This window comes from Vicugna pacos, chromosome 13, assembly GCF_048564905.1.
Source record: "Vicugna pacos chromosome 13, VicPac4, whole genome shotgun sequence".
Lineage (NCBI taxonomy): Eukaryota > Metazoa > Chordata > Mammalia > Artiodactyla > Camelidae > Vicugna > Vicugna pacos.
In genome coordinates, this window is record NC_132999.1 from 46,243,870 (window position 1) to 46,314,744 (window position 70,875).

Consider the following 70,875-nt stretch of genomic DNA (forward strand, 5'->3'; position numbering starts at 1 on the left):
TCTGGAAGACAGGACCAAAGGATACTTCTCTCGCACAGGTTGTTGTGTGGGGAGAGAGGGTGCATGTGAGGCACCTGGGGCGGTACCAGCAAGCTCTGGGCTCCAGCGACACGTGGCATCACTGTCATCCCCGTCACCATCATCTGGTACCAAGGCCAGTAGTGGAGCTGGGACCAGCTCGCAGGCCCCTGGCCTCCATGCCAGAGACCTTTCTGGTCCCTCTGTCTGTGGATCCAGACCTGTTCTCACCTGGAGTTGTGTAGTTTGCAGGTGATACACAGAGCCAGGTGGTGTGGACCGTAGGGGACAGAGAAGGGGAAGAGGAAGTTTGAGGTTCAGGAGGTCCACACTGGCTCCCCAGGCTGGCCCAGGCCTGAACGACGCATGCTGGCGCGGGCAGACCTGTGTCTCTGCGTGACTTGGTGCTGCGCGTGGGCTATGCTGGAACCAGGGACAGACGGCATCTGGGCCCCGCCCACCGTGGGATGGAGGAAAGGGCAGTGTATGTGAAGCCAGGAGCTGTCAACTCAGAGAAAGTGACTTCACTCCCACGTGGTTCCCGGCTCCTCTCCCCGGGTCAGGTGGAAGGTTCTGGGGACCGGCAGCTCTGCAGACAGGATGGGTGTTGACTCTGGGTGTGCCCAGCTTGGCTGGGCAGGGCCACTGTGGGCTGCTGCAAGGGTAGGTGCCAGGCCAAGTCCTTGTAGGGAGCCAGGGGGCCAGGGCAGCTTTCCAGCCAGTTTGTCACTGTGAGAGGAGGGTGGGATGGAGCCAGCAAGTCAAGAAACTGGGGCCTCGGTGCAGGTGAACGAGGACGGTGGCCTGAACGTGGCCGGAAAAGATCCCGTGAGAGTGTCCGAGGGACATGGCCCCAGGGTCCACGTGGCTGGTGTTTCCTTTACAGAGTTTTCCTCGTTCCAGGCTCACTTCGTCTGGGCCATGGAAACATGACCAGAGTCAAATCCACCTCTCACTGCGGCCAATTAATTTCAACTTGTCATAAACTTTCAAGGGTTTGCTAATCGAAGAAAGTTGAGCCACCAGCCACTGGAGAGTCTCTAAGGGAAGAGCAAAAAGAATCGAAAGGCCTCCCTCCAGGTTAGGGTATTAATGTGTTCTACGAGTATTGCCGTTGTTCTGAGTTAATCACCTGGTGTGCAGATGTATCCTGGTAAAGCTCAGGTAGCGCCCATAGTTAACGAGCACGACTAACCGGCGTCGGTGTGCTTTGTGACAGGAAGGAGGCTGTAGGAAGGGGTGACAGCCGTGGATGAGGGGAGGGGGCACCTTACAGCCTCCCGAGGGGAACCTTTTCTCCATTCACCCCATTCACGGGGCAACTTGCGGCCTGGAGCGGGGTCACAGTTCCCCAGCCGCTACCTGCTACCTGTGGCCTCAGGAAATTACAAAACCTTGTGAGTGGGAGTTTTTCTGAAATGGGGGCAATTGTACCTCCCAGACGGTGAGCCTTTGGACAGAGGTCAAACTCAGTGATGTTGCTGGAAGGAAGGGACGAGGGGACAGAGAGGGCAGTGGATCCTGAGGACAGGAGTCTGCCTGCGCTGCAGCCCACTCTGGGTGATAAAGGAGGCCGCAGTGGGGGTGGGTGGGGGCTGCCCACAGAGAACACGGTGCCTGGCCTGGGCATTGAAGCGTGAGTAGGAGTTTTCTGGATGAATGAGGGAGGAGGGATGTTCCAGGGAGAGAGTGCAGCATGAGCAGAGGCCTGGAGGCATCAACTGCATCCCATTGTCACTGAGCTATGACCCAGGCTTCGTCACAGAGGAACGAGGGTCAGGCCATAGGGTGCCAGGGCTGGGCACCCAGCTAGGAAGGTTGCTGGAAAAACTTAAATGTTTTTAAACCTGTTCACAGGTTTTTGGAGCCAACCTGCCTGACGCTGGGCAACTTACTTATGCTCCCTGTGCCTCGGTTTCCTCCTCTGTGAGTGGGGTAATGACAGCGCCTCTCCCCGGGCTGGGGTGAGGATGGAACCTGGGTAAAGCGCTTCACAGAGTCCGGCCCCCAGCAGGCGTTATGAGGATCGATGAGGAATCCAGCGTTTGCAGGACGGATGTTCATTATGTGCCCCACACCTGGTGGTCTCCTCTAACTCTTAGAACCACCAAGCAGATGGGGAGGATAGGGCCATGGGTCCCTTTGAGGAAATTGAATCCCATGGGGGTTGAAGAGGTCACATGGCTGAGCTGGTGAGATCTGCCCTGGCTGTCTGACTTCGGAGCCCACCTGGGATCTGACCCCATGGTGGGGGCTTCCCTGCCCCTCCCGCCCTGCTGGGGGGCTCCTCTAGCACCAGCCCCAGCTGAGCCTAGACCCAGGGCTTCATGCAGAGACCCCATGTGCTTGCAGAGAATGGCCCCATCCACGCGCACAGGGCCCAGGCCCGCTGGGGCTCCTCTCCCTCCCCCGAGTTCCACCTGCACAGAGGCCCCTCTCGGGTCCCTTCCTTCGGGAGACAGGGGCCCTCCTTCCTCTGCTGGGCTCGCTGCAACCCCAGTCACCAGCTCTGTCTCGCGGTGAGTGTGGGAGTGACGCCCTGTGTTAAAATCCATGTCTGGACAAGCCCCCGGCTGGAGGAATTAACTCGTGTACACACAGAAAAATCTCCGCAGATTTGTCTTCTAATATTTACTCTGGAAACTGGAACATGCAGATAAGACAAGCGGCTGACTCTGGAACTGCCGAATAAATTTGCATTCTCCACACCACAAAGACCCACATTCGCACAGCACTGGGGGAGGAGGGAGGAAGAAGGAAAACCTACTCCCAACGAAAGGAAGAGTCTGAGGGCCCTTCTTCCAGGAGCAAAGGCGCACACAGAGATCTGAGCACCTTAGCACTCAACAGACCCAAAATCCTGAGTCCTAGGCCCTCTCGGTCCTAGAATCATCACTCAACAGAATCTTAAAACCATACATTTCAAGTCAGAATCACAAGATTTTAGGACTTATTTATTATCTTGGCCAGACCCTCCATCAGCACCTGAGTCCCCTCCACCATGTTCCAACAAGTGACCTCCAGGCTTCTGATTGGCCTCAGGGCCACCTCTTCAGGGCAGCCCTCCTCGATCCATGATCATCCTAGTGAGAAGACCTTCGAGTACTTGAGCAGGACCTGAGTAAGAAAACGAGAACGCCATTTAAAAAGAAAAGTTCCTATCTGGACAAAGGTGAAGGCAAGTTCAAAGGTCCTGTGGTAGGAGTACACTGGTATATTTGAGGAACAGCAAGACCTGGCTTCTAAATGTGTGGTGGGACAGGAAAAGCAGTGAGGCCGGAAGCCGAGGAGCCCATGACTAGGCTCTGCTCTGGCCTGGCCTCACTGCGCCTCCTTGATGCTTTGTGGGCTTAGTAGCTGTGTGATCTTGGGCATCTTACTTAACCTCTCTGTGTCTCAGTTTCTCACTCTGTAAAGCTGGAATAATAATGCCTGTTTCATAGGACTATTATTATCACCATCATCATTATCATTATCATTTCAAAGTGGATTTGAGGTGCCCAGACCACTTAGGCTTGAACTTACGGCAGCCCTTCTCCTCCTAAAGACCCCCACAACTCCAGACTGACCTCCTGACCATTTCGAGTTCACAAGAAATAGAGATTCTCTATTGCCAGCAGTTTAAAAAAGATTCCTGGAATTGGATCTCCAAATCTAGGACAAATTTGCATCAGAAGAATCATCTGAATCCAGCAGTTCCTGTCTTAGGAAGAGCCTCTGGGAGGCCCCGTCCTCCCCACGCCTTATCGCTCACCCTCATGAGCCGGGCTGTGAAGCGGCGGGCAGCACCCCCCCGCCACCCGCCCCGGGCTGATGGATTCTCCCTTCACTTCATTGTCCTTGTAGCAATTTCCTCAGCGCATCCCAAGCCGGTCTGCAGCTGGGCCACATTTGTTCCCTAATGGACGCCTCAGACAAGGCTGGCCTTGGACTACCTGGTACTCCATCACCCGCCTCCACAGACTTCCTCTAAAAGGGACTGTCACCATTTCCATGCCACCCTCAGAACATAGGCAGATTTTACATTTTACAGATGAGGTGGTGTCAGCTGGAAAATTGGGAGGTTCCAGGCAACACCAGAGCCAAGAGGGACCCAAACTGGAGACAGGCAAGTGACAGCGCCTCTCTGAGTCTCCGTCTCCCCACCTTAAACAGGACCCTTCCTCCCGAGGCTGTTGTGAGAATGTGGGAGATGGAGGATGTAGAGGTGGCGCGGTGCCCGGCACAGTGATTATCAGCCTGGTCCTTGTCACTGCAGCAGCAGCACCGTGATCAGATGCCCACAGGGCTGTGGGATCCCCCGGAGGCCCCTGTCCCCCAGAGCTTTCAGAGTTACCAGCCTGGGCACACCCAGGACCAGAGGCAGCATCAGGACTAGCATCAGAGAGAAAACGGATTTGACTGAAGCCCACACCCCTCTGCTGCGTCAGCCCAGCACCCCCCCCCCCACCTTTGGCCGCTACTGGGGCTCCCAGAACACGCTCCTGGGCTCTGACCACAGTCCAGTCACATAGACCTGTTCCAGGGGGGCCCGAGTCTGGGACTGGCAGGGGCCCTTCTGCCTGAGGACAGAGGTTCACGGGACAGGACGTCCTTTCCTTAGGGTTCCCGCCGGAGTCCTGTGGAGTCCCGCAGATTCACGGGGTGACACTCCTTCTGCTCGCTGGGCCTCCCCAGCAGGGCCAGTGTCAGTGCTTCACACGCCTTCTCCTGGCTCTGGTGGCCCTGTGAGGGTGATGATGCCTGATTACCCAGGAGGACACTGTCCCCAAAGGGACTGGGAGGTGCCAGTGGCCTCTCAACGTGGGATTAAATACAGGCAGGTCTCCACGGACCCTCAGGGACCCTCAACATCTGAAGGAGTGGGGGACCCAGCGGGGGATCTCAGGCTGCAGGGGAGGCTGGGAAAGGGGAGAAGGAGAAGGTCAGGGGGTGGTGGTCAGCGGGAAGAAGCACAGGGGTCTAAGGGCATAGCCCGGCTTGTGGGTGGGGCCAGTCCAGGGCTGCATTAATCACAGTATTTTAGAGACTGGACATGAGGTCACAGCATTCAGTTAGATGAGTGTGATCAGGAGGACCCAGGCTCACGGTAAAGATGGTGAGGAGTCTCAGTGCTAAGGATCCGGGGGCCTCCCTCTGTAAAGGAGTACCCTCACCTCTCCCCACCTCCGGGGGCCCTGCACCTCTGTCCCCTCACTGGGCCCTCCCTTCCCCTGCTTGCTTTGCAGCTCCGGGCGCCAAGCACGGCCCTCAGCACAGCTGTGCTTCATCACCTCTGCTCTCACCTGTCCTGTCTCCCCTGCTCGAGCTCTGTGGTGACAGGGCAGGGACGGGGCTGCCTCCATCACGGCTGGGTCCCAGGTGCAGGGCGGCACACAGTGGGCCTGGGTACATTTGGTGAATGAATGGGGACAGGAATGATTTAATTCAACTTTGAGGGAGTGATGAAGGAGAGGGGGCTTCTCAGGGCTTCTCTGGGATAGGAAACCCCAGGGAGGAGCAGTGCTAAGGCCCTCACTGCCTCAGTTTCTCCATCTGTACAGTGAGGCTGTTGCTATAACTCACTGGTTCTCAAGTCTGATTCCACATCAGAATCTCCTGGGGTTTTTCAGCAGTACTGAGGCCTGGGCCCCACTTCAGGATCTGGATATTTTAAAGCCCGTCCTATCCTAGGACATTCTAACTTTCAACCTGCTTGCACGGGTCCCACTGCAGATCAGAGGGTCTGGAACCTTCACCCACTCAGGTGCATTCTCAAGGTGAGTGTTCCAGAGCCGATCACTGGAGGGTGTCAAGGAGACAGACTTGGCTGTGACAGCACACCAGAGGCAGCCAGGTGGGAGGGTCCGTGATGGATTCTGTTTCCACTTCTGCTTATGGAGGCCTCTTTCATCCCCTCCTCCCTCCTCAGGGCAGCCTACCCTCCTCTAAGCCAGGTGTCTGATGAATCTCTGCTGTCTCTGGCCATAGATGGCGCCTCCTCCACCCATGCCAGCTGCCCCAGCTCAGCCCGGTGTCTACAGCAGCTGCTCGGCTCAGTCAGCTGCTCGGCTCAGTAAATGATTATGAGTGAGAAGAAGAAGGGAGTGCCTGGGAAAGGGGGTGCTCCGAGAGGGAGATGTCACAGCAGAAATGCCAAACTAGCTTCCTCGTGGGGCCCTTTTACAGGCCTGGCACTGCATTTCCCCAGTTATACAGGGTAACAAATTGTTGTGAAGTTGTTCTTGTTTTTGCAGATGCAAGGCTCCCCTTCTTTCTGCTGGGTATGAAGTTCATCTCTGGGTATGAAGTTCATCTCTGGCTTTGGGCTCTCTTTATATTCTTGTACCTAGAACAAAGGGTGCATAGGAAGGTGGTCCAAAGGAAAAGAGCTCTAGAGAAAAACTTATGCAGTTTCAAGTCAGGTTAATAAGTGCTTTTAGCCTTTTAAGCAGGCTGAGGCCTGGGACCTCCTGCTGAAGGCTTCAGCCTGCAGCTTAGAACAACAGGATACAAGGAAACCACAGGGGTCAAAAACAACAGCAGACATACGCAGTTATGGCAGTTGTGGCAAGTTATGAACAACAAGATGCAGAAAACACCCAATTGCTGTTTCTGAGGTGTTGAGGTCAAGAGGAGGGCACTGGGGTCAAAAGTAGGGCACTGAGCATGATGCCCCGGCACCATGAGGGGGTTGGGTGGACCACCCAAGCCTCCCTCCTCTCCAGCTTAACCCTGGTCAGCAAGAGCGTGAAAAAAAGCCCTTTAAACCATTATACAGTTAGGCAGTTACAAACACCATTACAGATATCAGATGGTCGCCGATTACAATGGGGTCCTGCTGGGTTACAATCCTGGCTGCAGCTGAAATATTTACAAGGATGAAAAACCCCTTTTGTGGACAACCTTTTCTCCAGGCTGAAAATTGTACAGCCCATGATGTCACCTTCCCCACTCTCTGCCCCCACCTCCAGCCCTGGTTCTGGGCACTCAGAGAGCAGGGCTAGACAATTTAGATCACAAGGTATTTTTTAGTTTTATTTTATTTTGTATTATGCGGTTTTGTGCCCGCACATGCACTTGCATGCGCCTATGTGTGTTCTGAATAGGATAATACCCCCAGGTGGTGGTTAGACGTATTCTTTTCGAAGATGCAGACACTGAGGCTCAAAGGAGGGGAGAGCTTTGTCCACATGTGCACAGTTAGGATGTGATGCTGGGACCTGGCCCAGGTCTTTCGGGTGCTCTTCTCTCCCCCGCTGTCTGTGCAAGCTGCGCCAGCTTAGTCTTGGGGAGAAAATTGCTCTCCCCGGGCTCCCTGGGACAGATGGGTTTGCTCAGGGAGAAGGCATACTCTTTATGTGAAACACAGAGGGTCAGGTCGCCCGCACATGTGACCTACACTGAATACATCCCACATTGGGAGGCTGTACAGAGTGAGGGGGTCTTGTCCTAGGCATCCAGGAGGTCCTTGTGACCTCAGTACTCTTGGGTTGAGCCCCAGGGATTTCCAAACCTCTGCCACAATTTCTGTGGATTCCTAGCGGCTTTTGTAGCTGTAGGTCCGGCTTCTGTCCCTGCTCCACATTACACTGTGATGCCTCTTCTAGATGGCTCCAGACTGTTCCACACAAGGGCTGCAGACCTTCCTGGTGACGGGGTTGTGAGGAGGCAATCAGGCCCTACACACAGTGTCAATCATGGCAATCGCGACAGCCCCAGATGTATCAGGCCACTTCCTTGCTTAAAGCTCTTCAATGTCACCAAGAAACTTGAATAAACTCAGTCCTGTTGGCCAAGGCCATAAGCCCTGCAGGGTCTGGCTGCTGCCTTCTCCTCCTCCTTGTGCTACCTTCTTACTCATACACCCTGCCCCAGTGCCCTTCCTCAGTCCCTCTGACACCTTCCTTCCCACCCCAGGGCCTTTGAACATGCTGTTAGTGTTCCATACTCACTCTGCCCTCCACTCTTCAGGTGACAAGCTCCTTTTGGTCTCAATTTAAATATCAGTCCCTAAGACCTCTGTCTGAGTTAGTCCCCCTCATTATCCTCCCACGTCGCCTCCTGTATGTGGCATGCTTGATCCCATCCCGAGGTGTCCTTGTGACTGTTGTCCGTGGCACTTGTCTGTGTCACTGTCGCCATGTCCCTCAAGAACTGTGAGTCCCGGGTTGGTGGGCACTTTGTCTGACTTCTCCTCCTTGCCCCCAGCACGTGCTTGTCACAAGTAGGTGCTCAGCCAATGACCTTAATGAATAAGTGGAACCCTACGAGGAGGGAAGGAGTAAAGAATAAAAAGGCCCTTGTTCCTTTAAATAGAGCAGAAATAAAGAAATAATGTGTTGTCAATTACTTTTATTTGTTGGTGGGGGGTGGTATGGTTTCTATTTTATTTTTTATTGACTCCCGCAGAGTAATCAGACTGGTAATTACAGTTCCGTCCCTGGTTTTCTCCTCCCTGACTCTGGCCTTGCGGAGAGGAACTATCTCATACGTAAGCAGGAGGAGAGTTGAGGGCTCTCAGGGGAGCAGGCTCATGTTGGGGTGTAGTGTTTAATCATCCTCACTGCTAACTAGATCAGGGAAGCAAGCTGATCTCAGCGCAGGGCTGCTGCGGTCTCCCACTACAAGCCGATGAGGCTGAGCCTTACCGGCTGCACCGTGTTCACACCTGTCACGCTCTGCCTACCCCCGTCCCCCCAGCCTCTGCCCTTGGACCTTCCCTGGAAGGAAGAACAGTGGCTAGTACCTCAAGATCAGCCCAGTTAGCCTCCACGTCCTTCTTGAGGGAATTTAGAAGAGCCACGTGCTTCCTGTATCTTCAACGTAGCAACAGAGGGTAGCAGTACAGATTGTGGGGGGCAGGTGTGGCATCCCTAGGTTGTTAGCCTCATCTGCTTTTCTGGTGCGAGCAAGCTAGGTCCCTAAATAGAGAGGCCGGGAGGAACTGGCTCTCAGCCCTGCCACCCTGTGGCCACCCTACAGCAATATCACCATGAGGCAAGGGGTCACTGATGGCCTTGGGACATGAGCTGCCACCCACCAGGGCAGGCAGGGGGCTGGGAGGCCAAACCCTGAGAAGGAGACTCCTGAGCCCTGAGATTCCTGGGTGTCTTTGTGTCCTCTGAGACCCAGGAACGGGGATGCTGAGTGATGCCCAGTGTCGGGGGTGGAGAGAGCAGCCTGCAGATCTGCAGGGATGGGTACCAGCGGGTCCTGCGTCTCTGTCTTCTCCTCCAGCCATTGGACAGAGATGGTCCTCCTGGTGCATCGCCTGACCCTCTTCCTCCTCCTCGGTCACCGTCATCATCGTTGTTGTCCTTGCCATCACCTTCATCACCATCACAGTGGTTCATTTCGTGTGTCAGCTTGTTTAGGCCATGGTGCCCAGAGATTTGGTCAAGCACCAGTCTAGACATTTTCAGATGAGAGTTCCATTTAAATCTGGAAACTCGGAGTAAAGCAGATCTCCTTCCACAGTGTGGTGGGCCTCATCCAATCAGCAGGAGGCCTTAAGGGAAAAAAGACTGACTTCCCCAAAGAAGAGGGATTCTGCCAGCGGATGGGGCTTCGGACTCGAGCTGAAACATGGGCTCTTCCAGCGGGGTCCAGCCTGCCAGCTGGTCCTGCACATTGTGGACTTGTCAGCCTCCACGGTCATGTGAGCCAAGGATTAAAATCTTCCTCTTTCTTCACACACACACACACACATACCCTACTGGTTGTTTCTCTGGAGAAGCCTGACTTAATCCAGCCTCACGACCATCATCATCACCATTGCCGTCCTGTGCACACCGGGCACTGTGTGAGGCGCTTCATAGCCTGGACCCTGTGACCCGCCCTCCCCCACGCCCCCAGAGACAGGTACTATTATTCTCCCCTTGCAGAAGAGGAAACCCAGCTTAGGGAGGTGAGGACTTGCCCAGGGTCCGTAGTAAGAGATGGTGGACTCAGAGGTGGGCCCAGGCCTCCACCTTCAACACGATGCTCTCCCTCCTCCAGGAAGGGCCCCCGCAGGACCTCCCTCTGGGGGTCTGCAGAGGTTGACCTCCCAACGGCCTCACCTCAGAAGGAGTGCTGGGGATGGGGACTCAGACTGTGGGTTCAGCCCAGTGCACCCTGCCTGGTAGAGCCCGAGACACGTTCCTCGGGGGTGAGGGAGGGTGAACGAGGCCCTGGGCACTGGGAGCACAGTTCAGTCTCTGCTTCCATCAGGATCTGGCCTCTGGCTTCACCTCCTGTTTCCTTTCCTGCCACCCCCGACCCGGTCTGACTCCTGCTGAGGCTCCCACCCCCACCTCCCCTCGACGTCCCCCTTGGACACTCCCCTGCAGTCACCCCCAGGGCCTTCTCCTCCAGTCACCCCAGACGACACTCCCATCCCAGACCCAGACCCGGGACTTCACCAGGGGCTTCCCGGAAGCCCAGCTCACCCCGCCCCTCAGTGGGAGCTTGGATGACAGCCCCCGCCTTGGGCTCTCCCAGCCCAGCACAGGTGGCCAGAGTGATGGGTGGGCCCCTTCTCCCACCCCATCAGGGGCAACGGCCCCATTAATAAAGGTCCTTGTTTGTGGCTGTAGAATGCTATACTCTCTTGCTTCTCCCCCGAATGGCTTCTACTACTCTAAGGAGATAAAAATGGACATGGCTGAGACAGGGCAGAGAAAAATCAATAAATAATGAAAGTGAACATGAGAGCAATCGTGTTGTCTCAATCACAGGAGTCAAGGAGGTGTCTGAGAGCTGGGATGGGCCGATGACCCACCTAAGGGCCTGGGGGCCTGGGGGAGATGTAGCCTTGGGGGTGTGTCGGGGGAGTGGGGATGTGTGTGCATGGGGGTGGGCTAGAGGTGGGGATGGGTTTGGGGATGTGTCAGGGTAGAGGGTGTGGGGGTAGGGGTGGGGTAGGGATGTGTGTGTGTGGGGCAGTGGGCTTAGGGGCTCCGCCCACTGCCCACTGGGTCCAGGGTCTCCTCAGGGGCCCCTCACAAGCCAAGGCACTGATGGAAGGAGCTGGATCAGAAGCCCCTGTGTCCTCCAGCACTGCTCTCCATGTGTTCATTCGTCTGCTCAGCAGGCATTTATTGAGTACCTACCAGATGCCAGGCCAGGAGAGCACAGTGGTTAAGAGTGTGAGCCCTGGGATCTGACTGCCTGGGTTCACATCCCATCTCTGCCATTTGCTAGCTGTGTGTCCCAGGGCAAGTGACTCAACCTCTCTGTTTTCAGTATTCTTATTTGCCAGAAAAAGGGATGTTAATATTAGTACTTATCTTAGAGAGGCGTGATAGGAATTGAGGGAGACGATTCATGCAGACTACTTAGGTTGATGTCTGCAGCTGGTAAGCGCTTGCCACATTCAGCAGTTTTTCCTATTGTACCAGGCCCTGCACTGAATAAGTGTCGGTCCCTCCCCTCATGGAGCATACCTATGAGGCAAAGACTGTCAATTCCTTTTCGATAATAAAGGAATTATGTTTCATAAAAGACTGCAGTTCAAAAAGTTCCAGCAACTTGTCCAAGGTCACCCAGCTAATCAGTGTCAAATTAAGGACTTGAATCCAGGTCTATCTGCATTGGTTAGGACTGTGTTTGCCTGCTAGTGACAGAGCATCTGGCAGAAAGTGTCTTGAAAAAAAAAGAGGTTTGTTTTTCTCACCTGAAAAGAGGTCCAGATCCCTCAACCCTGTGAGGTAGGTGCTGTCACTTTCCCCAGTATATGGACCAGGAAACTGAGGCACAAAGAGGTTAAGTCACCTTCCCAAGGTCACACACTGCTCAAAAGTCGTGGACCAAACTCCCCACACCCACAACTCCCTCCCCATAGCTACTGAAAAGGCCCTCTGTGGCAATCTAGCCCTTCCCTTATTTTGCAGAAGGGGAAACTAAGGCCCAGAGAGGGCAAGCAACACTTCAAAGGTCACACAGCACATTCCTGGCTGAGCTGGATTCTCCCCTAGTTTCTCTCCACCTGCAGGTCTCTCTGGCTACCTTCTCCTTAGGCATCAGGCAGGGAGGTGACCCAGAGAATGGAGGTGGCTGGACACAGGGAGGTCCAGGTAGCTCTGGAGTGCCCATGGGACCCTACGCTTCCTCCTTCTTCCCACCTCCACACCGCAGAGAAATACAGGCTTTGAAAATGAAAGTCGGCTTGAAGTAAATAGATTAGTAATGGTTTTGTGCTAATACTTTATTAATTATGTGTCCTAAATACATTAAAACATGGGGATTTAATACAGATTTATAGGGACAATTTAGATTTATATGACTAGTTATTATGTGTTAAGTACAGAAAATGCCAGTTGGTTCTCATTACACAACATTCTTGGAGGATAAAAAGGAACCTCTGTGAACTTTAGCTTCCCTGGCGTGGAAGTTAAGGACTGGCAGGGAACGTGGGGGTGGTAGTCCTCGTCTCACACGTGGGGTCTCCTCTTGGGGACAGTGGCATCATCTCCCCTGGATGGTTATTTAATCAGACACAGACATGGCTCCAGGAGGAGGCGCACTGAGTGATGGAGATGCCGCGGTCGTGTCCAGAGCAGCGTCAGGTGGCAGACGCTGTGGAAGTGCCCAGAATGGGAGTCTGGAGCCCTGGTTGGGTTCTCATCTGAGGCCTGGTGCTGCCTGGCCTGTTACCTGGGGGCACTCACCTCACCCCGTGCACTTTAGACTCTAGCCCTCAGAACCAGGAGGGGCAGGGCTGGTGGTCTGGACTCCCTGGGGGGGCGCCTGATATTTGATGAATCTGGTCCCGTGTGTGCAGAGGGATGACCGCTCAGTTCCTACCAGCTGATGGATGCCATGGCTGCGACTTTCCAATCCGTCTTGCTTGGTCACACACCCACGCTGCAGTTGTGGGAGCCCTGCTTTCATGATTCTGAAAGGGCCACAGCCCCTGGTGACCCTGTGGGCTCTGTGCCAGGGAGGCTTCCTTCCAAGTGGGGTCAGGCCCGAGCCGCGGGGCAGTCTGGACAGAAGAGAAATGAGAGCAGCAAGACTCAGGCCTATGCTGATGGAGCCCCAGGTCTGGGGGAACAGCGCCCAGGAGAGCTCTGAGCATGTCCAGAGCCACGACGATGCCTGGGAGCTAGTGGGAGGAGGCTGGAGGGTCATCTACTCAAACTCCCTTGATTTCCAGTGGGGGTTCTGCACAAGGTCACACAGCCTCTTGGTGCCAGGTGGGAGAGCAGGAACTGTCACCAACTGCCAGAGGAGTGACCCTCAGAACCACTTGAGGGTGTAGATTTGGCTCCTGCCAACATCTCCCTCTCCTAGTCCTTGGCCTCTTGGCACCTCACACCCAGCTCTCAGGCACTCCCTGGGGCTTCATCTCGTTGTACCAGATTATGCCAGGAATCCCATAAAGGCTGATGTAGGACAGCCATGTCCTGGAGTCCAAGAAGGAAGGCTCTTCCCAGGACTGTGGAATGCCACTTTGCCTGAATGGTTGGCAGGCCAGATGTGCCAGGGAATTGACAGCCTCTGGCAGCAGCTCTCAGCCAACGGTTCTCTGGGATTGGGGTGTAAATGCCCCAGCTCCCTCGCCCTTCAGGTGGGCTAATCCTTAGGCTGACTTGGACTGTCCACCAGGGTCCCCCTGGGGACTAACTTTGGGAGCCCACCGTGGCAGCTGGTTCGACTGTGCCCCCTTCTCTCCCTGTCTCACTTCCTTGCACCCCTAGCAGAGCTGCCTGCACCTCCCCAATAGATACTTGCTTCAGTATCCTTTTCTCAAGTTCTGCTTCTGGGGCAGCCCAGCCTAGGACAGTGAAAACCAGACAATGAACACAAGCACGTGATGGTAAGGGCTGCAGAGAACAACAAAGCAGGGCAAGGGCTGGAGGCGGGGCTGTATTTCAGATGGTGTGTTCAGGGCAGGCTCTCGGGGGACGTCATATTCTACTAGAGACGTACATAAAGGGAGAAACTGAGACAACGGAGATGCTGGGGCAGGGTGCGGGGCACTCCAGGCTGAAGGAGAGCGAGGGGCAGGTGTGGTGTATTTGAAGGGCAGCAAAAAGCCCAGGGACAAGGGCAGGTGGGCAGGGGAGAGGCGGACAGCAGGAGCACAGTCCTGCAGGGCTCGTAGGTGGTGGCAGGGACCTGAGAGTCTAGTTCAGTTCTGTGGGACGTAAAGGACTCAGTGGCATCCTTGTCCAGAGGGAGACCTGCACACAGGAGGACAGGCCAACCCTTGCCGCTCCGTCTCTGCCTCTGTCCCTTGCCTGCATCCTCTGAACCTCGATTTCTTCTGCTGGGAAATGGAGGTAATGACACCCTACTGGCAGAGCTGCCGGGAGGGTGAGTGAGGGGCGTATCACAAACCCCAGCTTCCAGGCGGCACCCATAAGCACTGATTCCATAGGAACTGAGAGGTAACAGAAGGGTCAAAAGGGTCAGGTTCACCAGGCATCCATGTAAAGGTGATTCCCACAGCCCCAGGAAACATCACTTCCCACATACACCACAAGGGCTAAGAACACGGGATGGGGAGTCGGAGGGAAATGAGTGCAAATTCTACCTGCTCCTGGGACCACCCGCTTAGCTCCCCCGAGCCTGTTTCTCATTTGTAATATAGCATCATCACAGCTCCTCCTCGGAGGATTAAATGAGATCATGCACGAAAATGTAGGTACAGCTACTACTTAACATTTGCCATACGTAACTCTCGGAGGGCGAGGCTGGGTCAGCTGGGTTCACCCGTGCACCACCCCTCCTAGAGGAGCATTGCCTGGCCAAATCCACGTGTCCAGTGTTCTCAGTTCTCAGTCCGGCAGCCTCCTCTGGGCAAGAGCTGAGCTGTGTTGGTGGACACCTGTACTTCTGATTTCTAATCCTGTTTTTTCTGTGACCCCCTGTCGCCTCTCCAATCTGCTAGATGCGACCTATGAACCAATGTAGATCTTTACCTGTGGCCATCTGTCCACCCAGACAAACAGATATGCTGCTCCAAGTTCTGAACACAGGGAGAATTTTCCTTCCTTGCAATTTTTCAGGGGTACTCCTGAGTGGGGCTGAAACACTGCAGAAGTCCACTTCCGGATGATGCAGAATATCAGGTAGAATCAGCGAGCAATCGGGACTTAGTTGCTGTCTGTCATTTGACTGGTCATCAGGAGCCTTATGTGAGATCATCAGTGTGAGTGAAGGGAGCCACTAAAGGAGCAGGTGCTGGGAGAGTATGAACCGCTTGCACAGACAACTTACTTGTGCCTTTGAGATCTACCAGAGTATGAACTTGAACACACCATTTCCATTTGGTGACAAGTTATCGTCATGCAAGTCCAAATTTGTGGCTCAGTGGCTCAGATAACATCTGCTTCATGATGGGATGCAAGTCTCATGGTCACCTGATGCTCCATGGGAATATCTTTGGAAGGGTGCAAAGATTTACTCCAATACCCCGAGGGTCTGGGCTACTGGGACTTGTCGCTGGTTCTGTAGCTACTGCATCTGTCACCGATAATTTGGGGGTCGTTAGAGGCTCAATCCTGGGGCCCTAGTGGGAGGAAGAGCAGCCTGGTCTCTTGGGGGTTCATGGTTCTCAGAGTCCTCTGAGTTCTTATTCCACTTCTCAGAAGCCCTCTCCTTTTCAGTCAATGCCTTATTGATTTCACAAATGGGATTTGACAAGGCTGGGAGTCAAGTTCAACTTAGGTTGTCACTCTGCCATCGGCAGGACTGGCTTGCACTATGCCATGGATTAAATCTGGAGCTTGATTTTCAGCTGTGTCTTGCCTGTAGCTACAAGAAGTAAGACGTTTCTTTAGGGCCTTCCTAAATTTCTGGTTCTCTGAGGATACTTTGATCCGGACTTTAAAGAAGTCCCAAGCTTGTCATTTTCTTTCTGGAACAGTGAGAAGTAGCCATCACTCCCCAAACTTCTCGTCACTGGTACCAATGCTAATGCTGCGGTACAGCGGCCACTTGCTCTACTGAAGTCTTGCCTTCAATTGACATTATATCTCAGGCAAACCTAAGGTTTGTTTAGCAAAACAGAAACTCCAATACTAATCGCACGGAGAGGAGTGTCATTATAGACACTGGTCGTGGAAGAGTTGACAGTGTGAAGGCACAAAAAGGGATGGGAAGGGACCCAGGGCTTAGGAACTCAGAATCGGCTGCTGCCCAGGGCTGGAGGAACACTGGGAGAAGGACTGAGCGCTCCTGCTGCTGCCCCTGGGGGAGATGGGGCCACTGCGGCTGCTGCTGGCATCGTCAAAGTCCCTACTGCTGCCAGAGCCTCTGCCACTGCAGCTGCTGCGGCTGATGTGAGAGAAAGAGAGGTAAGCAGGTTCCCTGACCTCTGACACCCCAGTCTTCTGTTAGCACCTCCCGTTGTCCAAAGCTAACTGGGACTAGTGGTCCAGGGACCCTGGGAAATGCTACTTGCAGGGGTCAGCATCACAAAGATGGCGGTCATCAAGGGGAGAGCAAAGGGACAACTGGACCAATGACCAGCACAGTTGGGTCAGGACTTGACTTTTGTATCAAACAAATCAGTCTCAAATCAGCTCTGCTCTTTCCTAGTTGGGTGATACTGAGAGAGGCAGGTAAACTTTCTGAGACTCAGTTTCCCCACGAATAAAGCCAGAATCATTACTGATTGAGGATTGGATTAAGTAAGGTATGAAAGTGCCCATCACAGTGCCTGGCACCAGATACGCCCTTCCTGGGAGGTTCTTACTTCACCCTGAATTCATTTTCTGACCTTGAACAAGAGCCAGGCATTTCAGGGCTGTTTTCTCACCTGTAAAATGAAGGGGTTTGGACCGAGGCTCAGCTGTGATGGGCTGTGGAACATCCCTTAAATGAAAGCGGCAGGTTGGGACAGGAGGGAGGGAGGGGTGGAGAGGCTTTGAATGTGTCTGAGTGCTCTGAGCTGTGCGCTTCACTGGAAAATGTGCTGCAACGCTAGATAGCTCACTACAGCCGCCTTAATGCTCCCTGTATCTCCCTGCTAATGTTGCCCCCCGGCAACGCCACCCTGGCCTCTATTCTCTGTGATGAGCTCACTCTCAGCACTGCTTAGCCAACAAGAAATTGCCACAGGCAGCAGCCGGCTCTGTGCACCGTGGTCAGGTTGGGGATGGGAGGAAGAAAGGGAACTTCAAATTAAATCCATCATGAAGATTAGATCCAGGGCTGTCCAGGGGCCTGAGTGTCTGAGCTTTGAGAACTGTCCTGTTCTGGCTGGAATGATGGCTTGAAACCTTTTGGAACTCAGGTTTGTGGGGAGCTGGAGCTGTGACAGAACAGAGGTGGGGTCCGTGGGAAACACTGTAGCTTAGTGGTTGTCAGTGAAGGGCCTTCTGAGTCCCTGTTCTGCCACTTACTAGCCTTCCAGGGTTACTTAGATTCTTTAAGACAGAGTTTCCTCTTCTGTAAAGTAGGATGCAATCCTGTAATTGACTCATGCTGTCTTTTTTGCCTTGCTACCCCTCCCGTCTCCTCTCAGTGTCTAGCTCTTCTTCCTTTAGGAAACTAAGCCTCCTGCACTCCCCAGGCCAAGAGATCTAGATCAGGTTACTAATCACAGCTCCCACCCCATCTCCTATCCTTTGAGACAGCTAAAGGCCCAGCCAGACTAATTCCAGTATCCCGAACTCTAGAAATAGTGACTGGTCCCAGGAGTGGGCCTGTGACGCAAATCAGACCAATCAGAATCCTTGCCAGGATCTGATATCTGGCTACTGGGGCAGAGACTAGCTCTTTCTGCTGTATGGAGTCCCAGATGGAGTGATGCAAGCTTGGAGTTGCCAAAGGTTATGACTCCTCCCTCCTCTCCTTACCCTTCTCGTGAAGAATTCCAGCAGTAAAGGGAGAGAGGTCTATCCCAAGTTCCTCACAGACAGAGAGAAGTAAAATAAGGCAATGTTAAAAAGAAGTAGATCCAGTGTTCTTATTTGAGCCCCTGGATCCAGCCGTGCCTGAGGCAGGTCTATTTCTGCTCATCCCAGCTCTATGGGACACTGAACCCCCTCTGTGTTTGAGCACTTTGGATTTAGTCTCTCATAAAAGAGCGCTAACTAACAGACCTACTTATCTGGGGGGTTATTGGGTAAATGAGATAACTGAAGTAAAGGGGCTTAGAAGAGAGCTCGGTAACACTGGCTATTATAACCGCCCGGGTCACAGTCGTTCGTGTGTTTGTCTGGAGCTCCGGATTATGACTGCACTGACCATTTGTCAGCCTGTCTCCCTGGGTGTCCTGCTGCTCACTCGCATCATGCATCCTCATCAGAGCTATCCCAGCAGTTCCATCCCAAGGTGCAGGCACATGCACCCTGTCAAATCCTGGATGCTCTCAGGCTGGTGGCTGCAGTCGGTGCAGGGACCAGCTGGGGTCTCTTGACTCTCCTCCTGCCTCGAATGGAAGGGGCTCAGAAGGGCGAGTGGCCATGGTCCTTCATGACCAATTCACTTGTTCTACAGAAGGAGAAATGGAGGCCCAGAGAGGGCAAGGGTCTTGCCCAAGGTCACACAGTGAGGCAGGGGCACAGTCATCAATGTTCTTGGCTTTCTTGAAATTTCCTCCCCTTGCCCAAGTCAGAATTTATCAATCTCTCCACTTCTTCCTTCCTTCCTTCCTTCCTTCCTTCCTTCCTTCCTTCCTTCCTTCCTTCCTTCCTTCCTTCCTTCCATCCTTCCTTCCTTCCATTATAACTGAGCTTCAACTGAGGTGATGAAGACAGGAAAGCCTCATATCCTGGGGCTCCAGGCTGGTCCTCTGAGCCCTGCTGTCTTCTGTGCCTATGAGATACCATCTCACTGTCTAATCTGGGCTGTTTTGGGAGAGGCAGGTTTATCTCCTCCCCTGACTGGGAGCTCCTCTTGCCACACTCATGCCATCCATTTCTGCAACCCTAAGGCCCAGCTCAGCTGTCAGTCAGTGAGGGTGAACTGGGAACCCAAAAGGGAATAGATTTTGGAGGGGGCCATGGAACTTGGTGTCCAGAGGCTTGAGCCTCAGTTTCCCTACCTGCTAGATGGAAATAATAACCCTACCCCCAGGCATCATGAAATGAAATGTTGTTTATAACCCCCTGGGGCCCAGCGGGAGTCGCTGCATGTGCCGCTGCGGTACATGTCTCTCTGACTCTGGGTACCTGGGGCAGTTCTGTCCTCCTCCCTTGAGGGAGAGCAGCATGGGAGGGGCAGGGTCTGCTGGACCCAGCATTGACTCCTGTCTCAGGGCCTGGCACAAAATATTTCTGATTCTATTAATGGTGTTTCTTGGGGTGCATTTAGAGATTTTAGACTCTACATTTTGATGTCATTTTTGCAACAAGAACAAACCATTTTATAACAATGAAGTTATTTATTTGAAGTGACCAGAAAGGGGAAGCTGGAAGCTGTACAGATCCCTGTGACGCCTCCACACTCGTGGGCGGAATGTGGGTGAGGAATGGGTGAACCTGCCTTTGCGACCCTGTGGGAAACGGGGTCTCAGAGGTAGTTAAGGCTTAGCAGGTGGCAATGGTGCCATGGTGACGAGTGGGCTGGGAGCCTCTGACCTGCAGTCTGACCCCAAGTGAGTCCTGCCCACCCCAGCCTGTTTCCCCATCCTGTGCAGAGGGTGCTCTCCTGACCTCTAAGGACCTTTCCAGCCCCTGTGCAGGAGTCGTCAGAGCAGTGAAAGTATGTGGACACCACCAGGAGCCCTGGGGTTTCTTGTGATTGGAAACTAATGACTCTGATCCTGTTTATTGTGAGGAAGATGGAACAGACAAACGGCCTCGGAAAGTGCTTGGGGTGCTTCCAGGATGATTAAAACCCAGTGATGATGACTCACAATCAGAGTTTTCTGGGATGAGCAGGAAAATCAAGAGCCAGGTGCAGCTGCAGCCTGACTGGGAGGGGAGGGGGCACCCAGGGCAGCGAGGAGGGACCTGGCAGCTGGAGATGGTGCAGAGACCAGGCTGGGGCTGGGGCAGGAGCCCACTGCCCTTACTTGCAGATGTGACCTTGGGCCAGCCCCCCTGCCTCTCTGAGCCTCAATTTCCTCAGCTATGAAATGAAGGGGTTGAACAGATAATTCCTGTGGTCCTGTCCAATGCTGTGTTTATATCGAGTGGGGAATCTGGCAACAGGTGAAATTAGGGGGCAGAGGTTTCCATCATTTCTTGTGCTGATAATCCTGGTACGTTTCTCTGAATCCTTCAAACAAGGAAGGGGCTGTCACTGTCCCCTCTGCTGACGAGGACACAGAGGCTCTGCCCGGTGAGGCGCAAACCTCAAGTCCATGGCCACGAGTGGCCCGGCCATGGCGCTGCCCAGCCTCCCGCGGCCCTGCCTGTGCGCCCCTATCCCTGCAGCCATGTCCTCCCGCAAAGATGAAATGCCCGTCGTTAAGGGACCTTGTTTTCAGCAGAGCAAATGCAGAGCATTTGGAAAAGCAGTGAACCAGGCAAGGCTCGGCCACATGCAGCTTTATTGACGGCCCTTGCTTATGTACCAGGCCAGGCAGTCTGGTTACATGTGTTGGAATTTTGCTTGATATTGTTTGATGGTCCCTCTGCGAGGGGACAGATTGTCCTGACATATTGTTGGTGAGGGAGCGGAAGGAGAGAGAGAGAGAGAGCGAGTGAGCAAGAGAGATACAGGCAGAGAGAGACAGACAGAGAGAAGATACGCACTGACTTACATGGCAGGACCTGGTGAATACTGTAATGACACGACACTAGAATGTCTAAGGGATTTTGCAAGAACAAGATCTCTTAGATTCCTTACCAGCCTCAGAAATAGGAGGGCACACGCAGGTAGGGGGCTGGCAGAGCACCGAGGCTCCTGCAGAGCATCTGCGCAGGGGAACTTGTGGGAGCAGGTCTGCACTGACCAGTGACCCAGGTTGTCAGTCATGTGTGCAGAGGCAGAAGTAGGCAGAGGATGAAAGAATGGTTCTGCCCTTCTCTCCCACGTGAGGGGCTTTGAGATTGTCTTCAAATAGGAGGGGACAAATCCTGTTAACCTGTCAATGGGTGTGAGCGCCCTGCTTGCCTTGAGGTGTGAGGAATGGAACGGGGGTCTGAAGGCACCTCTCTGCCTATTCTCTGCCCTCAGAGATAACCTCTGGTTTACCGGACACCACCCAGCTCCTCCTTCCTGTGACCATCCAGGAAACGTGTGTGCTGCCTGTGCTGGCTCTGAGGTCCCAGCCCTGCAGGTGCTCAGGGAGCAGCAGGAGAAATGGACAAGCACAGAGCGGTGTGACGTGAGCCTTCCGGCCTGGCCAGATACTCCCGAGCAGGTGCTGTGCGCGAGCCCCGGCCTGCGTGCTCCCCATCCTGGGCTCACCCAGTCTGATCTCCACCCCAGGGCGACTATTTCTCCATCCCAGCAGTGGGAAACCGGGCTCAGGCAGGCTGTGTCTGGTCCAAAGCCCCACAGCCAGGAAAGGGCTTCCTTCCTTATATTTTGGTGCCCCCTCCAAAAGGCATAGCTTAAAAAACAACACCCAGAAAGATGTCAGAGCCCAGCGGGGATGGCTTGTCTGTGCTCCCTGCTGCACCAGTCAGGCTGACTCCAAAGCCTGGGCCTTTAACTGCTCTGCTCCATGACCTGTCTGGGTGGTGCTGAAAGCCAGGGGACCCCTTGATACAACACCAAATGGGCATCTGTGGCCTGGGCACTGATTTCCAAATGTGAAATGTGTCAGAGGAGGTGGCCTCTCAGACCAGGGGACCTGGAGCACAAGAAGATGGATGGGCCAGACGGGCCCTGCCCACGGCCTTGGGCAGAGCAAATGTGGGATAAAAGCCCCCACCCGCTCCACCCCAGTAAATAGGGTTTCTATAAGCACAGACAGGCCAGCTGCCTATTAACTGCCAGGAGCTACGTTTTTTTCTTTATGTCATAATAAATCTGGCTGCAGGAACCTGCCAAGGCAATTATTACTTCTCACCACCTCTCTGCCGGCCCCTGATCGGGACGTGTTATATATCCTGGGCACCCGGGAGATGGAGCTGTGACGCTGATGGGGGCTAAGGCCGTTGGCAAGGCCCTAACTGAGAGCGGGGCCTGGCTGCTCCCTGTTGCTGGGCTCCCGCTGACCTCCCCCCACTGACCTCTGCTGGACAGGGGCTTAACAGACACCGCCATGGCCGAGGGCCGTGCAGAAGTAACGGTGCCGTTAAATGGGCAGAACCTACCCCATGATGTGCTGGTGAGAGCAGGACTCTGGCGTCCAAGGCCCTTGTCTGAGGGCTTCCTCCTCGCAGGGGCACTGAGCCCGGCCCTGATCCTCAGTGAGCCTTGGAGGCCTCGTCCAAGAAATGGGAGAAGAAACACGGGCCGTGGGGCTCCCAGGGCAGCAGGAGGCTGGATGGTGTTGATGGGATTGGAGGGACCTATGGTTTCATCATGTTGAGGCCAAGCTCTGTCCTGTCGGTGGAGGCTGAGGGCTTTGGATGAGGTGACCTGGCACGCATGATGCAGGGCCCCAGCCCCGCTTCTAAGTGCTCTGTGTGGGTGGTCCTGTCAGCCTCCCAGGAAGCCCGTGAGGCAGGGACCCTCATCCTCCCCATTTTACAAGTGAGGAGATGGAGGCTCAGGGAGCTTCAGCGACGTGCCTCAGGTCACAGAGCCATAGGTGGGGGCTTCTAGAATGCCTCAGTGGAGGGGCAGAAATGAGAAAATCACACTTCATGGGGTCCAGCTGAGGAAAGGGGGAAGGAAATCCACTATGTGATGCTCAATAACATAGGCTCTCTAAGTTGTCATGAGTAAGTCTAGCTCATATATGGGGGAAAAGAGGCTCAGAGAGGTTGAGTCATTTGCTTGAGATTGCACAGCTTATAAGAGATAGAAGCAAGATACAAACTCACTCACGGCTTCTCTTCCTTGAAAGCTGTTCTGGGATTTAGCTATGGAAGGCCCACCGTCTGCTCTTTGGAGACTGGAGTCCCTGACTTCTACCCCCTCCATGGGACAGGTCATTGAGCGAGCAACAGGATGCCCATTGCTGGAACGCAGGACCACCCTAACCCGCTCAGCTTCTCCTGAAACTTCGGGGCTGTTGAGTTGAGAGGATTCCCCTGGACACTAAATCTAGCCCCAGACTGGGCCACATGCGAAAGAACAACACCCCCAAACCAAGCCGGTCAGTGTCTCCAGGCCAGCCCTGCTGACAGCTTCCCAACACGGCTGGCCTGGAGGTGGGGGTGGGGGCCACTCCTATGTGGTCCCAAGAGTGTTGGCTCTGGGAACAGACCTAGCTTGTCAGGGATCCCAATACTTCCGCAACCACCACTTATAAGCTCTGTGGCCTTGGACAAGTTGCTGACCTTCTCTGAGCTCAGCTTCCTCTGATAACTCCTGCCTTGCTGGGTTATGATGAGGATTAAGAAAATGGAAAATAAATGTCAATTACTCCCTCCTTTAATCATCTACAATTGCTTTCCTTCATAACCCTTATTACAATTGGGCCAGTACATATTTTTGTGTGATTCCCCGTTTATTGTCCGTCTTCTCCACTAGCAACTGCAAAACCCCTTGCTGGTGACACTGGGTCTAAATAAATACAGGAATGAATGTTGGGATATCTCACGAGGGCTCTTCCTAACCTTGTAACCACCCCAGGTTCTTCCTCTCTGCATTCTACCTGCTTTCTGCCTGCCCGAGAGGAACCCAAGTCCTGCAAAGGCCAAAGACGGGCCTGAGATCACCACCCCAGACCTGGGCTCCCAACCCGCCTGCTGTGCTCTTCGGGCCCCTCCTCTCCCCACGGATGAAGGTGGGTCCCTCCACCCTAGCCTTTTCTGCTCCTGCCTGTGAATACGGACACGTGTCCTGTACTCTGAGGTGCAGCTCAAGCCACCCAGTGGGGGCTCTGCTGTTTAAAAGGAAGAAACCTGGGCTGACCCCCACTGATATATCTCACGATTTGAGCCTTGTCCCCACACTATTACTCTCCCTCCCCCCACTACCAATGAACAGACTGAGGAGGGGCTTGACTGCCCAGGTCAGCTGCAGCTGGGAAGCAAATGGTTGAGTTTCGGGGTGATTCTTTTTCCTCTTCAGCCTAGAAGAGTGGCTGTACTAGAAGTCCTGTGTGAGCTGACATCTCCACCATGCAGTCCAGATGCTCAGTCTCTTCTTGCTGCTCTAGCATGAGGCCGAGGCCTCTGCAAGCCTCTTGGGGTAGACAGAGGAGCAGCAGCCGGTTCACATCAGCATCACACATGACCCTGACTTTGGGAGGTCAGCGCAGGAAGGTGCAGCTCCCACTCTGATTGGTCAATAGCCCCTTTGACACCTGTTCTGTGCCAGGCCTGTCCTGGGCTCTGGGGCTGCCGGGCTGGCTTGGACATCACCTCTGCCCTTGGGGAGCGCAGTTCGGGGGCTGGTGGATGGATCACAGACAGAGGCCCAAAGATGGGGTGTGACTGCAGTGAGATCCAAAGTCAGGCAGCGGGCAGGGTTAGGACAGAACCGAGCCATCTGACCAGGGCTTGCCGTCCGGGAGCCAGAGCAGGGCAAGGTCAGGGGATATTTTCTGGGGGAAAGATCTTGACTCACAAGTACTGAACATGGAGATGGAATTAAAAACAAAGGGGACTTGACCACCCCCACCCCATGCCAGGTCCAGACACCACTGGCTGCTCCTTTTCCAGCTCTATCCACTTCCGTCCTCCAGAAATGCCCTGTCCCTCTAGTTAGAAACTGTTCACTTAAAAGCAACAACAAACAGGCTAAACAATGTGGGAATTTGCTGGCTCAGAGAAATGAGACCTGCAGAGGTAGGTCCAGCCGGGCTCTGTTTCTCTGACATTCTCTCTTCCAGGGTTGCCTTCATCCCCGGCCTTCACGCCTTCACTCCATGGAGCCAGAGGGAAAGTGCAGGTCCCTTCCCCGAGCTCCCTCCAAGGAGACAGGGTATCCTTCCCCCAGAAACCCCGGCAAACATCTCACCTCTCACTGGCCTGAGCTGGGTCATGCACCCTTCCTTGAATCAATCACACTTCAGCAGGATGGGGTAGCTGATGGCTTAAGCCAATCAGGATCCACCTCAGGAGCGGAGGATTCATACCACATGACTGAGAGTGGGATGCGGCAGCGCCCCCAAAGAGATTCTAAGGGACTTGGTGGGAGGAGGTGAGGTGGAAGCTGGGGAGGCAGCAAAGACTGGGACAGACGCCACCACCTGAGATGGGCAGTGACCTGCTATAGATGGGAAGCCTTCGCTGCCGCTCCAGCCGCGTCTCTCACGTCCTGCCTTGTGTTCAAGGCTGCTGAGAGGCAAGAAGTCCCCCGTCCCCGACAATGGCTCATGACACGTTCATTCAGCCTGTCTGTGCCCCTCAGCTGGTTTCTCTATCCTCACCCCACCTCCCTTCACCCTTTAGATCGCAGCTCAAGCTTCACCTTTTGCAGCTATGAAATGAGTCACCTCTGCTGGGGGCTCCCACAGTACCTCCCTCCCACCACCACCATTTGCTGCACCTTTATGGTCAGATTTCCTGTTGTCCCCCACCCTGTCCACCTCCCTGCACCTAGAGCTTGCCAGTTCTTTGAAGGTATGTGCTGGGAAACAAGCTGCTGGGAAACAAGCTGCACTTAAATTTCTATGAGCTTAAAATATTATATTCATACTTGCTTGCTTAAAACACACATGCTTGCTTTGTTTTAATGTTTTACACAGTAGATGACCTATAGCACGTATTATGCTAAAGAAAATCTGGAAGGAGCCATCCTGAGATTGACCATAAGGGCACGAAGGAGGGCATGTGTTTCCTTAGGGTGAACAATCGATGGTCCTGGAAAGCCAGGTCAGCCATTAACAGAACTTTGTTCTGGCATGAAAGCATGGGGTTTGACCCAGGGGAAATATTTGCTACCTCGAGATGTCCCAGAGGCAATCACAGGGTAGACTCATAAATCTTATATACCCCGAGGAGGGTGATTGTTCCTGGAGGGGATAGGCTGGGAATTAATCAATCACTTAGCAAGCAAAACTTAGTGCTTATTGCTTGGAATATCTAAAGCCTCACCTCTTTGATCGCAGTTTTTTCTGAGCTGTATACTCCTAATAAACATGATGTCGACCAGGCTTTCTGCGCTCTCGATCCACGAGATCTTGAGTCCCCTGGTCACATCTTTGCTCTTTACTTTGTCTCTTTGTTTCTCAAATCTTGCATCGCCCGTCCTCAGACAAAGTCCCAAGCTGCGCTGGACGCAACAAGTGGCGCCCGAACAGGGACTTGAACTGAGGACGGCATTTCTGTAAAGTGGAAGTACAGCGCTGCAAGACCCCGAGAGGAGGGCGAGGCCTCGAAAACCCACTGCTGGTAAGGACTGTCTTGGGAAAATTTTCAGGGTTATAATGGGAAATCTAGCAATCTCTGGACAATATAAGCCATGTGTTTGTCTGTTGAGGCAGCTCCTCGTGGCAGGAGGAGCCTGGACTAGGGAAGGCCAGATACTAGAACTGTTAACGTTAATTGATAAACATTGTACCTGGTCTCCAGCATTAGGCACTTTAAGTTTACAAGACTGGGAAAGAGCAGGAGCAGAACTAAAGAAATTACATGCAAAAGGATTCAGATTCCGGTCACTGTCTCGCCTACATGGAGTCTCATAAAATCAGTTCTGGAGCCATTGCAGACAACTGAAGAATTTGATAATTCTAGTTCTGATGATGACCAAGAGACCCCTGATTATGCCCTACCTGATGGAAAGGGACAGCCATTAGCAGCCATGGCCATGCCTCAGGAGCCCGCTATGCCGTCAGCCCCCCAAAAATGGAGGAGGATATATGGCCACCTCCTCCTCCTACCTTTTCATTGCCAAAACAAACAACTCTCCCTCAGACTCTTATGAAAGACACTATACTTGTTAAAACTAGTTCTCTCCCCACAATACAGCAAGGAATTCTAGAAGCAAAACAACAGGGCGACATAGAGGCACTTAATGTGACTCTACCTGTCGTAGTGAGAGAACATTTGGATCCTGGAGTGGATCCAAATAACCCAAATGGCATTTATAAGGCTACTCATGAACCGTTCTACTTTAAAATGAAGAAAGAACTAAAACAAGCACTTCAAAATTAGGGGGTGAATTCCCCTTTTACTGTGGGGCTCCTACAAAGTATGGCTGAGGGATTACGGCTCGTTCCTACTGATCAGCAAACTTTGGCCAGGACTGTTTTGGCTCCTTCTGGATTTTTACAGTTCAGAACCTGGTGGCTTGACCATGCTGAAACTATGGCAAGGGATAACCAAGCTCGGAATATTCTGGTATCTTTTGACCAGCTAATGGGTCTCAGTGCCTGGGCACGAGTCCAAGATCAGCTTCCGATGGACGATCAGGCCATAGAGCAAGTGAGGCGATGCTGTTTGAGGGCTTGGGAAAGAATCGAATCCAATGGAAAGGCAGCTACATCATTTCAAAAAATAATACAGGGACCAAAGGAACCCTATCCTGAATTTATTGCGTGATTGTGAGAATCTATTAAAAGACAAGTAAAAATATTGAGGCTGCAGATACCACTCTCCAGCTACTTGCATATAAAAATGCCAATCCTGACTGTAAGAAGGCGATTGGGCCCTTTAAAAGGCAAGGCTTCCTTAAATGATTACATTAAATTATGCCAATGAGTAGGTACTGAGTCATTTAAAGCTAATATGATGGCTCAGGCTACGGCAAATTTAAAATTAAATAAAGGGTTTACGGGAAAATGCTTCAATTGTGGCCTCCCCCGGGAAAAGAAGCAATGTCAAAAGCCATTTAAAAGGAAGCCAATGAATAATGTTAAGCAAAAACAAGAAAGGCCAAGATTATACTGTAAAGCACAGGGAAATATACACAAGATCTTATGGTAGCTCACAGAGAAAAAAATGTGACAATGAATATATATATGTTCATGTATAACTGAAAAATTGTGCTCTACATTGGAATTTTACACAACATTGTAACATGATTATAAATCAATAAAAAATGTTAAAAAACAAAACAAACAAACAAACAAAAAAAGAAAGGCCACCTGGCCTTCGTTCTAAATGTGAAAAGGGTGATCACTGGGCCAATCAGTGTAGATCCCTTTTCATAAGAATGGCACTCCCTGCAGGGAAACTCCCAGAGGGGCCAGCTCCTAGCCCCTCAGAACAAGGGAGCAGATCCAGCCCAAGGGGCCATTCAGACTCAAAGAACCAACACCCCCCCTTACCACGCAGTGTCATGGAATTATCCACCGCAGCACGGGGCAGTGCAGCCTTAGATCTGCCTGCTAAATAGTCTATGATAATATCGCCAGGGGAAATGCCAGCCTTAATTAATACAGGGATATATGGGCCCTTGCCAGAAAAAAACTGTGGGATTGATATTAGGAGAATCTGGCCTTACTGCTCAAGGAATTCTGGTACATACTGGAATTATAGATGGCGATTATACAGGAGAAATTACGGTAATGTTATCTCCTGGTAAACCATGGGAAATAAATACAGGAGATCACATAGCACAGATTTTATTATTGCCTTATTTTCCAGTAAGGGCAAGAAAAGGTTTCAGCGGAGAAAAGGGAATCAGCAGATCAGGAACAGCCGGAGTTTTTGTAACAGAAAAAATATTAGAGTCCCAACCAGTATGTAATGTTAGAATTATGGGAAAATTATTTAAAGGATTAATAGATACAGGTGCAAATATTTCCATCATTAGTCGTCAGCACTGGCCCCCAAATTGGCCAACCCAGGATTCTGATGTTGATGTTATTGGTTTAGGAAGAGCTCAAGGCTTAAAGAAAAGCACTCAAATATATAAGTGTCAGGGACGCAACGGACACACTGCATATGTTCAGCCCTGTATTGCCGATCTGCCCATTAACTCATGGGGAAAGGACTTGTTACAGCAATGACAAGCAGAAATATATATCCCTGGGCCTGGTCAGTGTAGTGAACAAAGTAAGAATATGATGGCTCAGCAAGGGTATGAACAAGGCTTAGGGCCAGGAAAAGGAAGTCGAGGCATCATGCAGCCTATGGAGCCTCAGGAAAATGATGGAAGACTGCGTCTAGGGCACCACCCTTTATCATGATGGCCACTGTTGGTAAAACTGAGAATCCTCCCAAACCTTTAAAATGAAAATGGATTACAATAAGACCAGTTTGGGTTGAACAGTGGCCTTTAACAATAGAAAAATTAGAAGCTATCAAAGAGCTTATCCAAAAATAATTAGATAAAGGGCATATAGACAAGTCCAATAGCCCCTGAAATTCCCCAATTTTTCCCATAAAAAAGAAATCTGGAAAATAGAGGCTGCTTACAGATTTAAGAGCTATTAATACAATAATTCAGCCTATGGGCGCTTTACAACCAGGACTTCTGTCCCCTACAATAATTCCAAAGAATTGGCTGTTAATTATTATTGATTTAAAGGATTTTTTAATCTATTCCCCTACATGAGGCAGATAGAAAATATTGCCTTTTCAGTACCTTCTGTAAATAATAAAGAGCCTATGAAATGTTATCAATTGAAGGTTTTGCTTCAAGAAATGCTAAGTAGCCCAACAATATGTCAAGCCTTTGTGGGAAAGACTATAGAACCTGTCAGACAAAACTTTCCAACTTGCTATATTATTCACTACATGGATAACATTTTGTTGGCGGCTCCCAATCGAGAACGTCTCAGCAAGGCGTATTCGCACCTAGAATTATGCCTGGAGAGGACAGGCCTAAAAATAGCCCCTGAAAAGGTACAAACCATTTCCCCATTTAAGTACTTGAAAACTATAGTAAACAAAACAACAATGAGGCCACAGAGGGTAGAAGTAAGAAGAGATAAAAGTACTAATTTAAATAATTTATAAAAATTATTGGGAACTATAAATTGGCTATGACCAAAAATAGGAATTCCCACATATGCCTTATCTAACTTGTTTGCTTTGTAGAGAGGGGATTCAGATTTAAAAAGTCCTAAAAAACTGACTATGGAAGCTAAAAAGGAGTTACAATTAGTAGAAAATAGAATAGCTTCTTCAGTTTTGTCTCATGTTAACCCCGTATTATCTGTCTGCTTAATAATTATTCATTTGAAACATTCTCACACGGGATTACTCACTCAGGAGGATGCAATATTAGAACAGTTATTTTTGCCCAATTCGACAGTCAAATCCTTATCCCCTTATGTAGAAATGATTGCAACATTAATAGAAAAGGACAAAAAAGTTCCGCCGAGTTGTCTGACTATGATCCTTCTCATATATTAATTGATTTAACAAAAAAGGAGATTCAGACTTGCCTATGAAATGCCATCAGCTGGCAAACAGCATCAGCAGACTTTGTAGGTGTTATATAGATAATCATTACCCAGAAACCCAGTGTTACAATTCATTAAAAGAACTCAGTGGGTTCGCAATAAAATTACTCAAAAGGAGCCTGTTCTGTGTGTACCTATTATATTTACTGATGACACGACTCATGGGTATGCAAAATATACGGGATATAAAACAAAAAAAATTGAAACTCCAGGACTGTCAGCCCAACAGGCCAAATTAGTAGCTGTAATAACAGCTCTGAGAGATATAGCTGAAGCTAGTAACATTTTATCTGACTCAGTTTATGTAGTACAAGTTACTCAGGAGATGAAAACAGCCTTGATTAACACAGATTTACAAACTTTACTATATCAATTATTTAATGATTTACAGGAAGTAATTTGCCAAAAAAAAAAAATCCAAATTTTGTATAACCCATATTAGATCTCATACTGGCCTACCTGGGCCATTAGCAAAAGGAAATGATTTAACAGATAAATTATTGCTACCTGCATTTAAGAAAGCACGACATTTTCATGATGTGACTCGTGTCAATTCTAAAGGATTAAAAAACCATTTTCACATGACCCGGGAGCAAGCTAAAAATACTGTTAAAACTTGCCGCAGTTGTTAGGCACTAACTTCTCAAAATCGATCTTCTGCGGGAGTAGATCCCAGAGGACTAACTGTAAATAATATATGGCAAATGGATGTTACGCATATTCCCTCTTTTGGCAAATTATCTTTTGTTCACATTTCAGTTGATACTTAATCCCGTTTTCTTTGGGCCACTGCACAAACAGGTGAAACCTCACGTCATGTACAACAACATTTATATTTCCTGTTTTGTAGTTATGGGCCTTCCTAATACCATTAAAACTGATAATGGCCCTGCTTATACTAGTATATCTATGAAAAAAATTATTGAAACTTGGAGAATTCAACACCTAACGGAAATACCTTATAATCCACAAGGTCAATCTATGGTGGAAAGAGCAAATTGATATCTAAAACAAGTTTTAGAAAAACAAAAAGGGGAAACAAAAGGGGATGCATATACCAAACTGAATAGAGCCTTATTTACCATTAAATTTTTTAAATTTAAATGATGCTAACTTGACACCAGCAGAGAAACAGCATGAGAAACTTAAGGAACAAAAGGAAACACAGTTCCAACCATTAATATGGTGGCAAGATATCCCTTCCAATACTTGGGCTCCGGGGAAGTTGATAACATGGGGGTCGAGGGTATGCTTGTGTCTCTCCAGGAGAAGGCCTTGCCCCTGTTTGGGTACCCAGCCGACGGATCAAGCCAGAACATGAACGGAGACAAGAGGAAGTATTACACCGAACTGGAGCCCCCAGTGATGCAGATGGAAGGGCTGACTCTGAAGAGCACGCGACTGATAACTCCAACACAAAAAACAAAAAGGGCTGCCCTCCCCACATGGGGTCAGATTAAGGCTTTATGCCAGGAAGCAGAAAGGGTGGTGAAGAGTCAAGGCAGGCCTGTCACCACATCTAATTTGGTGGCAGCTACTTTCGCATTGCTTTCTGTCGCCATGAGCGTGACACCTTCAGCAGCTGGAGAACACCATACACATTGGGCTTATGCTACGACCTGTAGTTTGGGGAGAACCCTCTTTTCCTATTTATGTTAATGACTCTTCCTGGGTCCCAGGACCGGAAGATGGCAGGCTGCCTCTCCACCCATCTGAAGAAGGAGTGAAATATAACATGACTATGGGTTTTAAAGATAGGCTTTACCTGTATTGGAGCTGCCCCAGGCTGTTTAAAGTTAGGAATCCAGGCCTGGTTGTCCATGATCCCTAAGTATGCTAACTCTAGTAAAAAAAAAAAAAAAGCTCCATTTATAGTCTAGATTAAGTTTTATATGTGAAAGAAAAAATTCAACCAAATTAGATCCTCCTAATAGTCCGGTGTGCACTATGGATAAGGTTCAGTTTTCATCAAAGGAGATTATTCATTGGGATCACTGCAGGGGAATTAATTATGTGACTTTACTCAATGATTCCTATGCAATTGTAGTGGACTCGTCCCCCAAGGGGTACCCAGCCCAAAATTGTTCACATGCATCTTCCTTTTGTGATCCTAATAAGATCTTGAAATGGAGTATAAATGATAATATTCATAAAATAAACTCTCAATAATTTGGTGAGGAGGAGGAATGAGGCCCCCTTTTCCTCAGACTTTAGAAGGAGTTCCTCAAGAGAATATTTGAAAGATAGCGTTGCGCTTTAAAAAATTTTAAATTTGGAAGGGATCATATGTTCGTGATAATATTTATACCCTTAGTTATCAGACTTTTAATAATAGAACTTACTTTGTCCAGGCTTGCTTAAGAGATCCCTTTGTGTTTTTTAGAGGAACAGTAGCCATACATTATACCTCTCATGAATTAATTGGATCTGGGAAATTATATACATGTTTAAATTGAAACTTGTATGCTCCAATTATTGTTATTACATTCTTAGGAGAAGATTAGGGGTCTGGATTCCAGTGAGACAAAACAGACCCTGGGAAAACTCTTCAGACATGCACGTTCTATTAACTGTTTTGAATACTGTCCTTAAAAGAGCAAAAAGATGCATAGGCCTGTTGATAGCTGCCATCATGGGTCTGATAGCTGTGGCAACCACAGCATTGCATCAAAAGGTCCAGACTACTCATTTTGTACAAAAATGGTGTGAAAACCAAGCACATATTGATGAAGAAATAAATAAAAGGCTGGTGGACCTAGAGAGTGCTGTTTTAAATTTGGGTGAAGAAATTCAAAATTTGAGACTTCAATTACGTTTGATATGTGATTGGAATATCACCACTTTCTGTGAAAAACCCTATCGCTATAATCATACTGATGCCCCTTGGCCCATGATATTGCGCCATTTATGGGGCCACAATGATAATTTAACACTAGACATTCATCAGCTGCGGGCTAAGGTAATAGGAGTGCAACATGCCGCCTTAAAGTCACTTCCTGAAACGGAAACTATGAAAGGCATTCCCAATGGTCTAGAGGCCCTTAACCCATTAAACTAGATAAAAGGATGGGGACCAGGGATTTTAAGCTTTCTGGTGTTGATGAATATTTGTTTGATTGCATTATGTTTAGTCTTCCTATGTGTCCAGTAAGGATTCAATCGAAGGCTGAATGAGCATGCTGCTTTCTCCACGATGCTTCGCCTAGAAAAAAAAAAAGGGAGAAATGCTGGGAAACAAGCTGCTGGGAAACAAGCCACTGGAAAACAAGCCGCACCTAAATTTCCATGAGCTTAAAATACTTTATTCACGCTTGCTTGCTTAAAACACACATGCTTGCTTTGTTTTAATGTTTTACGCAGTTGATGACCTACAGCACGTATTATGCTGAAGAAAATCTGGGGTGAGCTATCCTGAGATTGACCGTAAGGGCACGAAGGAGGGCTTGTGTTTCCTTAGGGTAAACAATGGACGGTCCTGGAAAGCCAGGTCAGCCATTAACAGAACTTTGTTCTGGCATGAAAGCATGGGGTTTGACCCAGGGGAAATATTTGCTACCTCGAGATGTCCCAGAGGCAATCACAGGGTAGACTCATAAATCTTATATACCCCGAGGAGGGTGATTGTTCCTGGAAGGGATAGGCTGGGAATTAATCAATCACTTAGCAAGCAGAACTTAGTGCTTATCGCTTGAAATATCTAAAGCCCTTTGATTGCAGTTTTTTCTGAGCTGTATACTCCTAATAAATATGATGTTGACCAGGCTTTCGGCGCGCTCGATCCATGAGATCTTGATTCCCCTGGTCCCATTTTTGCTCTTTACTTTGTCTCTATTTCTCAAGTCTTGTGTCGCCCATCCTCAGACACAGTCCCAAGCTACGCCGGATGCAACAGGTATGGACGTGAACAAGCATTAATCTATTTCCAGCCTCTAGGTACTGCCTGGTTTAGAGCAAGAAGTCAAAAAAAAATAATGTTGAATTAATGAAAAATAAGTCTGTGTTGAAAAAACAACTTCTGTGAAGTTGTTTGCATTTTAACAAAGGACAAAGCCTCAAGCCTCAGGAATGAAGCTCCAAGGGTAGAATTTCAGGCACCAGTAAATTAGGGACAGATGCATCCTCTGTTGTTTAGTGCCTGGAGGAGGACGTGGCTGTCTCAGCAGGTGGAATTTTCCATTCATGGCTTTCCAGGGCAAAAACAGTCACATGGTCTTCTGAAAAACACAAGTGTGTCATGGAAACAAATGTGTTTCCCCTGACTTGCTGGTGGGAGGAAACTTCTCTTTAGTCTTGTCAGGTTTCCTTGTGCTGGTTCTGGTTGACAGAATGTTCTTTCCTCCCATCCTTTCCTCCCTGCCGTGTGGCGTTGCCCTGCTGACCTTTCCTCCACCCCAGCTTTCCGCCTCCACAGCTGCCCAACCCGCCGGTCAGCGCAGCTCTGGCGGGGGAGAGCCCAAAGTTTGCTGGGAGTTTGAGGAAGCTTTGTTTTGCAGCTCTGACGTTTCCACGTCAATCCCACTGACTGGGCTGCTTCTCCTAAGCTGACTTGAGGCCCCTCGTGATCACTCATTCCCTCGCAGTTCTTCTGGCCAAGCCCTTATTGTGCCACAGTTCCATGCACTGACAGCCTCTTTGACCTCCAGCTCAACCCAGCCTCCACTCTGCCCCAGCGTGGGCCTCAGCAGCACAAAACCGTGGGTCCCTCCTGCCGGAAACCCTTCTCAGGCTCTGTGATGACCTTGGATCACGATCCAAATTCTTTGGCCCTGCACGAGCCACACAGAGGCAGGGACATTAGCCAGGAACATACCAGGCAAAGACCTGCACCTGCTTTTGCACCCACCCTTCGATCTACCTGGATACCCTTCCCTCCTGTTGGCCTGGTGGGCTCTTACTCCTCCAGACCCAATGCCAGCACTTCCTTCTCTGTGAAGTCCTCCCCACTGAGCCTATTTCTGTCTCCACCCATGGTCCTTAATTACTGATCCCCTGGTCTGTCTCCCTAACTAAACCATGAGCACCTCTAGGTCAGAAGCCAAGTTTGATTTCCCATGTCCCCAGCCACAGCATATTATTGTCTGGCAGCAGAAGAGGAGTCAGTGTGTGTTTGTGGAATGAATGAATGAATGAACGGACTTACTACTGTTAAGATAATGACAACAATTTCCAGAGCATATGCTACAGTGTTACATTAGGCAACTTGCCAGCACTTATCCACCATAGCTTCACATCCCCTTCTGAGTTCCCTGTGATTATTAGGTCCGTTTTAGAGAGGAGACACATTGGACTCAGAAATGTCAAGGATCCAGTTCAAGGTCACACCATGAGGGAATGAAGGGGCTAGAACCTGAACCCAGGGATCATCATTTACTGAGGATTTACTATGTACCAGGTACTGTCCTATGGTCTAGGGACAGAGTGGGGACCAGAACTGGCAAGTCTCTGCCTCCTGGAGCTCCCGTTGTAAGGGGTGGGGAGGGGACAAACAGTAAACAAAGATATATCTAAATAAATTTCAGGGCTGATGAGTGCCATACAGAAAAATAAAGCAGGTCAGGGGCAGAGAGTGATAGACCGGGATGGGAGATACTTTAGAGGACATCTGAACAGCAGCCTGAAAGAAGCCAAGGGACAAACTTGGTTACAGCAGAGGGAAGCATGTTCCCAGCAGAGGGAACAGCAAGTGCAAAGGCCCTGAGGCTGGAATGAGCTTAGGCTGTTTGGGCAGCAGCAGCAGCAGCAGCAGCAGCAGCAGCAGGTAAGTGTGGCTAGAGCTTGGTGAGTAGGGGAGTCAGAGGGGACAAGTTCAGAGGGACAAGTTCATTTGCGGCAAATGGGGAAGAGGCTTGTGCCCATCTGAGTGAGCCTGGAAGCTGTGGAGGGCCAGGAGTGGAGGGGATGCGATGTGCTTTACCTGTTTAAGGCTCCCCTCTGGCCTTTGGGAGAAGCTTGGTCATGGAGGTGGGCACTTGTGGAAGCTGGAGGCTGATGAAGAGCCTAGACTTAGTGGTTTCTGCTCACAGGCCCCGCCTCACTCCTCCAGGTCTGGGGACCTGCTCGATTCAGCTCCAGGATCCAGCCCTGCTCCTGAGTTCATCCTGTAGCGAGGCCTCTATACCCTCCCCACCTAAGTCTTGTGTCTCTCACCGTCTCGCTGTCCAGTCTGAGCTCTCTTTTCCTGTCACAGGTCACAAGTGCCCCAGGCTGCTCCAACACCTGGCTTTCTGGAAACTCGTATCTGCCTGTTGGCCTGAGAACCCCCATGTCTGGCAGCCAGATCTAGTCCCAGCCTCTACCCCAGCTTCTGTCCTAGCCAGGTGGGGGTGGGCTGGTCCCTAAGCAGCCTATGAGGGGTGGAAAGAATCACAGCGACCCTGTTTAAATCCTAGTGCTGTTACATACATGCTGTGTGATGTTAGGCAAGTGTCTAAACCTCTCTGGGCAGCAGTTTCCTTAACTGTAACTGAGCGATAATAATACCTCCTCCAAGAAGTGTCTTGAAGATGCAATACAACAGGCAAGGACACCCGCCCAGCAGCTTCTGGCTGCAGCAGACCTCACAGTCATTTCTGTTTCAATTCTCCCCACTTCCTTCCTTGAGTATAAGGAGAGGCTCCTTTCCCAAGGTCATACAAGACATCAGGGGATCCAGGTCTCTCACTGTCTCGAGGGATAGTGTTCTGGCAGCAACATACCGTCCTGTGCCTCAGTTTCCTTATCCATAAAATGGAGACAATAATTGTGTCCATCTCAAGTTGCCAATGTGGGGAACTGAGTGGATCCGTACGGAACGCATAAGATGGTGCCTGGAATCCTGTCACCATCTGTGAGCTGTGGCTCTCATGTGGCTCTGCTCCCCTCGTCCTCTCCTCCATCCCCCCTCAGTCCCTGAATATCCCGGAGAGCTTAATGGTTTAGTGACTGACACTTTCCATCACTCTAAGCATTAAGGTCAACACCCAGGTTTTGCACGTAGGGAGACTAAGGTGGGAGGTGTCAAGCCCAAGGTCATATATGCAGCAGGCGGCAGAAGTGGGACTGGACGTTCTGCTCACGGACTACTTAGAGGCAGGTGATGCCAGGATCTGAGAATTGGGATTACTGTAATTATCATTGCTGTCACCTCTGTGTAGAGATGATAGCAGATCCGGCCAAGAGACGGCAGGAGAAGAGAAGTTCAAGGTCAGGGTGGGGCTGCTCGAGGCGGCTCCTCCCCAGGAGCGGAGAGGGATGTCCCCAGGCAGTATCTCACCCCTCACCGTGATGCTCCTCCCCTTTGCCAGTTTATTAAGCAGCTTGTCTCCAATCAGGCTCCACGCCTGGGGCAGCCTCTGTCACTCTGAGCCTCTGCTGAGTTGGGGGAATGTCCCAGATTCCCGCATCAGAATCACTGCATACCAAGCATGAAATGAAGGGGCCAGGAAGGGCCCTCACCCATACCCTCTCTTACAGTTCTCACAACGGCCCCATGAGTGTGGCAGTGCGAGGACAGCCCCATTGTACAGATGAAGAGATTGAGGCCCAGAGAGCTTGGGCTGCCTGACCCAAGTCCTGTAGAAAAGGGAGTCTCCCTGAGGACGGAGCCGAGACTCAGGGAGGGACAGCAGATCACCCGAGGCCACACAGCATTCCCTCCTGCCCAGTCCTACTCCCACCTCATCCAGTAGGGGCTGAGCCTCTGTCCCCCTGATCCTCAGGTCAGGGCTGGCTGTAGGCAAGGTGATGCTGAGTTTACTGGGGCTCTTTTAAAATGATAAATCAGATCATTTTGCCCCCTGACTAAAGGTCTGTGGTGGGTAAGGGGACTCTACCTTCAAAGATGAATTAGTCTCATTGACCTCACGGCCAACCAGATGCCAGCACTGGGGGCAGCTGCTGCCACAGTGTGACCCCCAGGTCTCTGGAAGAGGCTGATTCACACATGCTGCCGGGGGTCTCAGCACCTCCAGTCTTCACAAATCTGCTGTGGGATACACGGTGGTGCCCACTTTACACAGGAGCAAGCTGAGGCTCCCAGAGGTGAAGACATGTACCCAGGCTCCTACACCCTGGAAATAAAGGATCCACCCCTGGGGCCATTGACCTCAAAGCCCCCAGTCAGCAGCTCTGAGGTCTCATTTTGGGAAGGCAGCAAGATTGATGCACGTGTCTGCAGCCGGGTCCCGCTGTTCCCAGCTCTCTGACCCAAGCGGCAGGGCCAGCAAATGTTTTATTACTTAAATTAAATCCAATAATTATTACCCCTTTGGCTGGACATTGAGAAATTGTCTCAGCCACCAAGGTGCAAGGTGAAAGAGGATTTTCTGGAGAAGAGGAAAAAAAGATCCACGTGACAGTGGCTGGGGTGGACAGGGATGAGGAGAAAGACTTGTGGCTAAGGAGGCCGGCCAGGGGTTTGGGGCAGTGGGCTCCCAGCCCAGCAGTCCCATCACCAACCCCCATGAACCTCTCCCGGCCTGGCTCCCTCCTGGGTAAAATGGCTCTGGCCAAGCACAACCTTTGGGTGGCTCCACTCCTGGAATTTTTAGTGACACTGACTCTGCTGGACCCTCTTGCCTCCTCTGTCCTCCCAGCCTTTGCTCAGCTGGTGGCTCTGCTGGGAGCCTTATCCCCTCCAGTGGCCTGCATACCCCTGCTCATCCTCCTGACCCCAGCTGAGACACCACTTCCTCCAAGAAAGACCCTGTCCATCCCGCTCTGCCCACTGCCGGTGCCCTCTACCCGGAGGGTTGAATCTGTCCTGCTGAGAGCTGTCCCCACTCCCTAGGACAGAGCCTGGCCCTAGTAAGCACTTAAAAATGGATGATATTTATTTATTCACCAAGTCTGTATTGAGCACCTGTATGCCAGGCCCTATGTGGGTGCTGGTAGAGAAGGGCGAGCAGGACCTCTGGAGGCTCAGGAAACACATTCTTCCTCCTTAACCCCCAGGCTGTCTTGGCTTCGGGGTGTGACCTCCGCACACACCCCCACCCTACATCCCCTGGGCCCCATCTCTCTTTCCCCACAGTTCTGGCTGTGCGGCCCCCGGTCTGTAGGACCTCTAGAGACGGCCTGTCCCATGCAGGGGGTGGTCAGGGTTGAGGTGCCTGGATGCCGGATCTGGAGCTCAGAGGGGCAGCCAGGGCCTGGACAGAGGGACAGGAGCCGGCTGTTGATAGTGGGGGCGGGGCCGTGCAAAACAGACCCGAGTTTAATACACACAGGGTTTCCACAAACTGGACTCCAGCGGTGCAAGGCTGTGACCTTGGAGGAGCTTCCTGCTCCCGGGGAAGCTCCACCTTGCCCTTCCGGTCATCGCTTCCCTGCTGCTCCTTCAGATGCCCTTCTTCTCCAAGATGCTCTGGGCTCCCTACTTCCTGCCCAGAATGTCTTTCCTTCCTCCTGCCCCCCAGCCTAGGCCCCCCCAAACTGCACATTGCCTCCCCCTCCTCTGCTCCCGGGGTGAGAGAAAAGAAGACGGTGGGGGTGGGAGAGGAGAGCAAGGCAGGCGGAGTGTGCACCCTGCTCCTCACTGCCGGGCTGTGTGACCTTGAACGAGTCTCTTCCCTGAGTCTATTTCCTCCCCTGTGGGATGAGGGAGGTGACACCCACTGACCAGACTGTAAACATTAAGACTGTCCCGCTTAGGATGGTCTCATTCATTACCTGGGTGCCTACAATGTCTGGTACTATATGAACTCCTACGAGGCAAGTACTGTTCTTTGAGTTTCATCATTAATTCAGTGCATATTTATCACACGCTTCTTTCTGACAAGCAGGCTCCACCCCAGCCCTCTGGAAGCTCTCCGTGTTTGCCTCCCCACAGAACAGGACAACCTGACTACGACTAGGACCCCGCAGGCCAGGTCTCCACAAGGAACTGAATTTGAAGAGACAGTCCGGCAGCCGAAAATAATCTGAAGAGCAATTTCAATTTTTACTCCCATCTCTCAAGGAAAACCAAGGGAACGCAGTTTATGTCTCTGTATCCCATCCCCAACCCTCTGACATCCCCATTTCTCACCTGGGAGAGCTGCAGAGCCTGTCGCCAAGCCAGACCTCCCAGCCATCCCAGGTCCCATGCTGGCCCGACTTCCTCCTCTGCCTCCTCTGTTCACCAGCTCTGTACTCCCCGCCCCTCCTCCATCCACGTACCCCCACCCCTCCGCCATCCGCATTAGAGTGATTAACTTATCCTCCTGGATACTCTCCGCTTTCACTTCTGATTCTGCATCTCCCACGACTCTGGAACCATCCCACGAAGATAATGTTCTCCTTGAAGGGCGGGAGGAGGGGAGAAGCGAAGTGGACTGAGGTAACATTCTCTGGGGGCAGAGTGGAGGGGGTGGGTTGGATATGCGCATGATCACCAGCCTGGCCCTGCCACAGCAGGTTCTTGGTCAAGGACAAGATCGAGGTCCCACTGGCCCCAAGATGCAGTGATTCTATGGATTTTGAAATGTAGAACTTGGTGTTCCATCAAGGGACCAGGGATGGGGAGCTAGAAGCATCTGTCATGCTGTGGATCAGGAGGGACAGCTGGGACATAGAGAAGCTAGAAAAGTGGGAGGGGTCTCCCCTGCCCAGGCCACTCTGTTCAAGGCCTATGCTGGACCCTAAAGCTCGGGGTAGAGACAGGAGTGGCTAAGACCTCACTTCACTGAGAGGCCCAGCCTCTGACTCTGACCTTGGCACATGCGCTTGGCATCCTGCTGATTTCTGAAGAGGCCCTTGTCTGAGAGACAGAAATGGGGATGCATTTGCTGGCTTTATGACTTTGTGGGGCTCTCTGAGCCTCTATGTCATCCCCTGATTGTGAGGGATAAGTGAGACAGTGTGGGAAGAGAACGGAGCCTGTACACCCAGCTACCGGGCTCCTGCCACCCCTCCTGCAGGGCCCTGCTCTTCTCCAGCGCATGTCACTGAATGCTGGCACCCTGCTGGTCCGGCAGGCAGAGCAGGGAGCTGGCTGGGGTCAGGACTCTCCCACCTTGGCTCACTGGTGACAGTGCTCACTGTCTGACCTTAGCTTCGTCCCCTCTGACCCCAGGACCGAGTGTGTTGTTCACACACAGAAGATGCTCTAGGCTGTCCTGGACATTGGAGGGACCCCAGACAGGTCATCATTGGATGCTTATATATCCTCTGAAAATCTAAAAAATTATAACACATTAAATCAAAGAACGCTATCCTGCTACCTTGAGGAACAGGATTGTGTAACTACCTAGGAGCCAGATTTGATTTTAAGCTTCAAACGCTTCGAAGTTCCTCACTAGGATGTAACCGTAGCTGCCGAGAGAACCAGTCCTCGGTCCTGGGCCCCTCTGTCTTCCCATCCCAGATCCACCCAGCGCCCAGATCGAGGAGAGGCCTCATGCACACATGTGGATACATCCAAACACCTGCCACAACCTCTGCTGGCAGCTGTCCCTCGGGCTCAGGGACTCACACGGGCGCCCAGCCCACGCTCGGGAGCACGAACTCTGGAAGAGGGCCCCTTGAGCAGAAAAATTGTGGGGTTCTGGGTACCTGAACCGTGGTTTGGAAGGATGGGGCTCAGAGACTGGATGGGCACAGCTTTTTAGCTGTGCAGATTTCTCATCCTGGGGGACGAGGGCAGAAGGAGAGGACCCAGAGTGGGGCCTGAAAAGTGCAGGGCTGAGGGCAGGGGCCTCTTGCCCAGATCTGAGGGTGGTGTGAAGTCCAGCCCCATTCCCCGTGCCAGGCCATCTGCCCAAGAGGCTGGAGTAAGACGTTAGGGAGAGCGAGACCCTGTGCCCAGGTCACGGACAAAGGCTCAGAGATAGTACTAAACTTAGGGCCTGGAGCCCCAAGGACAGGAGGACAGACTCCTCCTGGTTGCCCCTGACTTCCCGGGAATGCCCTCTGTCTTGGACAATTCGAGACAGCTGGTCACCAGGCTGAGGACAGAGTTGGCCAGAAAAGGGGTCTAGGCTTAAGCAGTCGGAGTCAGGGAGGAACATCATGCCTTACCTGTGCAGGGGAGCAGGTCCAGGTGGACCCGTTTACCTGACTACCCTATGGGGCCCGGGCAGACCCAGCTCCCTTGAGTATCACAGCTTGAAACGGAAGCTTGGGCCTCAGTGAGGAGCAGGTACTTACAAATCTACAGTTCGTGCATTCAAAGCAAAACAACTCAGCCCGCCCTGCAGTGGCCCCATGGCTTACCCATTCACACTCACTGCAGGTAAGTAGATTTTGCAGAGCTGTGTCTTCTCAGGAGTGTGTGACTTCGGCGTTCACCTCCCTTAATGGATCTTCTATAGGAATGTACAAGAGATCCTTGCCTTTAAAAGAGAAGAAAGAAGAGAAGGTTATTAGCTAGTAGAGAGGAAACTCTGATTTTAACATAATGTAACTTAAAAGGAAGTGGTGCCTTTTGCCAGACAGCCCTCCATGAACCTCTTACCACGACCCGTTCATAAAAGCAGAAGGAAGGCACGCAGGGACACAGGTGTCCAGGCATTAGCCAGGTGGAGGAGATGAGCGGGCTCACTGAGGCTTTTGAGGTAAATGGAGAGTTTTCATCAGCACAGAGAATCCATTTCTGTGGACTGAGGTCAGGCCAGACCCACCTGTCAAAGCTGGACCGAGAGACAGGAGACTGGGGAGGGCAGGAGAGGGACAGCCATGATCCCCCGTGGGATTGTGGAAAAACACCTGGAGCAGATGGCCCCTGTGGGAACAGCACCCCTCCTGTGGGTCCGGGGCTTCACCGTCTAAAAGTCCCCTGCAGAGTCCCCAGCTCGGGGAGACACCGGCTGCTTTGGATGGAGGGTGACTTCGGTGTGGTCCCAGTGCCTCCCCGTGACGAGGGAGGATCATCTCACTGAGTCTTCACCTGGACTTGAAGGGAGGCGCTATCATTACCCCCATTTTGCAGATGAGGAAACTGATGCTCAGAGAAGGGGAGGGGCTTGCCCAGGGTCTCACAGCCAGGAGGCAGGGGAGCCAGACACAAGTCCCAGAAGCGTGAGGGCGGAGCCATGTCCCTGGCTAGGGTATCCTGGGGCCTGGGTGGGAGTGGAGGGAGCCTATCTGTCAGGGACCATCTACCTGCCAGGCTCTGCTGGGGCTGCTGCGTATTTCAGGGTCTGTTACTCTGCCCTGCAGTCCTGGGGGTGTTATTACCCCCATTTCCCTGCCCAGAGCAGCAAGAGGCCCAAACAAGCGTGTGTGCAGCAGGGCGCAATCCTGACATTCCGCACCCAAGAGCTCGTCCCTTGCGAGGAGAGTGGTCCCCGGGATGCAGCGCTCACCTGGCACCCCACATCTCCTCTCTCCCGTGACCCACCCAGCCCTGGGCACCTCCTCCGGGGCTGCTGCCCAGCCCTCCTCCTCTGCCTCACAGCCGCCTGCTGACCCTGCCATGTCACTCACTGCCTGGTCTGAGAGGGACCCTGCTTCCGGGAGAGGGAGAGGGGCCGCACATCCCTTCCAGGCAGCCCGAGCCTTTAACAGGGGCCTCCCGGGGAGGGCAAACCCAGCGGGAGTGTCCAGACACCGCCTCTTAAGAGTGAGACCTGGGCTTCGTGTTCTCAGAGGTGTGATGCTCTGGTTGGGACGGAGCTGGTGGAGAAAGAGTCCTTCTCTGGGCTGGGGGTCCCTGACTTGCTGTGTGAGCTGGGACAGGCCCCTCCTTTCTCTTGACTTGGGTGTGTCTGCCTTGAAGGTTATGGGGCTGGGTTATTTGCAGGAACCCTCCCAGCCCCAATTCCCAATGAGTCCCTGACCTTTGACAAGAGGTTGACATTTCTGCAATCCAGGGACGGCCATGACTCCAGGAAGGTCAGGGGGCCCACGACTGCCTGAGGGAACTAACATCCGGTTCCCCCGCCCTTGAGCTGCCAGCACTGAGTCCCATCCCCTCAAAGCGGCAGCAGATCCCAGCCCCACTTCACAGTCATACCCCTGAGTCTTCATCTAAACCCATCAGCCCCACCACCTCTTCTTCCTGAAGCTCCCGTTGGGCTCACAGCCTCCCTTGAACCTGAGCCTGGTCCGGCCTCCCAGCGCCAGCAGCCGTCCTGTCGCTGGCTGTGACTCCGCTCTTCCTCTGCACTCCGACCTAGGCCCCAAGAGCCCACACAGCAGCCGTCGCCCCAGCCCAGGCATAGGCCGCCCAGGAGGACCCAGCTGTTGCCACTGCAGACTGCACGGCAAAGGCAGCGAACAGCGGAGCTCTTCCTGGAAGGCCTGGCGTCTGCAGGGGGTTTGCTCCCCGCCACTCCTCTCCCCCCACCCCTGCCCCCGCCGTCAGGGGCCAGGACACCTGCACGTGGATCCTTCCTTCCCGGTGAACAGAAGCCCGGGTCCCAGGCAGACGTGCTCAGGCTTTGGCTGCATTTAAATTGCTCTTCCACAGTCAGTTCCTCCCTTTCTTTGCGGGGGCTCCTGGCTCTCTCTCTAATGCCTCCTTTTGTGTTGCTGCAAATTGTTTTCGCTTCCAGCAAAGTAGGTCTCGGGCTCTGCAGAACGTCCAAACTCCTGGGTCCTGGAGGAAGACGTTCCACCTGCTTTCCCTCCCTCTCGGCCAGGCACCAAGTCCTGTCTGAGCCACAAAGGAATGACACCTTGGAGGTGACACAAAGGTCTCTCCCTATGGCCATAAATGCCACTGCCCACGAGGTCCGTGAACCAGCGCAGTGGGCTCCTCTCCCCACATTCACAGATGAACACGTGCTCCACGTTGATCCGGGAAGGAGCCATGTGATCCTTACGGTAATGACACGGATGGTAACTCGTGATCATGGAGCCCCTCCTGTGCGCTGGGCGCTGAGCAGGGTTCTTTCCAGGCACCGCCTCTCATTTCTCCCCGGAAGTCTAGAAGTGGGGTGCTACAACTGTCCTCATCCCTCAGGTGGAGACACTGAGGCTTAGAGAAGTAGTAAACTCACCCTGGCTAATGCGGCCTGTAAGCAGCAGGGAGCGTCACACCCTTGCCTGGGCGGGTTGATGCCTCAGCCCCAACGTGTACCAGGGCCCCCCCCACCAGCAAGTCTTGCCATGGCTCCGAGGACACTGTCCTTATCTCTCTGATGACACCAATCCCTGTGAGTGCTACTGAAGAGCCTTCCGGCGTGCAGGGTGCACATGCCCCTGTGTGTTCCAACAACACCCTCCCCGTGGACCTAGCTAATCCTGGTCCCCAAGGACTCCGGATCCAGCCTGGCAGGACAGCCTTCAGATTCAGTGATGGACGCACGTGCAAGTACACCCGATTACACCCTCCACCTGTGCTCCCTCCCAGGCCGGGGGTCTGATGGCCAAGTGCTCATTCACAGACAGGGCCCCGAGTGCCCACGCCTCCATCGGGGGGGGGGATCGCGGGCACTAGAAGACCCTCTCCTTCCTCCCCTTGATCTCATCTGCCTGTTCACACACCCCCTCACGCCCACCACCCAGCCAGGGGAGCCGGCCGTCCTCAGCGACGGAGGAGGCAAACAGACAGAGATGGTCGTTCTGGCTTCATCAGCTCCCGCGTGGGGTGTCGGGGTGGGAATTACGTGCTCCCAGCGCTTCATCACCTCGGTTACTGTCTTATCTTTCTTTATTCGTTCTGGCAAATTAATTAGCACTGTCTTCCCGGTGCCGTTCTCTGGGAGGAATTAAACTGCAGCGGCAGAGAGAGAACTGGCCGTGGTGGGCGTGTTTGATACATCTTCCAGCTCGGCTCCCTGCATCCGAAAGGCCCACTGCCCTGGCAAGTGCCAGAATGTGGTTTGGGGCACTCAAGATTGGACATTCACCTCTTCTCTTTTTGCTTAATCTCAGAAGAGGAGAGGAGTCAGCCACTCTCCCTCCAATTCTGCTTCCTCAGCTGCGGGCGCACTAGGGAGATGGAGGCTCAATTATCCCCATTTCACAGAGGTGGACGTTGAGGCTTTGAGAGGTCAGATGGCGCCACAGTCAAACAGCCAGCGAGGGGCATATGCGCTGGGCTGCCTGCCTCCCACATTAGGGGTCCCTGGGCTGCATCTTGCCCACCATGGGTGCTCAGCAGAGGCTTGCTGGGGGGTCATGCCCACCTCCAGTCCTTGTGGCCCAGAAACCAGCAGAGAGAACCAAGTGACCCTGAGGCCTGGGCTGGGGGAGCAAATGCTGGGCAGGTCTCTGTCCTTCCATCTGGTCCATCAGTGAGTCTAGTTCAAGGTGAAGACGGGAGTGGAAAGCTCAACGCAGATGATGCCATGATACCAATTTGTTGTTAGAGCTCAGGGCGGGAGGAGAGTACGTCTGGGCAGCTGGACCTGGGAGGGTCAAGGTCTCCATTCCGGCCAACATTTCAGGCCCCTGTGAACCAAGTCAGGAGGTGGTGGAGGAAAGGGGAGTGAGGGCTGGGAAGGAGAGGGGGTGAGCTCCGAGCATCTGGTGCTCCGGGTGTCTCTGGTTCCCGCCTCCCTCCAGCTCCCTCCCCTCCAGCTTTCTCCCCTGGCCTCTCCCCATCACTCTCTCTCTCTCTGTGAGTGAATTAATCTCTCCCTATCTCTTTTTCTGTCTTGCTATCTGTGTCCTTTTTCCTTCTGTGCCCCCACACTCATTTTTTCTCTCCGCCTGTCTGAATTGTATCTCTCCCCTCCATCTCTGTCTGGATGTGTGCGCTGGGGCCGCGGTGGGGGGGGGGGTCTGAGTACATTTCTCTTTCTCTTTATGCCTGTGTCACACTCTCATTTTTAAACCTGCTCCCAAAGGCTCTCTCTCTTCCTCTCTGTGTGTGTTTGCATGCAGTCTGTATCTTTCTCTTTTTATGTGTTTTCTACCTTTACCTCCCTCTAGGTGTCTCTGTTTCTTCCTTCCTTCCTCCCTCCCTTCCTTCCTACCTTCCTCCCTCCCTTCCTCTCTCTCTCTCTCTTTCTTTCTCTCTCTCTCTCTTTCTTTCTTTCTCTCTCTCTCTTTCTTTCTTTCTCTGTCCCTTTCTTTCTTTCTTTCTTTCTTTCTTTCTTTCTTTCTTTCTTTCTTTCTTTCTTTCTTTCTTTCTTTCTTTCTTTCTTTCTTTCTTTCTTTCTTTCTTTCTTTCTTTCTTTCTTTCTTTCTTTCTTTCTTTCTTTCTTTCTTTCTTTCTTTCTTCTCTCTCTCTCTCCCCCTTGCACTCCCTCCCTCCCTTCCTTCCTCCCTTCTCTGTGTAAATCTCTTTCCTTTATCTCTCTCCACTCCTTTCTCTGCACTGGTTCCCTCTCTCTCTCCCTCATCTCTCTTTGTACTTGCTCCCTCTTTCCAAGTGTCTGTGTCTGTTTGTCTCTCTCTGCCCATGTCTCTCTTTCTTTCAAGGGAGGATCAATTACAATTTGGGGCAGGCAGGCCACCCTCAGCTGATACTTAGGGAAGGGACACTTTGCAAACCCAAGTGGGGCTCCTGAATCACCTTGCCCAGGTGTAGCAGGAAGAACACATGTCTGATCTTCTCCACTTCCTATGTGACCTTGGGCAAGTCATTCAGCCTCTCTGACTCTCAGTTTCCTCATTGGTAAAATGGGGCTGCTGTGGAACTGGAGGCCAGCACACAGGGTTGGCACAACAGATAGAGGAGGAGTCAAGGCTTAAAGGCTGCCCCCCTGTGGCCTCAGGCCCATAGGTGGACAGAGGAGATGCTGGTGGTGATGAAGGAGCCACGGAGGCTTCCTGGAGGTGATGCTGAGATAGGCTGTGGGGCACAGACAGCGGGCGCTGTTGGGGGGAGGGCAGCAGGAGGTTGATGCTGGTGTCCTCCTGGCCTGGCTCTGGGCCTCTTCCTCCCCCTACCCTCCAGTACTTCCAGCCCTCTCCCCAGGGAAGGCTACCTCTGGGGGCTTTATGCAGGTGGAGAGCCAGGGACCAGGCCTCAGGGCTGGCAGAGTGACCAAACCCCTTGGATCCAACTTGTCAGGAAGGAATCAGTCCTGGTGCTGGGAAGCAGGGCTGGGGTCACCATCCTGCCCCCGCCCAGCATGTAGGGCTGGGACAGATGGCACCACCTCTCAGGCAGACATGCTCACTCACTTCTCAGGTGTTTACTGAGCCCTGATATGTGCAGAGCTGGTGACGCATCAGGGGAGCTCTGTTAAGAGGGGAGACAGAGGCGATTCAACACCCCCAGGGCATGTGGGTGACTGCACACGGTGACGAAGGAACACAGGTTGTGATGAGGTCATAGAACCGGATGGGTGGGAAAGAGCTGACCTGCCAGAAGGGTGGGCGAGAGCCTCCAAGCCTGGAGGACAGCCTCTGTGAAAACTGATGGTGTGAATTTACTCTGATTGGAGATTCAAGAGAAGGAAGTCCTGGGACGGCTATGCAAGTGGGGCGAGGGCAGAAGGAGTGCCTAACCCAGAGGGCGCAGGGCAGGGCCAAAAGGACTTCAGTGAACCAGGTCTGACTTTCTGGAGGAGGAGGCACTCAAGCTGAGTCTTGCCGTTGGGGTGGGATATGGAGATGTGGAGATAAGCACAAGGGCAAGCTCAGCCCCAGGGACAGTCTGAGCAAAGGGCTGGCAGTGGGGCACCTCTGTCAGGGATCCTGAGGACAAGCTTGGTTCGCCTGGCACACTGGTCACCAGAAGGGAAGTGGTGGAAACCGCGGCAGCAGCGCAGGCGGTGGCTGGTGGGGACAAGAGGCAGAGCCTTGAGTGCCAGGTTACGACCTCACAGTGGGGGTCTTGTAGTGGAGAAGGTGAGCAGTGAGCCAGATGGATGGGGACAGGCAGGGTGGCGGGACACTTCAGGCAGGGGACGGGGGAGGCAAGGACAGAGTTGAGAGGGAGCCTGCACCAGGGTGAAGGGGTGAACGTGGAGGAGGGGCAGGGACTACAACTACTACTATTACTGCTACTGCTGCTAACATCAGACACCAGTATTAAGCGCTTACAAAGTATCCAACACTAAGGCTACAGTTTCCTATTTAATCCTCACAACCTTCCATGGGATTGGTACAAATGGTCACCCATTTTACAGACATGTAACTGAGGCTCAAAGATACCAAGGAAAGCAATGGACACTGTGATGCACCCCCAGACTCTGCTCCAGGAATGGGCGCCTGCCCCCAGCTGCTGGCAGGGCTGTGGGAAGTGGCCCTGGGCTGGGATCCCCATGGAAGGCTGCCAAGCTGAAGGAACTGTCCAGCCTGAGGTCTCACCCACTCACTGCGGCAGCATGTGCCTGGGGTGACCACCCCTCAGCTGGCCTGCAGCTCCCCAGGCCACCTGCCTGAAGTGGGATTTGGTAGGACATTGCTTGGCCAGGAAATTGATGCCAAATTTGCCTGGCAGAGCCGGGGCTCTCAGGGAGGAGCAGACAAGGAAGCCCTGCTTCCTGGACACCAGGGCACTACCCAGGAGGAGAGGCTTCGGACCAGCTCCTCATTCTTCAGAGGAGGGGACAGGGCCTGGAGGTGTGGTTATTGGGCCACAGCCGGTCGGAGCTGGGGAGTCAGGGACCAGTGGGGGCTGAGCGTCTACTGTGGGGCAGGCATCTTGCACCAATGACGGTTCAGTCGTCTGTAAGGTAAGAAGCATCAAGCCTCCACTTCTCAGGGCTCAGAGAGGTGAAGACCTAGCCTGTGGACAAGGCAGGTGTGGCAGGGCTGGGGCCTGAGCTGGTGTTCTGTCCCCAGCACCCTGGCTTGAAGGGACCCTGATAACAGAGTATCCAGGACCCAGCCATCAGCAGACCCTGATTTAGACGAGGCTCCAGCTCTTAAAGACTGTGTGGCTTTGATCAGGTTGCTTAACCTCTCTGAACCTGTGAATTGTGGATATCAAGCTGCATCTCTCTGGGTGGTTGTGAGAATTAGATGAGCCACGTTCTTACACAGCAGGCACTCCAGGGGTACTCGGATCTTTGCAAGGCCCCTGCCGGCCTCCGGGGCTCTCGGCTCCCTGCCCAGGGCCCTACTGCCCAGAGGCCTTTTCAGGGCACAATGTGATTCCAGGTCTGACATCAGCAGCAGTGTGTCTTTGCTTTTGAAAAGCTCCATTTGGATGTGGGGGTTATGGGTGCTGAGGAGCCTGGGGAACATAGCGAAGGCTGAGCTGACCCAGGGCCCCCTCAGTGCAGCTGAGATCCAGAGGGGCCAGTGCAGGGCAGGGCCTGAAAACCTGGGCTTTCCTTCCTGCTCCCTCTTTCCTGGCTCCTGCCTTTTCTGGGTCTCAATTTCCCTCATCTGTATGATGGGAGCGGGGGTGTTTGGACCAGATGATTTTAATCCTCCTCCTCCTCCTACTGCTGTGGCCAGAAATCTATCTATTCTGTGTCTCTGTTTTCCCTTGTTGATTCACTTTCTGTCTCCCTCTGAGTTTCAGAATCTCTTTCTCTGATCTGTATGTGTGTGTGTGTGTGTGTGTGTGTGTGTGTGTGTGTGTGTATGTCTTCCTCTTACACACACACACACACCAGCCTCTAGCGCTGCCCCAGCTCCTCCCCACTGTCTCAGAGGTGTGCCCGTGTCTGGGCAGCAGCTCCAGCAGGCTGGGCTCCATGTGTCTGTCCAGGGCTGGCCCAGGGACAGAGGAAATGAGCAGCAGCCCCTCAGTCAGAGGAAGAGGAGCAGAGAGCCACCCCGGACCTGGGAGGGTAGCTCAGGCTTGTGGGCATTTAATCTTGGATGTTCTGTGGCTCCTTCCACAGCCTCCTTCCTCCAGGTTTGTCCCCAGCAAGCGCCTTTACCAGATCCTTGCCCACAGGTCCAGAAGTGGGGGGTCTGGCGGGTAGGGTGGGCAGGGGAGGTTCTTGGCAGGGGCTTTGCCCTCTCCTGACACCCTTCTGCTTCCCCGCCTGCCCCGGGACTTTCCCTGGAGAGGACCGTCAGGCCCTCTGGGTCTAAAACTTCCCACTATTAGAACAAGGACAGTGGTGGTCCCCCCTTCTTGGTTGGGGACGATAGATGAGGGTCCCCACATTGCACCAAGCACAGGCCGGCCGGGACTGGTGGCTGCTGTAAAGGAAGGAGCAGGGCCCAGCATGGCGCCTGGAGCATAGCGGGTACGCAGTACATAGCGCGGTGAACCGATGGATGCACCTCTAATCACATTCCGATATTCGCTGGACCATTTGAAACACTGTCATGCCTCCGTAATAATCTACAGTTCAGTGCAGCACAATCTTGGCTGCATCTGAACCCTCCTGGCTAGGCCATGCGGCAGAGGGCTGAGAAGAAAAAGGGAGGGGGAGGGAGGAATACAGTCAGCTTTGTCCAGAGCCCCAGGCCCCTGCTGGATGCCAGGAGGGAGGTCCCTGAGAGGTCGAGTCTGTCTTGGGCCAGCCATGCGATTTTGAGAACTCAGTCTGTCTTCTCCCTGAGGCCTCTGGCCCATCCACCGCCACCTTCCTGGTCCCCCAGCCCTGAGACAGAGCCTGCACCCTGGACAGGCACTCCCAGCCTCTCCTCCACACAGCCTGGCCAGCCTTCTCTTCTCTGCCTTGTCCGTACCTGCCCCTGAACCTACCAGTCTCTGCCTGTGCCCACCTCTCTGGTCTCACGCATCTGTCAGGGCCCACCTTGATCTCCCACCTTCTCCAGGAAGCCCCCTGCTCCGTTAGTCTCATCCACATATGCGCCTTCACAGTCAGAGAGAGTCAGGGGTGGGGGTTCTGAGAGGTCGGCCCAAGGGGCAGGTGGAGTCTTCCAGACCATGTTCGCCAGGTTCAAGTGCAGGCTTTCCCCGTCCCCACTGTGTGCTCTGCAGCGGGATCTCCTCCTCGCTGGGCCTGTTTTCTCATCAGCAGAGCAGGGACGATGGTGGGCCCTCCCTGGGCTACCAGGAGGGTTCAGTGAAATCAGACAAGGCAACCTACCAGCACACAGTAGGCCCTCAGTCTGGTTTGTCCACCTACTTCCAACTCAGTCTGGATGAGGAAACAGCAGGCAGAAAGGAATTCCCATGAAGAGAGAGCCTGTCTTCTGTGATTCTTTCATCACAACTCTACTGGCTCCAGAGCAAGCTGGACCTACTGGGTGCAGGGCCCTGGGAAAGCTTCACTCTAGATTAGAGCACACAGTAGGAGCTCACAAAGGCCCATTGTTACCCCTACGCTAGAATAATAACACGTACCAGCCCTGTATTGAGTACTGGGTTAACTATTTCTCTGGGTTGCGCAGTTACTTAATCTCTCTGAGCCTCAGTTTCCCCATGTGTGCATTGAGATCGTGACACTCGTCTCATGACCCTGCTCAGAGCAGGGGAGGAGACTGTGGTTTGCATGTGACAAGCCCTGGACCCACAGCAGGTCCCACTGGCAGCTCTGTTCCTTCCCTGGCTCTGCCTGCCCCTCTGCCAAGCTCAGAGCAGGGCTTTTCCCCGCCTGCTGGGCCCCTCCGCCCTCGGCGCTGAGATGTCATTCCCTGCCCAGCGTGCTCTGGGCCCAGCTCAGATGTAGCTTCCTCCATGAAGCCTGCCTGGATCCCAAACAGATGAGCTCTTGCCTGGCTCTTAAATACCGTCCAGACCCTCCTTCAGCCTGAATCTGCCTCCAGGAATGACCGTGATGACAACTGTCAAAATCATAAGGAAAATAACAGGTCACCTGTGCAGAACCGTCACTGTGGGGCACCACGATCTGTGCCCACCTGTCTCCTCTCGTTCGGTCCTCACCATATACAACTATCACGCTCCCTGTTTCAGAACTGATGCGATCCAGGCTCAGAGAGGTTGTTGCTACTGCCCGAGGTCACACAGCTGGGAGGTGGCTCAGCAGGGGGTAGAGGGAGGTGGCCTGCTCCCCTCCCTCCCATCCCTGCTCTGGGAGATCCTGGAGAACAGAGCCCATGGCCTCCCACTTCTGACCAGCACCAGCACCAGTGAGGCTGCTGAGGCCCAGTGCAGGGCCTGGGGGATGGAAGATGGTGGACTCCACGGAGCAGGCTTGAGGAGACCAGATTCTGGTCAGATTCAGCTCCACTTTTCTGGGTGACTCTGGGCAGGCTGTCTTCCCTCTCTAGGCCTCAGTTTCCCCACCTGTAAAATGGAGACATCAGAGTCCAAGATAAGTTCATTAGTTTTCCAGGCGAATTCCATGATTTCTGATCCTCATGCTGGCAGAAGGTACCCAGGTGCTTCCCCTCCCCCTGGCCTAATTCTCCTAAGCTTCTAACAGCAAGTCAATGAGCCTAGTTCCCTGCCCCCAGCACATTCTGCCCCGACCCTCAGGCGGTGTGTTCTGTGCCTCTGGGACCCTCAGTCTGGGGCTGGCTTACCCCTGGGGGTCTGCACTGCACCAGCAGGTCCATGAAACTATAGAAGCAGCTGCACTTTTTTTTTTTGGTCTCAGGTGGCAAGAAATGTAAACCTTATTTTTGGATTAGAATCAAGACAGAAATTACACAGAGTAGATTGCAAAAGTCACATGAATTTTGAAGGTAAACACAAAACTTCAAGGGTTCTTCCCCAGGAAAAGTTAAGAAGCACGGGAGGAGAAAAGCTCTTTGGAAGCACAGGGATCTGGGCTCATCCCCATCGCTGTCCCTTAGCAGCAGTGCAAGCTTGGGCAACTTGAGTTGCCTCCGTGGGCCTTAGTTTCTTCATCTGTTAAATGGGCAGAGTTGTTCTGGATGAACAGGAACTGGGGCCCAGCTTCCCTTGGCATGTAGACTTAGACATCACCTCTCCCATAAGTATCTTGTTTCATTATTCAAATCCCTTGGATTAAAAGAGGAGAGGAGAATTTATTTCTGGAGGCAGGTGCCTGCGGATAAAGGTGTAAGCGATGATGAGGGGGAGATGCCTGCATCATGCTAGTTCTCTTCCCAGCCTCGGGGACAGGTTTCCAGTTCCATGGGGAGACCGGTGAAGGTCAGAGCGTGTCTGTGTTCACGACATGCTGTGTGAGGCTCAGCTCCTGAGCAGTGAAGTTCAGGGACCCAGGTAGCATCCAGAGACAAGAGACGGGGCATTCTCCCCAGAGCAGGCCGCCAGCCCAGCACCTCCTGGGCCCTTGGGGGCTACTGCCTATTGGAGCAGGGAGAGACCCGAGCCCTCAGCAGAGGCGCAGGCTCCTGGAGACACTAGCACTGCTGCAGAGGTGGGAGGCCCCACTGCAGGGTGAGCAGCCCATGAGAAGGGCAGGTGGATGCTGAGGGCAGAGGGAGCCCTGAGCACACGCCCCGCCCACCACGGGTGCTCAGAGATCACTGGGAAGACCCAAGAAGGAAGTGAGGTTCTATGTCCTCTGGTGGGTGGAGGGCTGTTGCCTGACGTTAATGTGGCCCCTTTATTTCTTGCTGGTGGGGAAGTCTAGGGCATCCTGGTTGCCAGGAGAATAACCTGCCCTGCCCGGAGCAGCAGGTTCCGAGGGGCGGGGTGTGCTGAGGATGCCAGCAGGTGCTTCTAGAAGAAGGACTCTGCTGTGAAATTTGCATGGGTAACTGCATTTGTGTTTTGTTTTTGCTTTTGTTTTTTCTCTGTAACGACCTCAAAATCTCAGGGGCTGATAGCAGCAAACATTTATTTCTCATTCATGAGTCTGTGGGCTGCTTGGGGCAGGGGTTCTGTTTCAGGTCTTGGGTGAGCTCCAGGGCTGCTCCTCGGGCTGCTCCTGGAGCCAGGGGACCCCTGTTCTTCTCAGGGACCATGGCTGAAATGCAAGGAGGGTGAGCTCATGACCAAGTTATGCCTTTTAAGGCCTCAGTTCAGGACTAGCAATTGTCACTTCCGCTATGTTTCATTGGCCAATGTGAGTTCATGGCCACATCCAGCATCAGAGGGACTGGGAACTGTGCTTTGCCCGAGCCAGGGTCACGCAGCAGAAGGAGGGAGGGAGGTATCGGGAGCAATCCCAGCTGCCGCCTCAATGCTACAGACTCAGGTGCCTCGTGCAGAACCAAGGAGCACCCAGGCCTCCCGTGTCTCCCGTGGGGTCCCCAGGTCCTCCTGACACTTTGCCCTCAGTATTAGGTAAACTGGCTTGAGCCCCAGGCCGGCCACTGTGGGATGTTGGATCTCCCAGGGCTCAGGGCCCTGTGATCCTGCGCCCTCTGGTTTCCTGATTCTGCTCAATGGGGCCCCTCTCCTCCCTGCACTGTTCCCCCTCCACCCCACCCCACACTGAGCTCAGGGCCCAGGCGGGAGTTCTCCAAACCCTCCCTCCCGCCTGGCGAAACAACAGGCCATCGATTTTGGGTTTCTATTTCCGATACGACAAAACACTGTGGAAGATGTATGATTGCTATTCTTACAGTGGTTGTTTTGCCTCAAACGTGATGAAATTCTTTCCCCCACCTGTCTGGGTGATCCAAAGAGAGCGCTGCAAAGATTCATCTCCCGCCTGCCCTCCTGCTGGAGGTGCCCCGGGGGCAGCGTGCAGTGTTTTTTTCCATCCTGCTGCACGGATTAGCACATGAAAGGTGCACTTGGCCCAGGAAGTGATCTTTCCTGGAACATCTATTACCTATCCTCTGACAGGGGCTGGTGTGCGAAAAGCCCTTCAGGATTCAGGGTGCTTGGGAGGATTAAATAAAGGAAATTGTACCAGGGCCCCTGTGCACTGATAAGAAGTGAGTTGGTGTTCGTTCTCCTTTCTTTAGAGGACACCCCACCTTAGATGACCCTGTAATGACTGTCCAGGCCAGGACATTTCAGAGAGCAAGGGGACACAGCTATGAATCATGTCCAGACAACAGGCATAAAGTGGGACTGTCCCAGGCCAGGTGGGACTTGTGTCTGCTCTAACCCACCATCCCACCCTGGACTTTATCATGGACTCTGTTTCCTCCAGTGTCTCCCTCCCACCTCCAGGAGGATGGGGCAGGGACAGGTAGGAAGGCCCCAGGCCCACCTGCAGTGCACAAGGCTGCCTTTTGGCCCTGGAGGGTGAGGCCCCTGGGTGGGCAGGGGCAGTGGAAACCAGCCGGGACTCAGATTCTGACAGACCATCCAGCCTTACGCCTCTCCAGGTAAATCTGCATTCAGGGCTGGACCCCAGGCATACACCTTCTGGGCTCCAGCCTGCCACCCTTCCACCATGGGCTGATCCTGAAAGCTATTTTTTTTGGCCCTTTGTGTCAGAACTAGAAAAGCCCCAGGGAGAGGTCTGTGCCCCAAGGTGCGCCATCAGCAGAGCCTCCAGCCCTGCCCCCATGCCCAGCCGCTGGCTCCTCCATGCCTCTGCAGACAGGGGGCCTGATTTCCTTGGATGACCTGGGATGAGGGTGGGCAGCCCTCAGTTAGACCTTGGTTGGATCGTGGCTCTGCCCCTGTGTGACTTAGCACAGGTCACCCCACCTCCCGGAGCCTCAGTTCCCTCATCTGCGGAGTGTTATGAGAATCTAGTGGGTCCCTTGAACCCAGAGTCTCATTTCTCTCCCACAAGGTCAATCCCACCAGTCTCTAAGCAAACATTTTCACTCACATGCATGCACACACCACACACATACACACATAAATGCACACACATGCACACGCCAGGCACGTACGCACACACCCACAGAATGCACCTAGAACACATCCCCTCTTCTCCTTGGTTCCCAAACCCTTCCCAATCCTTCCAAATCCTTCAAGGGCCCAGCTCATGCTCCTTCTCCAGGATGTCTCTTCAAGACTAGCTAGAGCATCGGCTTTTCTGGATGATACCACCCCCCGCCCATTTAGGGTGAGGGGGGGCTGACACCTCCCCTTTCTGTGCTCCCGAGGCTTGAATGGGCCTCCATGACCCACGTGTCACCTTATCCACTCATTAGTTATATTTATGTATTATAACTTATCCAGGTGTACAAGAAATAGGGAATAAGCCCTTACAACAGGCCAGTGCTGTACTAGGTCACGGGAGGTCAACGTGAACGAGATTCGATTCCTACCCTCAGCAGCTCTGGGACTAGAAGGAGAGACATCAGTTTCTCCTTGGTGTTGGATCCTGGGCTGTAACAGAAAGTTGATCTCACAGCACCTGGAGGCCTCCCCTCACTGGCACTGTTTCCAGCAATTTCCAGGCTGGAGTCCTAGGGAGGTGGTGGAGGCAAGTCCACCTCTTTCTCTCCCTGGGAGCGCAAATCAGGACTCACCCACCTGCTGCTCTGGGGGATGATTACCTGTCAAGGTTCATTTGAGCCCCTGGCCTCCCGGAGAATCTCCCACCCGCCGCAGGACATCTGGATGGCTGCCGAGGAGCTGCTCCCCGGGGGTTAGGGGAGCGAAATGACTTTTCCCCCACCTCCTTGCTTCATGTAGCGGGTGGGCACTGTGACATCTCAGGCCTGCCAGACCTGATAACGGAACTGTCATGGTCGGACTAGTCACGGGAGGTGAGCAGTGAAGATTCCAGGAAATCGTGGAAACTGTCTGCCACACAGGCCATCTCAAATTAGATTGGCTCGCTGAGCGATTTCAGATCCTGTAAATTGCATCTGGAGGTCTTCTTCCCCTGACCTGCAGCAGGCCCGTCACTGTGCTGCTCTGCCTCCAACTCCTACAGCTTTCCCTAAGCCCATCACGGTTAGAAACAGCAGGTCTGGCCTTGAACCCCTGGGTGGTAACTGACCAGCATGTGACTGACTGCCCCTGATGGTGGTGTGGGAAAATGGGGGTAATTGTTTTAATTGGGTCCATTTCTACCGTAAGAAACAGACATTCACACTGGCTTAAGTTTAACGCTCGGAAATTTATAGGCTCATGTAACAGAGAAGTTCAAGGGGATTCAGGCACAGCTGGATCCAGGTACTTAAATGAAGTTGTCAGGCATCCATTACACCCCATCTCTTGGCTCTGCTTTCCTCTGAGTGGGCCTCCTCTTGAAGGCCCCCAGGAGCTTCAGCAGAAAAAAAGCACTTTGGAGAGTCATGTGTCCACTCCTGAACCAACTACTGTGGCCTGGTTCCCATGCTGGCCATGACTCTGCACATTTGCATGTGCTGTTCCTTCTACCTAGAGCGCCTCTTTCTCCTTCCTCTTTTGATGTGCATCTCTGAGTCACCAACACTGAATTCAGCCCCCCTCCTCATGGATGCTTGTCCCACCCCATTCCCCAGTCTGCTTCAGGCTTCCCCGCTCTGAGTCTGCATTGCATTTAGTCTCCATGTGTATCATATGATCATCGTGGGTTTCTGTGCTGAATTTCATTTCACTGTGAATATAATGAAATTCGAAATAGGGGCCCAGTGTTGCCCACTACCAGCCCCTCAGCACTAAGCACAGACTCTGGTACACAGTTGGTGCTCAGTAAGTGTTTGCTGAAGGAAGGAATGGTGAGTGGTGAGTGGGGAAGTTCTGGCGCATGTTCAGAAGGCAGAGGATTAAACTGGGCAGTGGTGGGGGGATGGGGCTGACATAAGACACATCCCACCAGAATGGTGTGGTCATCCCTGCCACTCCCTCCCTCTGTGTGCTTAGGATCTGCTCCAGGAATCTGAGGTGGCCCCACCTCGCTCAGCCTTGAATTCTCAGTCACCCACATGCCATCCACACTTAAGTAGTCAATGAGATGTCAGCCTCAAAACTGGGCTATAATTTCCTTTTGAATCTGGGAGGGGAAAACAGATCCACTCACTCCTCACAATGAAGAGAGCTCTGGCAAGGACAAAAATCTCTTCTGGGCACTTGTGTTACCGATCAGGTTTCTTGGCCTCCTTAATCAATAGAAATTGATAAGAGGCCAGATGAGAAATTCAGGCAAGGCTTTACTGGGACATGGGCTGCAGCACGAGGGAGCAAAAACAAGTAACTGGTTCTCCCCTCCTTGGGGAGGGGTGCGAGCTGGGCCCTTAAATGGGACGAGGGTCGGGGCAGGCCCCGGGGTGGGGCTGGAGAGGTGGCTTAGGCGGTCTGCCCACCCTCTCCGTGGTGCTGTGTGCCGGGATCATGGACAGTAAGTGCCCTGCTTTTGCTCCCAACACCTCAGAAGTGGTAGGCAGCTGGGCTTTTGGTCTTTTTGTATCTTGTTGTTCATAATTTGCGCATGCACACAGTTATTTCTAGTCCCTTATAGTTTCTTTGCATTCTGTTGTTCCGTCCCGGTGCAAGCACAGCAGCCCAGGGTTCTAGGTCCCAGGTCCCAAGTCCTAGCCTGTCTCACTTGGAGGAGCTCACGTTTTCGCTGAGCAGCCCTAGAGAACGGGTGGCCAGAGCCCTGCTTCCTCGACCTGCTCCTCACTTACGGCTGTGTGATCTTAGGCTGGGCATGGCCCCCTCTGGAGATCAGTTTACCCTCCTGACAAATGGGGGTGACAACCTGCTGTATTCGTTCCCATGAGCTGCTGTATCAAAGTGTCACAAACTGAGCGACTTAAAACAACTGAAACTTATTGTCTCACAGTTCTGAAAGCTAGAGGTCCCAAATCAAGGTGTCAGCAGAGCCGTGCTCCCTCCGAAGCCCCTGGGGAGGAGTCATCCTTGCTCTTCCAGCTTCCAGAGCCCTGGGCCTTCCTTGGCTTGTAGACTCATCACTCCGGTCTCTGCCTCCACCTTTACGTGGTGTCTCCCTGTGCATCTCTGTGTCCTAATTCTCCTCTTCTTGCAAGAACACGGGACCTGTTGGATTACGGCTCATCCTAATGACCTCATCTTAATCTGATTATATCTGCAAAGCCCCCATTTCCAAGTAAGCCTCATTCACAGGTACTGGGGTTAGGGCTTCACTCTATCTTTATGAGGGACACAATTAAATCCATGACACCACTTAAGTGGATTTTTTGAAGTAATTAGGAAATGAAAGTGGGAGCATCTCAGGAGCGTGGGTCATTGTTAAGATGAAGAGCCTGGACTGCCTACTGTTCCGGGTCCCTGCTGGGCCCATGACTCTATGCCCTTTGAGTCCCTGGTTCCTCAGCCTCCTGGGAAGGTGGTCCTGGTCACTCAGACATGTTAACACCCCTCGGGTGAGGAGATGTGATGAACTGGCCACGTCTCCTGGTTTGCCTGCTGTCACATTTAATGCAGGCTCCAAGCCTGGCCACTCAGTTACTGTCATGGAACATTCCAGAGCCAGCACCTGGATCCTTCTCACTAATGAGGCTTTTCTCAGAGATGCAGCCCTCACCTCAGTCAGGTTTCTCTTTGCCCATCTTGTCATATCCAGGAGAAAGGTGGTGTTTGAGTCGTCTGTCAGCCAGAGGAAAAGTGAAGCCTTGCTGAGGTGATGTCCTCCAGGGACTTTCTTGCTGGTGTGGCTCTTTCTGAGGGAATCTTAACCGTGGTCATCCTGTGGTAACTTTCCCATCCATGTGGCTGGGTGTGGCATGACCTGCAGTAGCTTCCTGACTCATAGATTAAAGAAATGCCTTGAAGAATTCCTTGAGAGATGAAGTCAAGTCAACCTATGAGATGAAAACTATAAGCAGTTTACTATATGGGTAATTTTGTGCAAAAAACTTTGCATAATCCTCCATGGAGTTTGTGCTCAAGACAGGAGACACCCAATATTCCTGTGTTTCCCAGCATCTCTTGCCATGAGGTTGTCATCATGTGACTCATTCTGGCCGGTGGACTGAGAGCAGAAGTAACACACTCATTTCTGGTCTGAGGCGGTTAAGAGTGGGCATTATGCCTCTGTTCCTCTCTTCCTCTGCTGTGGTGACCACAGGGCTCCAGATGGAGACACAGACCTTATCTACCTTGTCCATTTCTGGTCCCAGTACATAGAAAAATAGGAGGCACGTAGAAGGTATTCAATAAATATAGGATGCTTGAGCAGATGAATGAATGCACGAAATAATGACGTTTCTACATACATTTCCAGTGTTTCTTCATTAAGCAACTGAAAAAAAAGCCTTCATCCAGGTGTAGCGTGAAGACATTTTCTGACTTCCTCTGTCTTGCCTGGTTCAAGTTCACCAACACTTTCCTGGAAAGCCCCACCATCCTTGCTCACACTCTTGTGTCTCCTGACTTTGCTTCTTTAGGACAAAAGCCTTTTTCACATTTTCAGAGAATTCTCCTCCAGTGAGCTTTCACAAAGGCAAAGTTTTTAATTCCAATGAGGTCAACCTAATCATTTTTTCTTTTTATGATTCGTATGTTTGGTGTCAAGACTAAGAACTTTTTGCTTAGCCTCAGGTTATGAAGATATCCTCCTATATTTTCTTCTTAAAGTTTCATGTTTTGCATCTATGTATATGATCCTTTTTGAGTTCCGTATAAGTGTGTCAAGGTTAGTTCTGTTGTTTATGGATGTGCAATTGCTGCAGCTCTGTTTGTTGAGTAGGCTAGCCCTCCTCCGTTGAATTGCTTTTGCATTTTGTCAAAAACCAATTGAGCGTATTTGTGTGGGTTTATTTCAGAGTTCTTTCTTTTGTTCCATTCATCTATGTGTCTATCCTTCTACCAAAACCTCAGAGTCTTGATTAATGTAGCTATATACTATCCCTTAACATCACATACAGCGATTCCTCCCATTTTCTTCCCTGCCAAGACTATTTTAGCTGTCCTAGAGTCTCTGTTTTTCCATATGAATTTTAGAATAAGCTTGTCTATGTTTATTAAAAAAAAACTCGCTGGGGTTTTAATAATTGTGTTAAACCTGTGTATCAGTTTGGTGAGAATTGACATATTTACTAGGTTGGGCATTCAAATCCATGAGCACAGTCTGTTTCTCCATTTGTTTATTTAGGTCTTTTACACTTACTTTCATGTATAATTTACAATTTTCAGCATATAGGTTCTGTACATGTTTTGTTTAGTGTATAGCTAAATGTTTCATTTTCTTTGATACAATTGTAAATAGTACTGTGTTTTTAATTTTGGTGTCTGTGTGTTTTGTTAACTTATAGAAATATAATTGGTTTTTGTGCATTGATTTTGTATCCCAAAACCTGAACACACTTAGTTCTGGAAGATATTTTGCAGATTCCTTGAAATTTTCTACACAGATAACCCATTGTCTGCAAAAGGGATCATTTTATATCTTCTTTTCCAAATGATATGCCTTTTATTTCTTTTTCTTACCTTATTGCAGTGGCTATGAATTCCAATACTACATTAAATAAGAGAGATAAGAGCAGATATCCTTGCTTTGTTTCTAATCTTGGGCAGAAAACATTCAGAATTTCACCTCTAAGTAAGTTAGATGTAGGTTTTGTATAGATGTTCTTTATTTTCTTGAAGATATTGCATAAAATTGGTACTTGTTCCTTTTTAAAAATTTCATAGAACTCTCCAGTGAAATCTCTTGGGCCTGAAGAATTCTTTTTCAGGATTTTTTTTTTTATAAATTATGAATTTAATTTGTTTGATGGCTATAGATTTATCCAGGTTATTTATTTCCTCTTGCTTTAGCTCTGATAGTTTGGAGTTTTTAAGGAATTGATCCAATTCTTCTATCTTATGAGTATGAACTTGTTTATCTGGTGCCTCATGGTTCCCATTGGTCACTGCTGGTCTCTCCCCCTATTGGTGCCACCCACCCACCTGGTGTCTCTGGGTCAGGGAGGAGAGTCTTGGTCCTCAGGAACAGACAGGCTTGACATGAGATTTGGACTCACTGGGATATTGAGAATCTCTGAAAAGCTCTGATATAAGAGAGGCTGCCACGTGGATGCTCCACCATCAGTGTTGATCCACTTCTCTTCCCTTTCCTTCTTCTGAATGATTTGAAGGGCTCAGCTCTTCTGACACTCAGATTAGGTCCCCAGAGGCTTCAGAGCACTTTTTTTGAACTATCAGCACGACCCTTCTATTACTTCTGCTGAAGAACAGTGTAGTGGCTGACAGAGTGGTCTCCAGGACCTGTGGACCCAGGTTCAAATCCCAGTTCCACCGCTTAATGGCTGTGTGGCCTTTGGTAATTTACCTAACCTCCCTGTGCCTCCATGTCCACACCTGCTAACAGAGAAGATGGTGACCCCTTCCTCCTAGGCTTCTTATTGAATGAGTTCACATAGGCAAGGTGCTTAGGACCATGCCTAGTGCACAGCAGATGTTCTGTAAATATTAGGGAGAAGCAATGCTTTGCTCACCTCAGGAACCTGTCGGACTCTTTGGTCTGACTTCATGGTCCATCATGTGGCTCCTGCAGACTCTTCAACTGCATTCCTTTTACTTTCACAAATTACTCTTGACCCTGCAGCTGCCCTCTGGTTCCTGAAACACCTGGTCTCACTGTCACCTCTGACTTGAATGGTTTCTCCCACGTCCTCTTGAAGACTGACTTCAAAGAGCCAGCTTCCCAGGAAGCATCCCTTTCCCAGCTCGCCCCCTCCCCTCACATGAGTTATGTGTCCCCATTCTGTGCTCCCAGAGCCTTTATTCACATCCTTGTCACGGTGGTAAAATTAACACACTCAACACTATTTATTGAGCATCTACTTTGTGCTGGGCTCTGTGCTGGGGCTGGAATTACAGTGGTGAGAACGCGTGTCGTGGTTCTTGCCTTTGAGGAGTGATGTTCTAGAAACAGAGCTCTCAGGTCAGCTGCTTTGTCAGTGGTGACCTAAGCTCTCAGCCCTTAGGATAATAATAATGGGGCTTAGGGGACCTGATAGAAGTGTCTGCGTTCCTGATTCTGAACCCACCAGAAGATCCAGGGCATGGCAGATGGAGTAGGGGCCTCCTGCTTATCACAGATAAAGCTGTTGCCGGAGGATGGGGTTCAGGCCTGTGAGCATGGAGACCCTAACTGTGAACCTCAGAATTAGGCAGCGGTGACTGCCCCTTATCAGAGGCAACACTGGACTCCCACAGGCTGCCCCGAGGTCAGGGTGCTGGGGGCCATTGCTCTAAAACCGCTGGCAATGGGAGAGCAGGGCAGACAGCAAGGTCCCCGAGGGCAATCAGGCTCCCAAAAAGAGAGAGGATGGGGCCTGGTGAGGGGGCCTGCTTCTCCTCAAAGCCCCCCAGCTCTGTGGGACGGGGGAGGCCAGGGTGTCTGGGGGATATCCCTTCCCGAGGAAACCTCCTCCCAGCTCTAAATAACAAAACAATAGTGTGGCCTCTCCCTGGCTTTGCTCTGTGCTAAGCAGCTTGGCAGGGTGGTCATCATCTTAGGGAGGAGGAAATGGGAGAAGAGAGGCTTAGAAATATCAACCCACTCTTCTAAACCCCTGGGAAGTGGGAATCGGGCAATGGACCCAGGTGTGACCCACAAGCCCATGCTCTTTACCACACCCTACAGGGACCACGCCAGGCCCTGGACCCTGCTGGCCTTGCTTCTGACCGCCTGGGACAGCTCACTTGATGCCCAGCAGCTCCGACATCAGAAAGTGCTCTTCCTTTGATTTCCAGCCTACCTGCTGGAAGATTCTACCAACTGGTCCTTGTTTTGCCCTCTGGAACTGCACGGTGAGTTTAATCTCCTCGGCTACGGGAGAATAAATTTAATAAACTCCATTAAACTGTGTAATCTCATAGACAGGGTGCAGAATTTCTGTGCTTCAGACGTTTTTTCCCATAATTACTAGCACCGTGGAAACTGCAGGGATTAGAGACTCGACTGGAGACGGGGACAGATTGTGTCACCAAGAAAGTACAAATGAACCGAAACTCCTGCACAATAAGGCAGGCTGGGATTTGCATTAAATTAAGAGGCAGGTCCAGGCCCATTAACTCCATGGGGACCAACAGTGACCTTCTAGGGTTTGTTTAGGAAATGGGGAAGGTGGAGTGGGGGAGGGGGGCGGAATGGTTATTTAGTGGCAGCTCTTCCTTAACAAAATGATTTGTTAAAAAGTCAGAGATCTAGGCTGGTCCCATTTTCCAGGAGGGACAACGTTCCTTTACCACAGTCAGCCCTCCCCTGACCTCCCACCCCAAGGGAGCTGGGGACCTGCCTCAGGACACGCAGCTGGTCCACGGGACACCTGGGACTAGAACATGGGCTTCTGATACCCCATCCAGTGACTGTCCCAACGCATCTATGAAGCCTGGTTCCCCTCAACTTTGGTGATGAAACCAAAGTGACCACCAGACGGTCATCAGGTGATCAAGAAACACCCACGCTGGTGAAGGAACCGCCTCTCTTCAGTAGAATCCAATTGTTAAACATCTGCTCTGTGCCATGTGCTGGGTCAGGAGTTTTCTCATGGCATCCCCTCGTGTGATACCAATCACCTCTACTTTATCGATGGGAAAACTGAGGCTCAGGGTGACAAAATGGGGAGAGGATGAGGCACCAGTGACATCTGCACAAACTGGGATGATGGAGGGGAAGAGGAGCTTCTCCCTCCTTCCCCGTCCAGGTCCACCTCTGCCACCACCGTCCTAACCACCCACGCCCCACGATGGAGGAGACGTTGTTAATCAGGTTCACTATCAGGGTCTGAGTCACGGAGTGAGCATGGTCGCTGGCCTCAGGGACACGCATCCCCTCCCCCACGACCTTCTCTTGCACTTCCTGTCCCTGCCCGTGATGCATTATGAGTGGAGAGGGACCGTCACTCGGGCAGGGGTGGGAGCCCTCAAGTCAAGATGCAGAGCAGAGGGTAACATTCTAACGAGAAACTGGTCTCTTTGGTGGAAGTGGCGATACGTACTGTCAACGATGCCACCACGATGGCCTTGGTGTGAGGAGAACTTAGAAGCAGTGCTCAGAGCCCATGACCTTGGTAGGTGGGCAGCTGTCCCTGCGCTCCCTTCTCTCCTGGCTGGAGGGGCTGGGGGTCGCCAAGGCAAAGAGACCCTGCGAGGGCCCCTCCCGCTGGTGGGCAACCCCCCAGCACCCCCTTGTCTCCTCTCCTCTCCGGGTTGGGGCTCTGGACGCACAGAGCTCAGCGTGAACCCGGAGGAGCCATGGGGAGGGAACGGCGGCTCCACTTTGCTTTCCCTTCTGCTGCCTCAGCCACCTTGTCCTCGTCTGCACATCAGGCCAGCGCCCCGGGCTCCTAATTTCAAAAGGCCTTTTGAATTTTCTAGGTCATAGTTTTGTTGCTTTTGGCCAAAGTCCACTTCAGAATTTACAGAGCGAAGAGTAGGTACAACATGATCTGTGGAGTAAGTTACGGGGCTCAGGACGGAGTGCGTGGGGCTGACTCAGGCCTCTGTCTGGACCCACATCCACTGGCTCTTCCCCGCAGACGCATGGCGTCAGGTGGGCCGTGCTTTCTGCCTCCCAGGTGAGCACGCAGAGCCCGCCTGAGGGTCTCCTGGTGGCCCCGGGGCCCGGGTAGAGTGGGAGGTGCTGCCTGTGGGCGGGGGGCTTGGGGTGCACCGCCTGCTTCGCCCGGCGTGGCCACGTGCTTTGTGGCTGGAACCAGACCCCTCTGGGCCTCAGTGTCCCCATCCAGGACATGGAGGAGTAACACACCTGGTGTGGCTGGGGTGAGGGTTCAGTGAGCGGATGCAGATGAGGTCTGTGTGCCTGGCGCACGTCAGTTTCCAGGGACCTGGAACTCAGGGGTTCTGGAATCTTCCATCAGCCGCTGATCTGGTGATGGAAAGTCAGGAAGCAAATATCGGCAGTAATTTTGTCTCTCACTGAACTATGAACCTGGAGCCTGAGGTGAGGTCCAGGAACTGTACTGGGAGAAAGTGGAGCCGCTGGCTCTGGCCCTGACTGACCCGGGCTCCCTCGGGTCTGTGGGGATGTGGGCCCAGTGGCCGGGTCGAGGCCTGGCGTGGACAGAGGGGAATGTGGATGCAGCGGTGAATCCCTGCTGGGTGGGCTGAGCCACAAACACTGAGGGCTTCCAGGTTTCTCCCTGGGGCCCCCAGACTCTAAAGCTGAGGCCCGAGGACAGGGGCTCCCAGTCCAGCCCCTCTGTCTCACTGGGGACCTGGTGTGAGCAAGTTAGCGAGGCCCTCCCCTCACAGGAACCCCCAGAGGCTACACCCATCTGTGCCCTCAGCCCGGGTTTGAGTCCAGGAAGAGGAACTGAGTAGGTGAGACCTGAGACGAGGGTGGAGACTGGACAAGTCACCCTAGTTCCGAGTCTCACCTGACACCCCTTAGAAGGGTAGTGGCGGTTCAGGCTGCTGTAAGGCTGGCGTGGGGGCAGCGTGGGGAGGGGTCAGCTGGTCCTGGCATCGACAGGGAGGGCCCGGGAAAAGGTGGGAAAGGAGTGAACTAACCGGGACGGTGGTTCCCAGAGGTTGGAGCCTGGTAGACTCACCAGGGAGGGGGTTAAATGCAGATTCCCTGGCCCCACCACATCCCAGAGGTTCTGAGTCCTGGGTCTGGGGAGGTCCTGGTGGAATCTGCATGTTAACAAGCCCCTCCCCCACTCAGGAGGCTGCCAACCACACTTTGGGGGCCCTGAAGTGGCTTCTTGGAGTTGGACTGGAATTGGAGGACATTGAGTGGGTCAGGGATTCGGCAGGTGATGAGTGAAGGTGGCAGGGCAGAGGTGACCCAGGGCAAATCACTGTCCCTCTGAACCTCAGTTTCCTGATCTGAGAAATCATGGGCAATGCTAACCCTCCCTAAGTGTGTTGAGGGGGAACATGTGGATTAAATGAATGTAGACCAGTCACCCTTAGACCCACCCCAGGGTCGGTACTGGATAAATGGTAGCTCTTCCTTGCCCTCTGTAAATGTCCTCCCTGTTCCCTGGGCACAGCCCCCTGCCCTGCAGCCCACCCCAGGGACAACATGGCATTGTCTAGCTCTGGCACCTCTGAAACCCTCCAGGATGGGAGCAAGTAGGGCCAAGTGCCAGCCAGTCCCTCCCGTACAGACGGTATCCTGGAAAATACACCCCATTTCTGGTGATCCAAATGAGAAGCATATTGCTTGGGAAGTGCTGTTCAAACAGAATCACCCGAACCTTTTATCATCAGAGCTGGCGTCTCACTGCGGACATCTGGCGAAGGTGTCAATTGCCATAATTAATTAGACCTTCCCCAGATTCCTGGCACCACAGTCTGTCAGCAGGAGCCACCTGCCTCTGCAGCAAGGATGGGGGATGGGGAGGGATTGACCCTGTGCCTGGGTTCACCCCCCACCTGTGAGAGCTCAGGGTGCTCTGCAGCTCCTGGCAACCTCGGGGGCAGGGGCAGCTCCATCCAGGGGGGGCAGTGCTCACCCCACACCCTCCTTGATGGCTTCTGAGACCTTAGAACAGGGAGTGAATGGGAAGCACTTGTGCATTCAGACAATAAAAATCAAAGTGTGACAGTAAAAGTGATAGTGATCTCACAGCTCTTGTGTGCTGAGCACCTACTACGGGTCCATTTCTCTGGCTTCTGCTGCACCCCGTGTTTAGAGCAGTGCCGGGCTCATCAAAGGATGAATGGATGGGAGGACAGGTGGATGGATGAGTGAGTGAATTAACCAAAAATTATGAAATAAAGGAACTGGGATATGAATTCATGTCTCCTCTCTACTGACTTTGCCAGAGAACAGCTCTTCTGCAGGAATCTTCTGCAATCTTGGTTGCTTCACAGGCGTCAGATACAGGGTGCAGCTGGGGCCTGGGGACCAGCTGCTCAATCCAAGGAGTCCCCTGATGTGTCAGAGAGAGTCTGCAGATAACTCCACTGTCTTTACAAAATAACACCCTGGCCCTTCTGTTAATAACATCGTGCTGAGTGGCTCTGAAGAGCAGGAAGGAGCAAGTACTTTACATGCCCTAGGAAGACAGGCTAGACAGACCAGATTCAGGTGCCTGGATGACGAGGCTGCCAGTTTGGAGCAGAAACCAGAGCAAGAGAAGGTTCTGCAGTGTGTTCAGACTGCAGTGCAAGCCGCTGGGCTGTGAGGGACTCTGACCCAGCAGATCTAATGGCACTGGAAGTGTCTGTGGCCAAGAGGGTGAGGTATGGAGCCTCTGGGAGGCACAGACGGTGGGATTTTGGAGCCGGTCTCTGCTCTCTTCTGCAGCGGACTGCACTCCTTTTGAGAAATGGCTCCTGGCTGTCTCCTGGACTTTGGTAGAAACTAAACATCTAACCAGGGGATATCAGGTGACCCCACAGCCTGAGCTTCTGATCACGACGTTGGTATTTTCTAGCCATAAGGTTGGGAGCACATCATCTATCGAACTGAAGAAGTGTATAAGATGCTCTCAGGCATGTCTGGAAGGTGCAAGCAAATTCCATGGGCAGGCGGCTCAGGCTCTTTCAAAGCCAACTCCTGCTGCGTTGCTTCCTCCCCTCAGCCCCTGTAGACGGCCACTTGGGGCGTTCTTTATGGCCAGCTGACTGAAGAAGAGAGAACTTGACCTTGATTTATAGGTGTGTCTGCACAGTATGCTGGTACCACCCAAAAATACACAGCTGCCTCACGCAGGGGTGACCTGAAGGACAGTGGTGGACAGAGATCCTCCTAGAGGGCAGAATTTTGAGAAGCACATTTGGAAATCCGCCATGTCTAGAGTAAGAGAAGAGCCGTAGATTCACATACATGGCCAGTGGTTTGGCAGACGGTCAGGGTCTTGGAAGAAACAGGATTGAAGACCAGGGATGAGGAAATCTGGGGGAGAGGTTTGTGCCTGGACCTCTCAGGTGGTTACAGTTGGTGAAGATGTCTGTGTCCCGTGCACATGTCTACCAAAGGGAAGCCACTGTGGATGAGATCCCAGATAATCAGGTGGAGAAAATGACACTTTCCACATGGCCTCTTTCCCCACGGCCACATCAGTGCTTGCTCAGTGGGCACGTGAACTGAGTGGCCGTGGTGTTGGGGCTGGAGGCTATGCACGGGCTCATTAGCTGCGGATGTTTCTCATCAAAGCAGCCCTGGCTAAGGCTGCTGATGGTACTGAACGTGGGTCTAACTGCTCGCTGCTCAAAAAATCAATACTCAAGAGAGACAGATGTTGGTGGAAAGGAAAGTTGCTTTTAATCAGAATGCCAGCATTCCGGGGAGATGGTGGACTTTGTGTCTGCAAAAACAAAAACAAAACAAAAAACAAACAACCCTGAAGATTCCTCTCGGCCATGGAAGTTTGAAAGGGAAAGGGGGAAGGAATTTCAGCTTATCACTGAGATGGGAGGGTCAGAGTCATCCCCACCCCCACTGCATGCAGGGTGGTCGACTTCTCAGTGATCATTTCTTTAGATGCTCTCTTGTTCACACAGTTTGTTCACAAGGTGACTGAAGGGGAAGCTAGGGGAGGAGATCTGGTCATCTATTAATTCCTTATTCTTCATGCCTTCTCCTTTGATCTATGGAGAAAACCAACAGGTTAGGCAAGATATTGTGTGATCAAAAGATTTGATAAGAGTGCTTGGGCCAGAGATGAGTAGAGTGTGGGGGTGCCTGATTTAAAAGTTAGTTACAATGTAGCTCTGCTAAAGTGACAAGGAAAAAGGGGTTTCCTGCTAAGGGCAGTTTCCTGCAAAGAGCTGCTTACAAATCCTCCCCTGTCAGATATCATTCCATTTGTATGGGATTATGGGCGAAGGTCTGCCTTCTGTAACTGTTTCATGCTGAGAAAGGGGGTTGAAGTCTTAGAGTGAAATAGAGGAATATGGGGTTGAAGCATCTCTTTGCTGACAGTTTTAGTTCCTTGCTTACATATATGGGCAGAACAAGCTACGATTATTTTGATGTGCACAAAGATATAGATTATTATGAGCAATAGTGTTAATCCCATTCTCTTAAGGTCAGTTCTTAGAACTGTGCTAGCTGCAGATTCATTCTGCTCAGGATGGAGCAGCGTCTGTCATGGCTGCAGTCTGGTCATCATGCAGTTAGCTTTCTCCCTCCGGTGGCACTTACTGTGTCTGTAAAACACAGAAATGTGCAATAGACAGTGAGTCTGTGAGTCTATTGTCCGCATCATCAACTGCCGGAGCCTGCGCTTTTGTGACCCTGAGAGGCCAGCTTGTCTACAAACACGAGGCAGGGGACACAGAGGGG

General features: G+C 52.3%; 2 long non-coding RNA genes across 3 annotated transcripts; both read right to left on the bottom strand.

Annotated features, from left to right (window-relative positions):
* Positions 1-33,991: 33,991 nt before the first annotated feature.
* Positions 33,992-45,032, bottom strand: LOC140700943 (uncharacterized). 2 transcript variants are annotated; one of them, XR_012079704.1, is made up of 4 exons: positions 44,526-45,032; positions 42,422-42,540; positions 40,388-40,507; positions 33,992-34,190 (listed from the first exon to the last, which is right to left on the bottom strand). It is a non-coding gene; the product is annotated as an uncharacterized lncRNA (long non-coding RNA). The 2 variants fall into 2 exon arrangements; XR_012079703.1 differs by lacking the exon at positions 44,526-45,032 and adding an exon at positions 42,663-42,785.
* Positions 45,033-45,796: 764 nt separating this feature from the next.
* LOC140700944 (uncharacterized) lies at positions 45,797-48,330 on the bottom strand. The gene is made up of 2 exons (XR_012079705.1): positions 48,031-48,330; positions 45,797-46,546 (listed from the first exon to the last, which is right to left on the bottom strand). It is a non-coding gene; the product is annotated as an uncharacterized lncRNA (long non-coding RNA).
* Between the last annotated feature and the right edge of the window lie 22,545 nt (positions 48,331-70,875).